This window comes from Battus philenor, unplaced genomic scaffold, assembly GCF_028537555.1.
Source record: "Battus philenor isolate CCGP_79_NKW_IND1 unplaced genomic scaffold, ilBatPhil1.0.hap1 SCAF_21, whole genome shotgun sequence".
Taxonomy (NCBI): Eukaryota; Metazoa; Arthropoda; class Insecta; order Lepidoptera; family Papilionidae; genus Battus; species Battus philenor.
In genome coordinates, this window is record NW_027181684.1 from 3,498,529 (window position 1) to 3,570,617 (window position 72,089).

The window sequence follows — 72,089 nt, forward strand, 5'->3', positions numbered from 1 at the left end:
AATACGTTTACTCGAGTTTTTCTCGGAAAAGCGAGGTATTCCAAAGTTGTACATTATGCAATACTCCAACTAGGTTGTACCGATCAGTAGGCCATTAGTGAAGATTGACTTCCCTTGCCCCGAATTTTATTCCTTTCCCGGCTGCCGGTGCTAGCTCCAACTGCAGAACATAAATCTACTTGCCGTACAAGCAAGCTTTTAGAAAAGTATTAACTTTAGTTAGCGCAAGTTTCTTTTGGCGGCTCCCTCGGCGCAAACTTATTGAAACTGTTCACATGTTGCGGTGGCGGATTGAAGAAATTATAGCACTCAGTGTACCGCAGCTTATTAGCAACATTTCCTGTTGCATATGTTACTATATATAATATATGGGGTACAACGTGCAACGCACTGGCCCCTTCCAAAGATATTAATGGGGAAATATATAATAATCACTACGCTTGGCAGGCAGGTAGGCTATCCTGGTGCATTACTATGGTACGCAGAGGGCACTGCTGCCCATCATTGTGAGCATCCAACATAATTAATGCACAGTGTGTGAATTATATAACGTTGTATCCGGGGAATCGAACTCGCTACCTACAATTGCAAACTGTCTCTCGTTACCCTTACCACGTTGAATCATTCACAGGGTTAATACCCGGAGCAACTATTGACTTTTTGGCTGGCTATTTTCGGCAGATCAACATTCCGAGCCGATGGGAGCTTACATGCGAACTGCCACTCCGGATCTTTTACTTATTTCAATAATAAATGACGATTCAAAATTACGTGTTAATGCCGACTTGAATAAAGATATATTAAATATAAATATATATTTTAAATTTTCTGTTACAATTCAAAAACATTTAATTAAAGATTAAGATAGTTTAGTTGCTTGGATTTGGACTTACAATAAGTAGTGGGTTCGAACCGGTGATATAAGTTTTAGGTTTTTACTTAAAACTAGATAATTTTTATTTTATACTAGCTGCGGTCTTCTCTCTTCGCGAACCCAATGAACGTTCCCTGAAACTACTTACGAGTACTTTTCTGTTAATCCGTTCACTCAGAAAAAATTAAGATAGTTTAGCTAGGAGATTATAATACATAGCCCTGACCTATTTCGGTATCAGTGATTTTTTTTAAAAAGTCAGATTAACATGAAAACATTGCAAAAACTTTAAGTCACGTTTTTTGATCAGAAGTCGCAAAATTTCTACAGAAACGACATCAGGCGTGTAACTATAAAATGACTAAAAGTTAACTAACAAAATAGCACTTGTATATTACAATATAAGTAAGTATATTTAATTTAGTTTTAGTTAAAGGTTATCGAATGGCGACCACGAGTCGGTAAACGCGACGTAGGTACTCTTTATTAAATGGACCAACAACGTACAAATATAGTTAACTCTGTGTTTGGCACTAATCGGTATAACATAACTCCTGAAGATGCCCCGTGGAGAGGTGAAACACGTGTTGAGTAATTTGGCGGTGGCGGTTGTGTGATTCGCATTGTTTGCCGCATACGCATTTATCAGCGGGCTGGCGGGCGGTGCACTTTGTTGCACGACTACCACTGTATGTGCGGAAGTGGCTAAATATTGCTCCTTTTCTTACTTAGTTAATGCGGGTTACGAAGGACGAGTCATCGTAGCGATCTTTGAGAATGACTTATACCTTGCAGTGGGCGTCCATCAGTTGAAAAGAAGATACTATAGTTAAATATAAATAAGTTTTTAAAAGTTTCCAATATTTTTTATCCACGGCCTAGATTAATCAAAATCAAAGTATCCACCCATACTATCCACGTAGCACTGTTAGCACAGTGTTTATTTTCATTGCCATTTTTGAAATCAGGAATACGAGAAGCGACAATCTGGTCAAAATCGTAAGAAACATATCTCCTCTCAATATTCCGTTACACAGGAGCGATTTCGATAGAATTCCATCACCTAATCCGTTCATCAGAAAACTGGACGACCTCTGAATTTAGAACCATTCATTCTACCTTCAACAACGAGTTATACCATAACGTTTTTCTTTCGCATAACTTAGACAAATAATTTCAAAATAAAATAAAGAGAGATTTAATGATTGCCTAGAGACGTAATTTAATCTTAACGTCCTGAAGAGAGGGGAATACCGAGTCCATAGTATAACTGATAATGAATAGGCACACTATTTCCAAGGTATCAATGTGTTTTCTATCTATCATTTGTAATTCAGTTCTCTGAGCCGTGAAACAACATTAGAAACATTACGAATCTTACTGGACAAATATAAGCTTGGAAGCCTTGTCACCTGTGTAATAGATTAAGTATAACACTTATTTCAGCGTGATAACTTTGATTCTTACCTTATTTATTATAAATATATATGTTATATACATTAGTATATTAATGTTCGTTTGTTTGTAAATATATATGTTTTTTATACACGTAAACTACCCATTATTAATACTTCTACGTTTTTCATACTATGGTTGACAATCCAATATTAGTACTTCTACCTTTTCTGGTTGTCTGTAAGAGATTGCCTTGTGTGATAATACCGCCCATTGCACTTTTTTGTATATCATTGTGAAACTTATCAAATGTATCCTTACGTGTACAATAAAGAATTTTTAATAAATTAAATTAAATAATTCATTGAATTAAATTAATTAAACAGTTTTATATTATAAGACTATTATTTTTTATTGGCCCCCGCTATTGGAGGCCTCTCGTACCCCTTATTAGTTGGGATCAGGGTCTTTGTTTACACTTAAGTTTTTCAGATTTTTCATCTTTGTTATTTACTCACTGTCATTCTTCTCAATTTATTTTATTCTTACCTTATTTCCATCACAATATCTTTCATTTTGTTCTTTCATTCCTTCTTGTTTTCATCGCCTTTCTTCCATCATCTTATTACTCTTAGGTGGTTAGGTACATTAATTTAGGTACATTAATAATTAGACTTTAGACGCCTACAGCAAGGCATAGGTCTTACCTAAAGATATCTATAAGGAGATATACCATAATGGCCACGCTTGACTGAGTTGGCGATAGCAATATGATATTATGGTACGTTGAGGACGGTGCTGTTCATCATCACAAAACTTGTTTGTGAGCAGTGGCAAACATTTATAATAAATGCACAAAGTGTGAATTATACAAGATTGTAACACTACTTCTATCACTACTCAATAATCTATAAAATATATTTTATTAAAATACATCATAACACTATTTTATAATTTTATTAATGTTTAATATTTTGCCGCTAAATAATACTGCTTTTACAATTATTACTGTAATTTTATCTTTTAATTAAAAATTTTCCCGTGCATTAATAAATAAAAATACGAATAAAATAATTAGCTTAATTGGTATTGAAGTTTTAATGCTTCGCGCGTTACTGCCTATTAAGTGAAATATTTTATACATATAGATAAATAATTCAACGTGAATAAACATACAGAACAATACACAACAGCAATCAATCAAAGCGCAAAATGTTGATAATAAATTACCAGGCGATGCTCCATCATTCAATTCCGCCGCACATTTGTTACTAAATAATGCTCTATGAATGTTATGTGTTAATTCTGAACCAGCGAGGCGCTTGGCCGATACGTTGCCATTAATCTTCCCAGATGTTTTCGAGGGGCCTTATTTTAGACGGAGCTGTGATAAATCATTTGAATACGTTCCTTTTCTGATTTATTTGATAATAGCTAATTTATACACCATTCTATATAAAACAATTACATTTTTAGTTACACAAACAAACGATTCGAACAAATAGAAATAGATATAGAAACTTTTTTAATTTTTATTATAATAAACATGTAAATTACTTCAAACAAACCACAAAGTAAAAACACTTTTACTTTACCTACGCTGTTATTTTTTTATTATTTGTATTAAATTATATATGAAACTATTTTACAAGTATTATTACGTAGTTATAAAAATAAATACGCGTAAGTTAATAGTGAAATGAGTTGGAGATAAGAGGGAGAGGTGTAAACTTAAAATCACTACGTAATCTGCATAAGTGTTTAGGCCCGTCAAGTGAGAACATCAGGTCATTTCTGTAACGGGCTTCCAAAGTAAAGTTGTTAATTTCATAGTTGGTTAAAAAGTCTAATCGGAGAAGATATTTTTAAGGCTCTCTTATCCGCGTTTAATCACCGGCTCACCTTTCATCGAATTCCCTTCACCATTTCATCGAAGATGCACGCAGAATCAGTAGGTAGGTACCTATTCTTTCTTTTTAAATAGCCCCTGTTTTTTGGGACCTCTTGTAGCTCTGTCATTATAGTTACTTACTGTGACATAAGTAAGCCGGCACATTGTTGTTGTTGTTGACTCAAAAATTGAACAAGAATTGTAAGAACGCCTTCTTAATCCAGCTTCATACCTGGCCCTCTTCGTACAACGCGATATTTCTAGCTCCCGTATAGTCAATCTATAGTATACTGACAAGTTACGTCTCTCGTTACTCGTCATTTTAATGTTACCCGCGACTTATTTTATGACAAGGATAATGCTTGCCCCGTGGCATTTACAGCTTAGAAAAGTTAACCTAGTTTAAAGTTATAGCGCTTAAGACGCTTTCTGTGAATAAGACTTTGCTATCATCCCTAATAATAATTTAGGTGATATTTACTGTCTGCGATAAATCGCGCTTTATAATAAAAGCTCCCTTTGTACCTAATTTTTTGCCTATAATGTCATATATTTTTATGATCTGTCAATAAACAATAAAACAAAATATAACAATTGCAGAGCAATACTGTTTCATAGGATAGTCTGATGTATAACTAACACCATATCAACGTCTTCGCTGATCGTCAATTGTCAACAATTCACTCTGTGGTATCGAGGTTTCGTTATTTATACAAGAAAGTTTAAACCGCCGATACGCTTATACGCTATGAAAAACTATTTTAATATCATAAACTGAATATGTCATTAATGTTCATTTTATAGTAAGATATATATGTAGTTATAAATATTGGACTAGACAAACATACACACATACACATACATACACACAAACACACACACACACACACACACACACATATATATATATAAAATGCTTCAGGTGCTGGCACTATGGTCATGTTGCAAACAAATGCAGCAACAAACATGACAGATCGAAGAGCTGCATCAAATGTGGGGAAATAGGCCACAAAGCCAAAGAGTGCGGTAAGGAAGCCCGATGTGTCCTCTGTGTTGACATTGGGAATTCCGAAGACTGTGCTCACATTGCAGGATGTGGTCATTGCCCTGTATTTAAAAAAGCACTTCAGATGTTAAGACAGCCTCAAAAATGATCAAGGTACTACAAATTAATCTTAATCATTGTGAGGTTGCCCAAGACCTACTCATGCAGACCGTACGGGAGCTAAAATTAGACATAGTACTAATTTCGGAACCCTATAAGCACATCAGTGGCCTAAACTGGATCACCGATAAGGAAGGAAAAGCTGTCATCTGGGCATGTGGCACTAAACCTCTCCAGGGTAATCAAAATAATTGTTCTGGATTTGTAAGAGCCAAATTTAATGGAGTACATTTCTACAGTTGCTATGCACCACCTAGCCTAACACACGATGAGTTCGTCCGGTTCCTGGCCAAATTAGTGGAGGATGCCCGAATGTACTCCCCGGTAGCTATAGCTAGAGATTTTAACGCTTGGGCAGTGGACTGGGGTAGTAAAGCTACTAACACTAGAGGTTGCCAGCTTCTGGAAGCGATGTCACTGTTGGACGTCGCCTTACTTAATACAGGCGATAAACCCACGTTCACAAGGGGCGAGGCGAGCTCAATTGTGGATCTCACTTTCGTCAGCAGTACACTGGCAAGAGGAAATAGCAGTTGGGAGATCTCGGATACTTACACCGCTAGCGACCACTGTGCCATATACTGGGAGGTATCATGTAAGCCAAATACAAATAGAGTACCACACACAAGAACTGGCTCAGTGGGTTGGAGGACTAGCATGTATGATCCCGGCCTGTTCAAGATAGCACTCGAGGATCGACCACTGCTTTCCAAAAGTGCCAGTGAAAAGGCGGCTGAAATCATAAGGAGGCTGACCGAGGCCTGCGATGCAACAATGCCAAGGCGACGCAACAACAACCGAACCCCACCGGTGTACTGGTGGAATGATAACATTGCTGAGCTGAGGAAAATATGTGTTAAGGCGCGTAGAACCTCCCAACGGGCTCGGAAAACACCACAATTCGAGCAGCTCTACGACAAATATAAGGAAGCGCGATTAAAATTAAATAAATCCATTAAAGAGAGCAAGAGAAACGCGTGGAAAATATTGTTGGAAGAGGTTGAAAAGAATCCATGGGGCAAGCCGTACCAGGTTGTAGTTAAACAACTGAGACATGAGAATACAACGCCCACTTGTCCTATTCTACTAGGAAGAATTGTCAGAGCTCTGTTCCCCACGCAACCAAAATCCTCCTTTCAACTAGGGATTGTGGATCCGAATGAAATCCCCCCTATTACCGAGAAGGAGCTAATGGTAGCATGCGGTAGGGTTGGAAACAACAAAGCTCCGGGACCGGATGGGATCCCCAACGTAGCTCTTAAGCAAGCTGTTGTAGCAATACCAGGAATCTTCTTGGAGACCTACAATAGCTGCTTACTGGAAGGGACCTTTCCTACCGCGTGGAAACGACAGAGACTGGTACTTCTCCCTAAAGGTAAGAAGCCACCAGACGAGCCATCGTCATACCGGCCCCTCTGTATGCTGGATACTGCGGAGAAAATACTAGAACGTATTATCCACAGCAGGATCGAAGCAGCAGTTGAACCCCACCTAGCTAACTCACAGTATGGGTTCAGAAAAGGCCGGTCTACGCTAGATGCTATAGAGCAAGTAGTCAATATAGCAAAACTAGCAGTGTCTGGGAAAAGATGGAAGAGAGGCTCGATAAAATACTGCCTGGTTGCCACCTTGGACATTAAAAACGCCTTTAACTCAGCAAAATGGGAGGTTATCATGGGGGCACTTAGCTCACTGAATGTACCTCTATACCTACGTAAAATAGTCGCTAGTTACTTCTCTGATAGAGTCCTCATGTACACTACGGAAACCGGGACGGAGGAGTACAAAGTCACTGGAGGCGTCCCACAGGGGTCAGTACTAGGGCCACTTTTGTGGAACGCTATGTACGATGGACTCCTAAAGAAACATCTACCCAGCGAAACTAAACTCGTCGCATTCGCTGATGATCTAGCAGTCGTTATAGTAGCGAAACACTTGGAGGAAGTGAAGTGGGCATTTGAAAGATCCTTCCAAATAATCACTCTGTGGATGAGGTCAGTCGGACTAGAACTGGCTGAGCAGAAGACGGAAGCAGTGCTCATTACTGGCAGGAGAGTTGCGGAGACCATCACACTCAATGTCGGCAGCTGTGAAATCGCAACTCAACCAGCTATACGGTACCTTGGAGTAATGATCGACCATAGGCTAAACTTTAAAGATCAGGCTGAGAGAGCAGCAGCGAAGGCGTCTCTGGTGACAGCTAAACTCTGCCGACTCATGCCTAATGTCGGAGGTCCCAAGCAAAATAGAAGGAAGTTATTAGCGTCGGTGACTACGTCAGTGCTTATGTACGGAGTACCCATATGGTCCGACGCACTGAGCAAACAGGAGTCCCGACGGAAAATCGCCTCTGTTTATAGAGTCAGCACTCTACGGGTAGCTAGCGCCTTTCGTACAGTATCGGAGGATGCAGCATGCGTGATAGCAGGTATGGTTCCTGTTGCGCTTCTTGCAGACGAAAGAACTGATCTGTACCGTAGCAAAAAAAGCAAATCAGACCCAACTTCAGCTGAACTTAGAATTCGGGGAAGACTGAAAAGCTTGCAACAGTGGCAATCGTCCTGGGATAAGTCGACGAAAGGAAAATGGACGCGTAAGCTTATACCAAACCTAGAGTCATGGGTGAACCGAGATCATGGAGAGTTGAACTACTACCTGACTCAGATGATATCCGGCCATGGCTGTTACCGAGCGTATCTCCATAGGTTCAAATACGAAGATTCCCCTGACTGTCCTAATTGTGTCGGAATGATTGAAGATGCAGAGCATGTCTTTTTCGTCTGCCCCCGATTTAACGAAGCCAGGAGGTCTTGGGAAGAAGGTGTAGGATGCAAAATCTATCCTGAAACTCTGATAGCTACAATGCTATCCTCGCCTTCGGCCTGGGAACTTACGAGCGCGTACTGTACGACGGTGCTAAAGGAGTTGCGTAAAATAGAGCAAGAGCGGAGGAAGTTGGCCTGAACAGCCACTCTATCAGAGAAAGCTGCGGCTAAATCCCCCCCGCGAAGTAATGCCTAACGGCCATGCCGTGGGGACCAGGGATACCGAAGAGAGAGGATTGTTTTTAGTCGGTATTGATCTAGATCGAGTCCGACATACGGGGCACCAACATCAGGCCCTATGATACGTAAAGGTATTTTTAAACCTCTATAAAAAAAAAAAAAAAACATATATATATATATATATTTATATATATATATATATATGTGTGTGTGTGTGTGTGTGTGTGTGTGTGTAGTATATGTATATATATAAAAGAAGAAAAAAATACGGAATTATCATAACATTATTATGTAATGTAATATCTAAGGTGATTAATGTTTGTAATAATAAATATCCTTATGATATCGTAGTAAGAAAAAGTGTTTTTATTATACGAATTGGAACATTTTAAAAGGAATTATTGTTTACTGCAGACTTCGTATTTGGAAGTTATTGGTTTGTCGCATTGATTTAAAAAAAATGGTTCATATTTCGGAAAGAACTATTTACACAGGATGATTGGAAATAGATATAAAAGCTATAAACCTTTTAGCTGTAAATTGAGCTATACATTCTTTCCTTTAAAGCTTTTACACCTATTCCTAATCATTCTGTACATGCATATGTGTAATTAATCTACATATAGTATGTTATATGTTAGTAAATAGATAATAAGTGAAATATAAAATGAAAGCTTTATTTCCTTCAAGGCTTTAAGTCCATAATTGCACAAGATAGAAAAGTGTGAGCTAAATAAATAAAGGTATATATCAAAATAATGAAACTTCAACAGACATTGTCACAGTTTATTTGTTTCAAACAGTCTTATAATCGAGCGACAGTTCGAAAAATTCTTTAAATATCCTTCAATTTGGCGATCCTAAGCGAGATTTAGAATACATGAGCTTACATCTGTATATAACGTAACATAAAATCGTTGTACACGCGACATGTGATTTATTAACAATCGTATTTACAGAAACTTTTCATTTGTAATTGTATTACATAAGTTCGAAGCAAAGATGCGTTTTAATTTATATTTACATTTAATTTTCATTAGTTATAACATCTACATAAACATTTTGGATAGTATTATGCAGCAAAGAGCCAACGCCAATGTCCTATCTGACGGTAGTTGAAGTTTAGATGTCCCTTTGGCAGCTTCAGTCAAACCTGTGTGATGGAAAATTTTGATATAATTTAGTAACTAAAAAATAATGTAATTATAATATAGTGTATACTCAAAAGAATATATTTATATAAATAGTTGAAGAAAAAATATTAATGACCACTTTTAATGGGTAAACTCAAAAGGCGGGTCACCCTTATTTAGATATTTACGACAAACCATATTTACAAAGGTGTCTATGACACCAGAGAACCATATGACAAATAAAATGTAACTTTTTAAAATTCTTTTCAATGTCAATCATAAATCATAGGGTATAATATATCTAATTCGTCAAGTTTTTTTTTTATTTTTAAATTATTTTTTAAAAAATCTATTTATCAGTCTTTATATGTAAGAATTATTTAATTTTCAAAATTATATAATTAATAAAAATTATGATTTAATAATCAAATTACCTATTTATTGTTACATTTACAAATATTTACATTAAGAACATGAATTAATTTTTCTAATAAAATATTGATATGTATTAAAAAGTTAAATCCTTTTAAGTAAAAAAAAAGTTAATTTTCTTCTACATACATTTTTATATTAATAGTGCAATTCAATAGTGTAATATATAAAAAAATTGTTAAAAAATTAAAATTTTATAAAATATGTCTCACCTCCGGCAACGCTAATTTGATTGTTGAAGTCTTCAGCTTGGGAATTGAGTTTTATTTCTAGAAATAATTAAAATATACATTTATTAATGGCTTCATATTGTACACCTAGCTACAATGTTATATAATGGAATGTTACGCAATGATAATCATCATATAAGCAGTAGAACGACCACAGACTTCCAGGAATATATGGCACAGACATTTTTCATTGCAAAAGTTTGAAACGGCCTGTGTCAAGCATCTACTGATGATTTTAAAAAGCCCGTCTATCCACTTTGTGAACATCCTTTTTGATTGTTAATACCAGGGGCAGCTTAACCAGGGGTGCAGGGTGTGCAATGCACACGGGTACCGCGGCGCTACCTGAGACAGCTAAGAGCATCGTCTTGAACTATCATGGTACAACAATGATATGACAGAAGCGGCCAGCCAGCGCGATGGCGGCAGTTATCAAACGCGAACGCCGTATGGGCGCCTTTTTTTTCGAAAATTTTGTTTAACTCGATATAAACCTTATTTCACGTGTTTTAAGTGTAATACTGTAAGCTATACCTACTTATAAAATAGCTTGTTAAAATATGATCAAACTACCTTATTATGACGGCAAACTTAATAGTAATAGCCACGGGGGGGGGGGGATCAGGTCTAGGGGGCGCCAGGGTTTCATCGCACACGGGCGCTACACGAGTTAGAGCCGCCCCTGGTTGGTTCTGCCAAGATATAAAACAATCTAACGTCATCGCTGTTTTCAGCTAAAAAGTTAATAGATTTATTTTAGACAAGCATATAGCATTGTTGACCTCATGTCTTAACATCAGGAGGGAAAGAGGTCAAATGCTATCAAATGCCTGAAGTCGATAAAAAATCCTTTGCTCCACTTGGCACTCCATGTTCTTCAGAACCTTTATAACTATAACTTATAACCAGGGAACTTAATCGGACATTTAAAAAAGAAAAAGGAAGATATTAATAAATATGAACCAATCATCATACAACGTATCGGCTCGATTTATTAACTAAGTAAAAATTCGGCATAACCCCTTTGGTTATAAATAGGGCTATGCTCTAGATTTCTCGACGAGATGAGAATAGCCATAAACGAACGAAAGAAACCGACATATCCCTGTGTATTGGAAAATGAAGTCGTAGTTGGCAGAATATATAGTATGTAGAACAGGCCACTGGGGCCTTAATATTCAGGGGTGGAGATCACCGATCAGTGAAAAGACTGCTTGGTTTCACTGGTTCTATTGTAAATATATGGATAAGCCTATGAACTCAGTAAGAAAAGGAAAAATATATAGCTACTTCCGCTATGTAGCAGTAGTTGTGCAATAAAGTGCACCGCCCGCCAGCCCGCTGATAAATGCGCATGCGGCAAACAATGCGCATCACACAACTACCACCGTTAAATCACTCAACACATGTGTTTTAACGGTGGTAGTTGTGTAATTCGTATTGTTTCCTTTTCTTACTTAGAATGGATTTCCGCAAAGTAAAGCCTGAATCTATTAGAAGTCTTTAGACAGTGGATGTGCTACGGTCGAAATGACACTGATTATGTACTAATATCTTTATCTGTCAATGAACAAATCATCTCATCATATTAAATCAAGAATAATAAATAAGCCAAATAAAACATTGAAATGAACGTAACTTACCATACAAGCGAAGGGTTCCTTCACTCTTTCCTAATGAATTCGTGCTGATGCAGTTATATGTACCGATGTCGCTTTTGGAGAATTGTTTTATAGTTAACCACATTGATACTTTATATGATGTCTTCTCTTCTCTTATCGTATATTTTGGACTGAAAATTTATTATAAAACTCAAATAATATGCCATACATTCATTACAAGCTCTTACTTCTAAACATCTTAAATTAATTGCGTGTAAGATATCATGATATATATAGCTGTTTTAAACTGTTACAATAAAGAATGAACAAAAACAATTTACCCATCTAATAGCATTTCTCCTCTATTTTTAATCCAGTAGTTAATAGTGTTCGGATAAGCTTCGACGTAGCATTTGAGTTTCACGTTGGTTCCCAAGGGAGCGCCCAGTAATTGGTTCGGTACTTTTACAGTTGGGGCAACTGTTAAACAAGTATATAAATGATACGTAAATAAATTATATGTAAGAACAGTAACATAAACGTACTAAATTCTACTATGAAAGCTTCAATTATGAACACTAAGTATGTTGAGTTAACATTTTTTTTATATGTATTGTATAATATTTACAGAATATAAAAGTATTAAAATATGTCGTAGTATGGTGTCAAAAGACTTAAATTTGCATTAAAAAGTATATTAATAATAAAACATACGTGTGCCATATTCACGATGATGTATGGAATATTTAAAGCAAGTTTCAGAGTCTGTAAACATATCTAGACTTTTTTTAGATTGTTGGAGTTTGACACTTTATATGTTGAATTTTTTTGAGGAAAATTATATTTACATATTTATATATACACACACACACACACATATATATATATATATATATATATATATTTAAAGGTATAACATAAATACGAATAAGCTTTCTAGGCTCTATAAATTTACTAATTATTTTGTAACAATGCACATAATATTTTAATAAATAAAAAAATGTTAATTAAAAAAAAATTAAGTGTTAATAAAGCTTGCATGTACTACACTATTATTACAGATATATATATTTATGAAACTGACGAACAAGACCGACATTTTCATTTGGGTCGCTATGTATTTTGAGTTACAGGATGTTACTATAGCACAGCTCAATTTAATTATATTAGAGGGGCTGGAAAGTAATGCCGTTTCTGTTGACATATTTTACACAAAAATCGATTGATTTTTACCGCTCCGGGATTGAAAATCTGTAATCTAGATGACAAAAGGTTGTCGATCACGAAGGTGAATATATTTTTGATTCAAAATAATAACTTGTTAAAAATGTAGTCGTGTGAATTTAACTTTAGAAATCAACATTACTTTCTGGTCCCCCTAACAGTTTCTATTGAACTATGTTGTTCTGGTAATTTTGTAAAACTAAATTAAATTAATAATTTAATTTTTTAATCAACCACACAGTGATACATATTATACGTATTATAATAATTATGATAAATTTTAGTACCACAGTAAGCAACGATCTGTGGTATTTGCAGGTTTTACTAGAATGAAAAGAGACACACTCGCATTATACTATTTTACGTTGCCATATTTGAAATGTTGCTCATTGCCAATAACATGCGATTAGTGATACAAATTTAAAATACGATTTTAATTATTTTTTCTAACGATAATAGTACCTATGTCTCAATAACAACGTAATAGTTTTATTTATAAATAATATATCATTTTTAAATATTTTCCATTTAATGTTTATACAGGTGTATATTGTTTAGTTAGCATTGCTTTATTTGCTACAACAGTATAATCCTATCGAACATCAACGATGTCACGTATTGAATTCAATATATAAATTTATCATTTCTCTCTTGTTATTTTAAGCCAATTTCTAGGAACTATTTATTTGATTTATCTCTACATCTTTTCAATGGAAAATTTATTTCCATAAATCACTCATTTGTATGTTATATCGAATTTTAAAATATATATTATTGAGATTATTAGTGCATATACGATATTACGGGGTTAAATAAATAATTAAAAATATGTCTAATTTAATGACCAATAATAATAAGCTAAAGAAGCGTTTACAAGGCGTTAAAATTTCAAACGACTTTCTTGAATCTATTATGAGGACCGATAAGTAATGTCGTTTCTGTTGTTTTCTGTTTACCGCACCCCGCATTGAAAATTTGTAAACTAGATGGCAAAAGGTTGGTGATAATGTAGGTGAATATATTGTTGATTAGAATTAAAAAATTATTATAAATGTAGTCGTGTGAATTCAACTTAAGAAAGTGAAGTTACTTTCCGGTCCCCCTGATATATAAGAAATAGAGCGGTGTAAATAAATAAAAATAAAGTAATAGTTACGAAACCTTTGGTTTATAAAAGTTAAAGTAAATAATTATTTATTTCTGAACATTCAAACAATAATAATCCAATAATAAAGAAAATCTAGAAAATTCTAATTTAAGAGTTTCGAGCTCATAATTCATTGTAGTGTTACAAATGTTGTATAATATTGTTACTAAGTTCGTACTTACAATTAACTAAAAGCGTTATTCGCTTGCTGACAGCCGGAGGGACGTCGTTTGACGCGATACAAAGAAATGTGCCCATTTGTCTTCTGTCAACCCGCAACAGGGGTAGAGAGCTACCAACGAAACTCTCCACTGTAACAAGATTAAAAAACAATATTACTTGAACCAAATACGTCATACACACATGTACTATATAAAATCAAGAGGGACAAGAGCTTTACGCTTTATCCCTTAACTCTAATCATACCAACACTTATTAAGTACTTTATTCCTACCATAATAGGTCAATGACCCGACTTTGTTTCCTGTTTTAATGTATGAAATAAGTTTCTTAGGAAGGCAATAAAAATTAAATTTAATAAGTGCAATAGCTGTAGAATGATTAGTAATAAGTCATGATGTCAAAATTTTCAAAATCAATAGGATGAACCCAAATGGGTCATATTGACCCATAACGGTATACTTAGTGTTAAATGCATGGTTTTTTATTGCGGCCAGGAAAAAATATTTCCTGGTAGGTATTTAATAATTACAAATATCTATTTAAAAAAAATAAATTTGCCGCCGAAACTTGCATAATTTCTTTTTTGGCACTCAATATATTTATTATTTATGGTCGTCAAAGTGCGTTCGGAAACACATACCACACGACTTTAATAAAATAACGTGAAACGTGGTATGTATACATTTAGCAACAAGATGCATTTAAAGGTTATAATATACCTTTGGATGTAAATGAGAGACATATACACATATATTAACACCGAAATATTGTTATAATACCGAAATATTTTATGTGGACGAATATAAATATTTATAAATTATGACCCAGAAAAAAAGAGTTTAGCCGTCGCTTGAATTAGAGCGCTCAGATCTTATAAGACTTTGTTACGCCGAAGTCGAATATTAGAAGATTCTTTTAAACTGTATTGAAAGTGTGTTATAAACACCAAATTATGATAGGTTTGCCTACAAACCTGGCATCGAATTATTTTAAAAATTCTACCGACATCACTGGAGAAATCTCCGACTTCTATATACTTATTTTGATTATAAAAACGGTTATAATTAAAAATAAGCAAAATATCAATTTTGAATTTGGAGTCTGTCATTTTTTATATAGTTGTTCATCGTGTTTTGTGTTTTTCATGTTCATTTTAAAATACAATGTGGTGATAAAGAGAATTGCTGTGATTTCATTACAGAGGTAAGTATGTTGCCAAATACAATTTTTAAAATCCACTACGTGTTTAGTACTTTTTATATCTACTTTATGACAGAAAAGATGAAGCCGTTAACTTGTGTTCATACGAAAAAGACAATCAAAGCAGTAAGAGAAATAATTCTAAGAAATCCTGTCCGAAAGCAAAAGATTTTATCTCCGGAGATGAAGATAGCGCTTAGAATCATGCCGCGTATTTAAAAAGATGGCTCAGGACTTGGTGTATTTAAGAGACGTACTGGTCATTGCTTAACAGATTATTTAAAAAAAAGATCATTTAAGCGATACGCCAAGATAGGTCACAGAAATTTTTGTTTATGGATAAGATATTTTTTTTCAAATAAGTAATATTTTAACAAACAAAAATGGCGTATTTATGCTGAAATCTCTAAAGAAGCTTTCCAAATAGAGATGTTATAGCTTGGGTATTTTCCGACTAATACCAAGTATACAACGTTTATATTTAAGATAATATTTAAAATATTTCGACAGTTTTTAATTCTATGATTTTTGTTATAATTATCCATATATATAAATAACCAAAATGTATCTAAATAGATGCATTAAAAATAAAATATGCAAAGTACTAAACACTTATATTTAACTACGACGATAGTTACGTCGCGTGTTAAGAATAGAAAAGCTGGGGGGGGATTCCGGGCAGACTTCCCCGGGAGCAATTTGCTGGCACACCTGCGACACACGGCGCTCTACATACGCGGCGACGACGGCCCGGGGAACATTTTGCGAGAATACATCCGCATAAACAGATACGTCAAATGTGACACATATTTTCACTCGTGTATATTCTACGTAAAACTATACAGCATGAACATTTTAACCTATAATATTATTTTTTTGAAGAGGAAAAACAATGCAAACGTGTGTTGTATTTTACGCCCATTACTCTAAACCCTTCAATTTTTTTCGAGCACTGGTAGTCCAGTGGTAAAGGTCTCAGACTTGCAATCAAACGACGCAGATACGATTCCCGGGATATAATCTTATTTATTTCACACGTTATATATTAATTACATAGGACTGCTTACAATAAAGTTTAGGATAGATACCAGAATCCTGTGCTTATCATAACACCACACTACGATCACCAACCTACCTCCCAAGAGTGGCTATAATAGTATGTCACCAGTAGATATCTTTGTTTGTTAATCCTGTCTATCAGTGGGCGTCGAAGAGCTAAAATGTCGACTTTCACCACTCCCGATATAATCTCGTACACACGTATACGCACACACATACTCTTAAACACAGACATATTCTAAGTAAGAAAAGGACCAATATTTAGCCACTTCCGCACATGTATTAGCAGTCGTGCAACAAAGTGCACCGCCCGCCAGCCCGAAACAGATTAGTGTATGCCCGCTGATAAATGCGTATGCGACAAATAATGCGAATCACACAACTGCCACCGCCAAATCACTTAACGCGTGTTTCACCCCTCTAGGAGCCATGTTACACCGATTAGTGCCAAACAAAGAGTAACTCTGTGTTTGTTCTCACCGCATTTATCAGCGGGCTGGCGGGCGGTGCACTTTGTTGCACGACTACTACTGCATGTGCGGAAGTGGCTAAATATTGGTCCTTTTCTTACTTAGGATAGACTTCCGCAAGGTAACGCCTGATTCCATTAAATACAGATATGCTCTTTGGCAAATGATGTATTTAATAACATGTATTCAAAATAAATGCTGTTATAATCACTATTGTCTTTACGATACAGGACTTTAGAGCAAAAGGTCTACATTAATAATATATTTTAATAAATTATTTTCATAGATAATTACTCGTAGCTCGATAACAAATTATGAAAATATACTGAGATAATCGCTGCAATAGCTTATATAATAAATAAGTGAATGCATAGTATGGCTCATTAGTCGTCAATTATTGTATGGTCTATCCTATCCAACAATCAGTATTTTTAGAAATTATAGATAATGTAATTTTAATATACTAAAAAAGCGTTTTCAGAATTCGTATTAATACATATTAAAATTAATATCAAATAACATATCAAACTTTTTACTGCCAGAAGTTATTAGCTTGTAGCATTCCAATAAAAAAAAACTTATTTAAGTGATCGCTATAAAAAGGATGATTAGAATAGGTGTAAAAGTTTTAAAGCGATAAATGTATAACGATATTAAATAAATAAATATCTTATCTAAAATGCAAAGACGTTTAGTCCATCCTTTATGATGATTTACAAGTTACCATAAGTATAAGTGACCTTTTGTTGTCTTTAAGTCTCTAAATGAGGTCACTTAGATCCTATTGAAAGTCTATGACGAAAGACCATGTTCAGCAATGGACTTTCTTGTAGAAATAATAATCACTTGGGTTGTCATTGTTCAGTGTTTGGGTAAAAATATGTTTACAGTATTTTTGCTAAATGATAAAGCAAAGGCGATAATTTTAGGCGAACTATTGCGGGTATTTCTTATTATATCAGATGAATTAAAATGGCTCATATGTTATTAATAGGCCTTGTATATTGAACTAGTGCCGTTTTTTAGTAAAACCGGAATAAAAATATGCTGAACAGCTTTTATAATATCACTGATGATTTTATATACAAACGGTCACATACTCGCCTTTATTAGGTTTCATAATAATCCAGTATTATTAATAATAAATTTAAACTAATAATTAACGAACAAGATAATTATTTTTCTTTTATTAAGAACACTACACTTGCAAATGCCATATGAATTGAGAAAAAGGTTTTCAGGCATTCAGTAAACAAAAGCGTTCATTGACGTTTCACTGATAGCTATTGAATTGAAATGTCGAGCTCTTTGTTTATTTTTTTTTTAAACAATCTCGGAACGTACTCTTGGTGAATTGAAATTTGAGAATTGTTGATAAATCTATAAATAAAAGGAGAGGAAATTCATTATAATAATTAGTAACAGTAACAGTTATTCTGATAGTTATAGTTTTAGTGATAGTTTTACTTTGACTATCAATATCATTATCACTATTAAGTGATACTGACAGTGACAGAGATAAAGCTACTGATAATGTTAGTATTAGTGATAGTGTTACTCTTACTATCAATATCATTATTACTATTAAGTAATATTGACAGTGATAGTAAGACTGATAATGTTAGTGAGAGTGTTATTCTCACTATCAATATCATTATCACTATCAAGAGATACTGACAGTGACGTTAATAGTGATGCTGATAGTGATAGTGATACTGTTGCTATCAATATCCTTTTCACTATCCAGTGATTCTGACAGTGACAGTGATAATAATACTGATAGTAACAGTAATGATGATATTGATGGTGATAGTGATATTGATGGTGATAGTGATATTGATAGCAATAATAAAAGTAGAATCAGAGATAAAATAGTGACTTTCCTTCAACAAATAATCATTATATAACGACGTAACAACTTTGATTTCAACATTAATCCAAAATGTTCTAGCTTACCTTTTTCAAATTCTCTGGACTGTGGTTTTTTGAGCAGAATTGGTTCGTGGTCTTCTCTTCTCCAGGTTATTTTGGGCGGCGGATGTCCAGTAGCTTTGCAGGATAATGTTGCATTCTCCAGCTCTTGTACAGAAACATCCGAAGAAGTGTCATCGCTTATTATGTCTGGTGGCACTAAATGAAAAGAAAAAAATCAATTTTAATTACTTCACATAGTTATACCTCGAACTTTAAATACAGATTGCGAATATTTTGTATTATTTTAAATTACATTTGAAAAGTAATATAATTAAATATAACGAAGACAATTTCTAAGAATATATATCAATATTTGTTTCTTTTTTTTTTTGACGTCGTATTAACAGAATCAATACATTAAGCTGCTGTGTTTAATGATTTCCCGATACCATTTTAAAATCGATTTAAAGTTGTTTGTATTGTAGTAATGAACAGGCTTTTAAAACGACTATAGAGGTAAAACTCTTATAAAAATGCAGCGCAGAAAAAAATTGACATAGTAACCTCTTTTGTTATTCACAGAGCTAAAAGCAATGAACCGTGCCTTAAGTTCTGTCGTAAACTGAAGTCACTAAATGAAGCGATCCGGGTTCAGAGATTGAGGTATTCTGTGTAAGGAGGTATATAGCAATTTCATGGCTGTTGTCAGATCGAATTCGCTAGACCGAAATCCGGTCTATACGCAAATAAATTGTAAACGTAAAATGGAAGATTTTGATGGCTTACCTTCATAGTATGTTAGGGATTAATATACACAAATATAAGTGATGCAACAGAGAACAAATTTTAGTTTTTTTTTTTTTAATTTTATCATGCCAATTAAAAAAAAATAATTTGATTTTGTCTTTTAATAAAAGATAACATAATGGAATTATACATAATTAAAATAGATTAGATACTTAGATAAATATTGAAGAACAGTCTTTTCTCATAACACTCGTAATTAATGATGTGCCTTTTTTATTAAAATGTGATTAAACAAGAAATAATTAGAGGGATCGGAAAGTAATGTCGCTTTCTTAAGTTAAATTCAAACGACAACATTTTTAATAAGATTTTATATCTAATCAACAATATACTCGTATTCACCTTCGTTATCAACAACCTTTGGCTATCTTACAATAAAACAATAATACAATAAAAATACAAATTTTTAATGCCGGAGTTGTAAAAATCCATTGGATGTTCTGTAAAATATCACGACAGAAACGACATTACTTTCCGGTCCCCTGAATAATTACGATGCTTTATAGGATTCTATAAGCTGTAGATTGATTTGTATAAGTTTGTCTTGTATTATAAATAAATAAATAAATATACAAAGACGGTAGTGCCTAGGAATAAATATGTCCTCCGTTTCTATTAAAAACTTACCCTATCTTAGTTCATTTGTTTTATCTACATACGTTTTTTTTGTATTATAATATTTTGTGTTACAAGTTTTACTATGCAATTGTTAAAATACCAGCCGTCCGCATAATGCAAAAACGATTATTTTGCAAGGAAATACTGTCTGTATTGTTTTATTTACTATTAGGATCTATATTCTACAGACATTAGCGTTTCATGCCTTTGTTTTTACAATTAGTTTCAATTTTTTCGAATCACTTTATTTGCTCACATTTTTACATACTACAGTGATTAAATCTCTCTTTAACTAGGTTAAATTTTATGCTATTTAAAACTAAGTTGAAGTCAACTAATTTATATAATTTTTTAAAAATAATTGTTGTATAAACTAGTTATTATTAACGACGCCATAACATTGTCCAGTTTTTAATAATACGGTTTGTGCGATTACTTCCTCGTCTCTACTCGATATTGCTAACCTCAGGTTGTATGCTAGTATATGTGCGGTGATTGCCGTATTCGACACATCGATGAATCTTGCGATCGTATTTTGAGTCTAGTCCGTATAATATACACGAGTTCGTGTGAGATGATATTACTACCACCGCATGATGGTCACTGTTATACAGCCTTATGGTATCTGTTGTTCGAACAACGATGACCGCCTCGATCTTTAGCCTCTGGGCCTCGGTGATGGTGAATGTCTTTCAAACTGCCACTTCACCGTAGCCTTGGCTAATGATAACTAATTTATTGGCAAACTATTGTAAGGGATAAGGATATTAAAGTTTTTCCACTAGCCTTGTGGAAAATATTAGTCCCACCGGAATTAGTCAAGCTATACCATTGTGTGCGTAGTAATGTTTGACGGAAAATATTGACTCAGTAACTTTCTTGCAAAAGAGATGTAAATACAGGCTTATGAGTAATGAGTGCGAATCTTTATATTACAAAGTTAAAGTATAAATAGTTAGAAAAAAACCTTACCAATAATTAAACAATAACTAACAATTTCCAACTGAATAATTTATGTTAAAATTATAGACAGAAAATAAACTAAGCAAGGTTACATAGTAAATCAGTTGCCGCATATAATTAGGCTAGATGTTAATTAAAAATTGAAATAAAATATCAAACACGATTATTTATAAAGCGCCATTAACAAAGCTCGTCGTTGCTTCCTACTAATTAGTCGGCGCTCGCTCGGTAAAGAACATCAATTAAAACAAAGCCTATTTAATTTAAATAGAGACACAAATTAAACCGTAAAAGCTGTAAAAACAATTTGTTTTGTTTTCGCACAATTTATTTGTTGTTCATAGCTTTATTAAATTATTAATTTAAGAAAATCTTACTTTAGTTCAGCATTATTAGCAAATGCTGAAATTGAAAAACATTTCTAGATTTTTTTTCTCAAGTAAGAAAAAGACCAATATTTAGCTACTTCCGCACATGCAGTGGTAGTCGTGCAACAAAGTGCAGTCTTTGTTATAACTCTGTGTTTGGCACTAATCGGTGTAACATAACTCCTGAAGATGCTGCATGGAGGGGTGAAACACATGTTGAGTGATTTCACGGTAGCAGTTGTGTAATTCGCATTGCTTGCCGCATATGCATTTATCAGCGGGCTGGCGGGCGGTGCACTTTGTTGCACGACTAGCACTGCATGTGCGGAAGTGGCTAAATATTGGCCTTTTTGTTACTCAGGATAGACTTCCGCAAGGTAACGCCTGATTCCATTAAATATTTTTTTCTCAAGTTTGAGAGACTAAACCAGTATAGTACCAGTATAGTAACCCCTTAAATATATCGATAATTAATTGTATCGTCGTTTAAGCTATAGACCTCTTTCAAAGATATATAGAGTGGTATATACCATAATCGCCACGCTGTGGATAGGCGATGGAAATATGGTATTATGATGCGCATAGACCGCGCTGGAATCATTCTCTGAAAACTTTTTTGTGAGCAGAGGCAATCCTGTATAATTAATGCGCAAAGTGTTGTTTGAACTCGCAACCTACGATCGCATATCTCAGTCCACTACTGCTGTCCTATCACATCGACTATCTATATGGAACGAATCCATGTAACATTATATTTATATGCGCGTTTTCTCTCTCAATTGAATTATATATACGAAACCACATAAGATGTCTTTTTGAAATTATTCAGTGATTTTTATCACCATTCATTTACAATGAACTATAAATATATCGATCGGATGCGGTATACACGGGACTTCTTCGCCGGGTTTACATAGACACACCGAAGTAACTGTCTTTAAATTTTTACTTTCTGGATAAAAATTATAATTCCCACGATCATTATTATATCATATGTTCTCAATACTTTATTATTGTATTTCAATATGCGTATGAATATATAGTATGACGTAAGTGTATAGCAAAAGGCATCTTTTATTTTAAAAAATTTATTTCAGGTTATTAATTCGATTTCATTGTTTATTAACGGTCTGAAAAAATAATACGTATTTCGAAAGCGATTTATTCTTTTTTCTAGTGACATGTTTAACGTCGCGCTTATTTTTTTTTCTAATCCATGCGTAACACATATTTAGAAGTAAGCAACATAATACTAGATTATATATATACACACACACACACACGCACGCACACACATATATACGTGTGTGTGTGTGTGTGTGTGCGCGCGCGTGTGCGTGTGCGTGCGTGTGTGTATATACGTATGCACGTGTATATACGTACACCCAAAACTACCTTCTTCTTCGTGTCTATCATCTCCATCCAAAGGTTACCTGGTAGATATCGCCTCGAGCGATAAGACCATCTCTTGCACCATATGAATTGTTTCTCTTTTTCCTCTATTTATTGTATATGATATTAAAATAATATTATTAAAAAAATAAAAAATGTAGATTAAAGTCGCTAAAAATTGCCGGAGTGGGAAACACAAAACAAATGATTGTGGTTTTGCAGTGGACTTCTATCATCTGATATGAATGAATTAAGAAACACTTTAATATGATTAACATTAAAGTATGTTACATTTACATTTAAATAGCCAAATAAAAGATGAGTTAATAATAGAAAAGAACTTGGAAGAAGACGAAAGCAAGACAGTTGGACGTAACTGGCTGATAATAAACTTGCGGATGTCGGTAATAATAAAATAACGAAAGCTAAGTGAGCCGATCGAGAAGTCGCCGCAGTGGTGCGCCGTTTGAATAAGGAACAAGTTTTGAAATTGGAAAAGGAACCTCGACATTTTCTTTTGCCTCATGCAAATCTTGAATACAAATAAAAGTAAATTGCTAAACTTATGTCGTTTTGCGGTAGAAAATCGAAAAAAGTCAGGTTGCGTATTTGCTAGTATTACGTATTACTTTTTGATTCATTTATTGTCAAATTACTATGCATTGTTGATAGCAACTCTTGACACTCTCTTTTAACACGTGTTGATACCTTTTCGTCTATATTCTATTGTTTATTTATGAACCTTCTTCTATAAACTGGATATACCGGTTTCTATACAAAGTTTTCATTTACCGTTTCCGTATAAAGTTTAAAATCCACACTATGCCTTACAATATCTCATCATAATACTACGCAACCTTATTATGTACATTTTTTTCTTAGGTTCTTATCACTTATATTGTTATCGCATGACATTATCCAGAATGCAATAGTCAAAATTTTCCGCCACACTATCGTATTATAGTCATCTTCAAAAAGGTTATTTCTGATTCTTGTGTGAATAAATTTAATATGGTTACAATTATAGTATTTAGCTGGATGTTCTGGATAAAAGCTTCATCCATAGTTTGAAATTCAATAGGACTGGATGGGAAAGGACGACATCCGTTGTCTTTGGACGAACTCAACAATGTCGTTAAAATATAGTCCGTAATCTTGAGTATAGAGTAAGTAAACGACCAATGTATACTATTATACCAAAATTTACGACAATATATACCACTTTCGCCATGCAGCAGTAGTCGCAGGATTGTTTGCAGCATGCGCATTTATCAGCGGGCTAGCGGGCGGTGAACTTCATTGCACGACTACTGCTGCATGGCGGAAGTAGATATATTGGTCCTTTTCTTACTTAGGATGGCCTTCCGCAAAGTAACGCTTGAATCCATTAGATACTTAAGTACAGAACCTTAAGGTCCGCTGTAGATTAGGTAAATAGATTGGCGAGGACTGTATTGCCTCGTTAATAAATGATGATGGAGACAGGGCTAAGCCCCTGGAGTATTGCAGTAAATATGGAGAAAAATAAAATTTAAGAATTTTGATCAAGGTCGGTAAGCAAACAAAAACTAGGCGGTAATATAAAATAAAAAATAAAAGGAAAAACAGTTGAATTAAAATAATAAATAAGAGTAAAACATACTATGATAAAATGTGATCAACTGGAAAAGATCTAAAATAAGTTAGTAATAGAATAAAGTTAAAGTATCTGTATTGAGGAGCGAGGTGAAAAAAGAATGACAACGAACGAAAAGGAAAATTGATATGAAATAGAAAGTTAGAGAAGTTTGTTGTAAGAAGAGGGAAAGAAAGATCTGATTAAAGAAAAGAAAGAGGAATGATAGAAGAGCGCAAAAATAAATATTATGTGAAAAATTGTATAAAGAGAGCGAAAGACCCTGCTCCTAAAGCCATTGAAATAACCTTAAAGTCCAGTGGTCATTTATTTTGCCGGCTATGTAGCCTGCTCGCTGCTACTTCAATTTGCCAAACCGCTGGGATCAGTCTATTACTTCGTTCATCTACGGATCTCGTCATTTACGTTTCCACCTCGTAGAGAAATTCCTTACATATTAATATAAGCGATGCCAATACACCTTAGAAACGGTGGTCATGGTGCCCTTTTAAAAAAAACAAAATGCTTAACATACTCGTAAATTGTTACTATTAAATATAGAGAAAAGAAAAAAAATGTCACTCGCCATGAGCTTCGCAGTATGCTCTTTAAGCACCGCATTATAACACGTTATTAAACCTTTATTCAATTCAGTTTAACCAAAGTATAATTTTAGAAAAAACATAATTTTAAAACATGCTGTTAAAATGAGTAAAGCAAATGAATTAAATATAATAAAAAAATAATACTGATACTGCTCATTAAACGGTTTATTTTCTTTCTTATTACACAATCGTTAAATAAAACTTAATTTAGCCAAATATTTTGCAAAATTATAAATTTCTACTTGTTGTACATCAACCAACAAAACCGAATAGAAAATTTCCTGACAAGGATTGTGTAATGTAAAATAAAAAAACATTTTGATGTTTTCATTAATGTTTTCGATCCAAGTAACAAAACAGGCTGCTAGGTTACCGCAATTAAACACTGAGATGTTGTGTGATGCAAATTGCAATTCAAAGTCAAAACAGTTTTATTATATAAGATAATTACAATCACCTACAATCGTCAACTTAAAATTAAGTTTATGACAGTTCGCAACGCGCCACCGACAGGGAAGAACTAACAAGAAACTTCGTGGGGCTTGAAAATTTTTTGAACATTGAATAAACAAACAAAATTTCTTTGTTGTTAGAACAGTTCATTTCCAAATATATATATCCCGAACATAGTCCGAAATATAACAATATGTTTTTTGGCCGAATCTGAGCTTAACTAGTTTCTTGAACTTACTAAAAGATAGTAGCGGAGATAGTCCAGCGGTAGAGAACTAGTACTTGCGATCGTAGGTCGCGGGTTTAATTCCAAAACACAGCCGGGAACAATCTAACATAAGTCACATTTTTTACATTAATTATATAGGATCGTCACTGATTACAAACAAGCTCCCAAAGTATAGGCAACAACGTCTTTTGTGTAACATAACACCATTCTGCGATCGCCATCCCGCCTTCCAAACCTGGCGATTATGGTTTTCGTACTACATTAAATAACAAAACCTGATAGGTAGGTTTCAATAAAATATCAATTATTAATAATGTTCAATTTAACATTTACAAACTTTAAATCTCTTTCTAAAACAATCTCTATAATTTTCTAATAAGTATTTTCTAACAAAATATAATTATAAACAACAAAATATAGATATGTGCCTTTTACTAGCAACATTGCATATCAAGTTTGAACTTATGTTGTATATGTATTTATTTTTTAATTCGTCTTCAGAAAAATGTCATTCAATTCCGACTCTCCCTGAGACACGTTGTTTTAGTACAATAAGAGTTGAAAAATAGATAATATTTAATATACATTTTGTTGTTTTCTTTTATAAAACAAATTACAAAACAGGCCGGTGGATTTTTTTATGAGAGTTGTGTAATATCAAATATTTATTTTCATTTATATTTTAAGACTGTAATGACCCAGTAAGAAACAATTTGTGAAATTGTGCCTCTTATAAAATATTAAGTTTAAATTTTAATTTTTATAATTTTTAAATTCCATCAAATAACAAAAAGACAAGGTACTTTTTTAAATAGACCGGTGGTTCAGACCTTTGCGATATCATGAAAGCATGAAAAACAGGATATGTATTTTGATTGATATCCACCTAAACAACTATAGAAAACAGATTAACCAGGTGTCGTAAAAAAATATGTGGAATCGTAATTCCTTTTATAGGAATATTTTGTTTTAATAAGAAACCTGTCGAAAGTTTCAGGGAAGTCCCCGATGCCCGTCTCGTGACGCTCTGTCGCAATAAAGCGACGAACAAGTTGGAAATTGAAAAAGAAATCTCTCCGCTTCGCCGCCGCATGCAAATAGCGTCTACTATATTACTAAACTCTTTCCCACCACATGTCAAAAGTGCCTCGGGTTAAAAATAAATCGTTTATTATTAAATGTTCAGTTTCACTTTGATTTTAGTTTTTTGTAAGGAACCTTTTTAAATCGGAGTCATAATACTCAACGACAACTTCTCACGAATTATTTTTTCTACTCAATCGTCCCTTTATTTCCACAGGTCGTGACTCCAGAAACGACTTGACAAAATCTATGACACGCTCTTTCCGCGCTATCCTATCGTTTGCTTTCCTCAGAGCAGAAGTTATGTATAATCCTTGTTATGTATAATTGACTTGTATAGGACAGCGAGAAGGTGATCGTTCATGTGGTCTTTTACCATTTACTTTCCCTACACTCAGCGGTTTTTTAAAGTTATCTATTTGTTTGGGAGCGAGATCTATAGACCATTTAATTATAAAAATAATCATTAATCTAAAATAACTGCAGTCGAGTAATAAAAGAGGTAACAAATAAATATAAAAGAAGTTACAAAGTGTGGAGTTAGACTGGAAAAATAATAATTTTAAAATGTAAATAGTACACGAAAGAACTAGAAACTAATAAAAAAAACATAAAAAATGTAAAAGTAAATAAAAATAACAAATAATATCAACAAATTAAAAAGGTTCTAAGATATGAGTAGACTAGAGGTCCCCAATAACAAGGGTCACAATAAAAAAAAAATCTCAGTAAACGATAAATAAATATTTAGACCAGTAGTGAAAACATATTAGAAACAGTGCAGGATTATTTAAAATATGACGATGACGTCTTCCCTAATTTGAAAACATTGAAATGTGTGATATTTATAAAACTTACTTTCACCAGGGAATCTAATATACCTAACGCCTTTACAATTAAAGCGTACAAGTACATGGTTAACGGAGTAACCGTGAATATAATCCTAGTGAATTTATATTTTATTGAGCAATGATAGTCCAGTGGTAAAGGACTGAGATCGTGGTTTAATTTCTGGGATACAATCATATATAATTCACACTTTCTGCATTATTTGTATAGGATTGTCACTGCACAAAAATAAGTTTCAAGAGGACAGACAGCAGCACCATCTGCGTACCATAATACCATACCGCGATAACCAACATGCCTGCCATCCATCATAACATCCCCCATAGATAACTCATGGGAAGGCCTATATCTTACAGTGAGCAATACGAGCTGAAACAACAAGTGAAAACAAAATACATTGTTAACAGTTCATTCACCTCATGTATGATATTTTAAATTATTTTTAATCATATCAAAAGATCAAAATTAATGCATTCTCTGGTTCTCTGTCCCTTTCTAAAATTTATAATGAATCAGTTTTTTAATAACGCACTCTGTACATATGTCTCAAGAATAGTTAAGATTTTAACAAAAATTAGGTTAAGTTATTAAATTAGGTTAAGAAGAAGAAGAAGAAGAATATAGTTAAGATAAGTTTATATATCGAGATGTGGACCAAAAATACAAAAACTAAAAATAATGTATTTATACCTGGCAGTTAATAATATATCGTAGTATTATGGTATGGAAAATTTTACCTTAGATGTAATTGGTATATTTAATTTATAAAGTACTTTTCGACGAATGCAATATCGACTAAAAATGCACAGATTGACTAATTGACCTACATAATTGATTGGTTTATTCTCATCCCTTATTACACGCTCCAGTGTCCACATCTGGAAAACATACCCTAGTAATATGTCTATGTAAGTGACTACCAAACTAAACAAACTAAATTTGATTGAACATTACTGACAATTTTTAGTCTCTCTTTGCAAAATGTTTTTCCGTTATATAATAAAGCGTTCTTGTTACTAAAATTTGTAACTATGCAGGATTTGGAGTCACAAACACACGCCCATTACGAAGTTACTGGTAAAAATATTGTAGAAAAGTTTTTGATTTTGTTTGAATAAAAAATCGCAGTAAAAACTTTTTTTACAAACGAAACATTCAACAGTACAATCAAGTATATATCTGGCGATATAATTCCATGTAACGTTTTGTACAAATTGTGTTTAACTTATTAGAATAGGTAGTTTAAATCAAATATAATGAAAAAACAAAGTTGTGTACGATTGCATAAAAGGCCTGAGATTGTTGTGGGTTCCTGTTAGATCAGATCGTGTTTATCTTGTGACTCCAAGTGAAAGGACGCTATTATAGTGGAGCTCAACCTGATTCTTGTTTCAGGCTTATGGAATATTCTAGTATTCTTCCCGTGACGTCACAAGTGTTCAAGTGTAAATTATTCTAAAAATATATATGTGTGTGTGTGTGCCATCGGGGGATTCTTTTATTACTTTCTTTTCTTTTTTCCATACAAGGAGCCTAACATCGCTTATTAGTATATAAATTTATTATAAATATATTATTATAATTAAAGCACCATTTTATAGAGGCTTGCTGTACATTTGCCTGCGAGAATTTTCACAAAAAAGTATTCACCTACGTACTTTTTTTGTTTAAATTAGATGAACCCGACATAAATTTCACAATTTAAATAAATTCATATGTCACCCACAACTTGAAACGTCATCATTCGTACGCTGTTTTCATTTTAATTTCGGCATTAACTGTTACGGCAATATATGAAAATCATTGGTATAACTGACACCATCTATCAAAAATATGTCAACAACAACTTTGCAAAAGATCATCACTTAATCAAATGTATAGTTTACGATACCATACAGGACATCTAGACAAACATTCATTTTTTATTATATGCAATCGGTTTAGCACTAAAAAAGAGTCAGTATTTGTTTTGTAAATAAAAAGCCGTTGAAGTAAAGTCGATAAATCTAAATATAAAATGACGCGATTTAAAAACCGCGGAAACGGATATCAAACAGTTTAAAGTTGAACCGTTCCGCCGGTCGGGTCGATCGATCAGCCTTGTCTCACCTGGCCTAGAAGCTGACTGCCGACTGCTATGGAAATAGGTGCGCCGATTGTATTGGAAATATATGAGAGTGCAGCGCAAAGATACGCGCCTTTTTCAATCCATTTTCAGGGAGCGGAATTTCGACCGTTCCCCTTTTCATTTCGTTTCTATAGATACTAAGATAACTGTTCTTTTTTTAAATCAATAATCAAACATTTGGTTTATTTCATCTTCCGTGTGTGAACTACAAAATTTTCTTTTTTCTATTTTCAAAATTAAATGTCATACGACAAGTGTTAATTTTACGACATATAGTTTTTGAAATATATGATACAACACTATTAAACTAAGCATGAACTTATAAACTACTTATGCTTATTTTTTTAATAGTACTTAACACATCCTCAGCAAACATGGAGAGGGCTATGCTGGAGATTTATCTAAACGACATAGACCGTGGATTCGCAAGCTTAAATAGCAGTAGGTAGGCGACATAACGCACAGAACAAATACCCGCTGCGGTCTTGTAGTAGAATCTTATTAAAATAGTAGGAAGAAGCTGGATACAGATCGTTACCAACCGGTCTTATTGTAAGTCTACGGGAAAAGCCCTATGTTCAGCTATCATGAGGACTATGTTTGTTCACAAGACAGTCCTAAAATACATTTTAGTATTGTCACCCTACTGAGTTTTAAGAACAATACATTTGACAGAACTACCAAGAACGTGAATAACGATGTGAAATTTTAACGACACTACTGTGGCTACGCTCCAAGACGTCTGGGGAAGGTTAGAAAGGCATATAAATAAATGAGTGTCAAAATCAAGTATTGACTTTCAAAGAAGCGACCAAGATATTGAGGTAATTTTTTTTTTTGCAGCTGGTCTTATTGGAAATACAATAGAGGCCTTGTACAGCTAAGGACGTTCTACGGTTGAAATAATGGCGTTGAACCTTCTTTTGTTTTGTATTCGTTTTTTTTTTTACTCCTATTTTTACTGAACCACGTTGTACATATACAGTTATTATTTAAAAATTGAACTAACTCACTACTAAGTAAGAAACTTAGTTAAGTAAGAAGTAAGTAAATCAATGCCAGTCAGTGTGTTCTTGTTCTTACGCTCGATGTGTTGCTGATAACAATGGCGATATATATATTTAATACATCAAGTCATAAATGATAATTCCTTCTTTTTTGAGCCGACGGACGCCCACTGCAAGACATGGACCTTCTCCAAAAATTGCCACGATGATTTCACGTGATCTTAACTATATCGTCATTCCACTAAGTGGTAGGACAACCCCCGCCATTTGCTTACTTGAATAATATTATAGTTGTTTATTTATTTATTTAGGATAAATTAGATGAATTTTCAAAGTTGATTTATTTTTGATTTAATATGTGTTCTATATTTAAATGTGGTGGATTATCTCTAATCCGCCGCAAAGACTACGTCATGTTGTGTTTATTTCGTGAAATAAATAATTAAATATTCATTATATAACACGTTCACTGTAAGACATAGAAAATTGCCACAATGAATGAACTTGTCGTCTCTACACCCAACGGGTCGGTCCACTTAGTGGACTTGAGAACCTTCCAGGCCCAATGACCAGGCACGAGTGTTGTGCTATAACATTCGTAATTTAATACGTAAAACAAAAAAGGCAATCAACATTTTTTTAGGTTCTGAGTGATGGATCATGGTTATTGTAAGAGTCTTTACACAAATAGCTGCTGAGATTTGAGCCTTTTAAAGTTTTCAACCTCTGTGAGGTCAGATTGCTAAGGTATATAATGTTTTTTTTACCAGCTCGGATCTAAATATGACCGATCGAATTAAATGTAAGATGAAAATGCTGTACAAAAAAATTTTTACACTTTGTCTCAATCCACTCAGAAAAATTTGTAGGCTTTTGGCTAACGAGTAAATTAGTAGTTTAAATATAAAATTAAATATAATAAAAATTACCGAAAACATCTATACATCCAATCTGCCAGATCATCGTCGGCTGTGTGTTTATCTGGCACATATAGCAGCCGCGGTCTTCAGCTCGGAGCGGTCGAATACGCAGCTGCCAGGTCTGCGGCGCGTCCAGATTGACAGTGTACCTCGGACCCAGAACTGCTCGGTCATGCATCGTCAGCACGGTCTGGTCCTCTGCACGAAGCCATCCCACCTGTGAAAAACATATCAAGCTATAATTTATATAAGACGTTCTTTGCTGAACACAGGTTATATTTATAGATTTTCAGTAGAAACGGTTAAAGGTGGCCGCCATACAGCGTCAAAAAGTTTAATTATAAAATTATTATTATTAATTACTATTGTTAATCATAGCTACGGCACATTCTTGAGCTAACATTGAACAGTTAAATCGTAATAGTTTTTGACACAGATTTTATTATACGCTTTCTCATTATTTTTCCTACTCAATGTCATTTATTCATTCACCGTTTATTCTTCACAAATTCATTCATTCCTTTCACATTTTCCTAATCCTTTCATTCAGCACCTCACTTTCGTCACCTTTCCACTAGAATAATACAGGTTTATATTTTGCTCTGTTTTGCTATATTTTTATTTGTTTATTTATTCTTACATTTAAGTTGGTTTAAAATTTTATGTTGACTTTATTATTTACTTAACATTTATCACAGATTTAAGTATTTATCTTAACTAGTTTTCTATTCGTTCCTTTTAATGATCTCTTCTATAACCCTTCCGCAGTACTCTAAGAGGTACCGCGACTCTCCTCGTTGTCTATAGTTCCTAGTAGTTAAAATTGGTATTTTTTTAAAAAAAAAGAATATATTGTGATAGTGTTCATTAGTTCATTTTAACGAATAAACGCCCAATGCAAGACTTACATCTTCCGTAAAGACCGTTACTATGATCAATTTTATACTATGCGCATCCAGCAACTTCTAGCGACTTTTATTATGTCATCGAATCACCTAGTAGTACCGTGGAGTCTGCCCCCGCATATACCGAATCGTGGTATATTTATATAATTATATATTGTATAATAGATGTTAAATCATGTTGCAACAACTTACGTGTTTCGTTTCCCCCTCACCGTTTATAACTGCTTGAAATAATCTTATTTAATAGCATAAATATACCAACCAAACACCCGTTGGGTACTTATGGCTCCCAACAGTGCGGACGAAGGCTATTTTTCCTCATTACAGGCTATCAAAATAGATAGACATCGTGCGGGTATTAAATACGACATTAATAACAACAAAGTAAGTAGGTAATTAGATGAACGCCGTTAATATTCTGATTATATATATTTTAATGATTTTGTATTTTATTTAAACATATAATTTGTATATGATGCAAGTGGAAACGATTTCCGTTAATTCGCATTGTTTGCCACATGCGCATTTATCAACGGGCTGGCGGTTGGTGCACTTTGTTGCACGATTACCACTGCATGTGCGGAAGTGGCTAAATATTGGTCCTTTTCTTACTTAGGATGGACTTTCGCAAAATAAAGCCTGATTCCATTAAAGGTTTTGTGAAGAAAGAGAAAGAATTTTTGAGGAAAAAGGAACCAAAAATAAAAAACAAAATAAAAAACAAAATAAAATCTGATAAAATAGTTTACACCCAAAAGAGAGACCTCAAAAAAACACTCGCACGTAATATTTAGTTAATTTTGTGAAGTTGTTTTTGTTCAGATGCTCACGTTTAAAACGACTTTGGTCGTTTTTAATAAAACAATACGATTTGTATGAAGTAACATTTCAAGTATCAAGATGACAAATTATAATAGTTAGTCAACTTCAAGTTACAAGGCAGTTTTCATTGTTAAAAAGTTGCAATAAGTTCTATGGATGGTTAGAATATTCTCTTTAATATTGTCACAAAGATAAAGTGTAGATATACAGCTATGTTACATCTTACCAAATTTCACAATCACTTTTATGATCAAAGATTTACGTCATAAAATATCAAATTATGTATTGATTCTATTGAGTGGTACGCAATTTCAAGTTTAATAATTTTTTCGTCAAATTTTTCTTTTTGCTTGTACTAGAATAAATGAAAAATAGATCGAATAAACCAAGTTATATTTAGAGGGATATAAGTATATTTACAGAAATAAGGGTGCTATTAATGCAGTTGTGTATTCCGCAGGTAATTACTTAAAATGTAGCAGTTAATCTGCGCGCCGGTGTAAGGTAGGCTCGCACATTTCACCGTTGTTCTGTCCCCTTTTGTTTTTCTTTTACGCTATGATTTCTTTTGTTCACCTTTTTCGATTAGTAACCATTGTTCATACTAGTTTCTTGTTCTTATTCATAAATGTTGAACTAAAAATGTTATCAGTCCTTCGCGGTTTTTTATCTTAACACGACTTTACTTCGTAGTGGCGTATATTTGTTGAATTGTTGTCGAGACATTATTTAACTATGAAAAATTCTATTAAAATTTAACTTAGTTATATTTTCTTAATATATATATATATATATATATATATATATTAAGAAAATATAACTAAGTTAAATATATATAGGAATTAATATGTGGAGAGTAATTAAAAAAGAAGTATTTAGAAAACAGAGAGGCAGTTTGTAATTTAAAATTAAGAATACTTCACCGAAATGCGAGTACCAAGCGTGACAATTATGGTTTATCTTCTACAGATATTTTAGGGGTAGGCATATGTCTAGTAAGGGCCGTTTATCAGCTGAAGCGAAGGCGACTACTACATTGAATTGAGACATACCATTCTTTATATCTGAAAATAAAAGTTTTAGTATCTATTCAGGAGGTTACGTGCTTAAGTTAATAAGAGTAAGCAGAACCTTGTAATCAGCGAACTTGTGACCTTGAAATTGTAAGATATTAGGGAAAGTTCTAGAAAAATCTTATTTATTTATTCATTCCTTTTACTATTTTTGTTTGTAAAGGCGGGAATTTAATGCCTTTAGGCATTCTCTACCAGTCAACCTAATATGGTGCATATATAATAAATGGGATGTGGTCCAAATATTTTATGAATATACAACATATATATGTGTATGTATATATAGAGAGTGTGAGAAAGTGTATAGAGAGAGAGAGAGAGACTGGTATGTATGTTTTGTTATTGAATAGTTATGTCGATAAATTCGCCAATAGGTCTTAAACCTTTTTTTAAATATATACCGGTTTGCTGACTCTGTAATGCAGTGGGGAAGTTATACTATAGCAGAACGCTTTGCAGAAGAGAAGAAAAAAAAAGAAAGTCATAATATTAATGGGGAGGTTTAAACATAATTTGTTTCAAGTTAGATTTGCTTCTCTGTCCACGATATGAATTTTAAAACGCCCTATAATTCAATTTTCAAGACTGAGCTAAGTAAGTTAGTTAAATAACATTAAATATATTTAAATTAAGATGGTCGTAACTGGTCTTATTGGAAATCTACCGGGGAGGTCTTTATCAAACAGAAAACCTGTTAAGGCTACTAGGCGATGTTGATGGTAAATGTTATGAACAAAATAAATTAGTAATTAAAAAGTAAATTATTTGTGTAAACAATGATATTTTCAATTTGAATTGGGAATACTACGGTACAAGTTATTAATAAAATAAAAAAGCAATGGTTTTAAATAAGCAGATAAACTATTATATGAATAGTTGTACAAAGAGGAAATATAAAAAAGGTTTAATTACGTAATTATATTTTTAATATTATTTATTACAGATTTGCCGGCTCTGTTTATTAATTGATATTTTAACTGTTGACATTAAGTTGTTTTCAATTAAAATTATTTAAATCGTCTATGAATCCAATTATGGTTATTGCATTATTTAAATGAACCTATGAGATCAATGTAGATTTTGCCTCTGATTGTAATTTTAGTAACATACTGTACTTTCCAACACAAACATGTATTGTTCGATCTTACGCCATCTATTGAAATATTTGGGCACTATACACAAAATTTATTTAAGTCACTATTTGAAATTTGGGATTCTGCGGAATACCGGCGCAATTATTCTCTTGCAGCGAACTGCATTTTATTAAGCAGCTGGCTTTCGACTGTGTATGTTCCTTTAATGTCTTTATGAAATTTCCTTGTTGTTGAATTTTTTTTCCTTGAGAAAATGTAATAATTTTTTATAACATAAAAAAGTACAGTCAAGAGCACCAAATAAATAAATAGATAGATAAGTGTTATAAAGTTACATATTACATATATCAAATTTCATTCGAAACAACATGAAATAAGTGAAGGAAATATATATTTTTTTGTCCTGGCTAACATTGCTGCCCAAGAGATATTTACAGGTTTCGCAGGTTCGAGGAGGCAAGCTGCAGCTTAGCCTGGCAGTGCAAGTTTTGCTTATAACCACTGTTAAAGTAGTGAAGCTCGAGGCCTCCCTAGAGAGCCTCGGATAGGGCAAGTACATACTACAGTTTTTAGGAACTTTATTTGAATCGGCGGACGCTAAGAATAATTAGGCTGAAAGGTTCACTCACCTAAGTTTGAGCTGTGACTCGTCGATATTACCTGTTTGTCATTCCAACTCATGGACGCTGGATAGAGCTTAGTCTAAACTTAGTCGGTTATTGGTTAACTTAACTGTTAACGCTGCAAGATGTGGCCAAAGTGATTTTAGCGACGCTTCTATATAAAGTTACCAGGTGTAGTAGACAAGGCCGGTTGGTTCTTAAACGGTTGTGGAATGAGGCTACGTGCAGGTTCATTATGCGAATATCATGGGTACGTCGCTCTGTGTATGAACCTGTTTTGTATGACATGCAGACTGTGAATGCCACACGGGTTTGCATGCGAAGCACGGTCTTACGTTTGCGGGGATAGTTTTGCTTACAGCTTTATAGAGGAAACCGTCACTGGGAGTTTGGCCGCGTGATCGAATAAGAAATGAGAAGATCTGCAAATATACTAAGATAGCTCGAAGAATTGCTCGTCTGAAATGTGGTGGGGCATATCGCTCGTACAACTGATGGCCGTTGGGGCTGAAAGGTTCTCGAATGGTGACCACGAGCCGGTAGAAACAGCTTGGTTACCCCCCACAAGGTAGACCGAGGATATAGTAAAGATCACGGGAAGTGGTTGAGTCGATCATCTTTGGGGGAGGCGGGAGATCTTGTAGTGGGCGTCCATAAGCTAAAAAGAAGATGAAGAATGCCAGTTTATTTGACATTGACATTATACTCCGACTGTTTAGTTACAAATAGAGGCTGCCAGAACTAGAGGGATGATTTTGGGTCTCAATTAATATTATAAACATTAGATAGTAAGTCTTCTGTGGGATTTTGAAACTTATAATTTTGGGAATAGATATCACAATCGTATAACACTAATAAAATAAGGTCATCCGTTAAATTGAACATCGGTAAAAGAATCGATACACCATCACAGCTTTTATTGATATGCATTCGTGAGAAATGACATTTGTTGCACTCCTATAAATGTGTTTTGCAATTTTAACATAATACGACCTCAGTGGACGATTTATTTTCCAAATTGAGTTTTGTTTTCGACTTTTATTTATTCTGATGTAAAGGATAAATGGCGATGATATATGGAAAAAGATGATGGTATGGGGGACCTGTTGTCCAAGAAAGAGTTATTGCCTAAGATCAATCAAGAATGATAGGTATTGCGTTTTGTTTTTTTTATATATATATATATATATATATATATATATATATATACACATACATACATGTGTATGTGTTGTTGACAGTTATACTACCGCCGTTAGTTTTTCACAAAACTTCTGTACCTCACCTAAGGAAAGTTCAGCAAAGTTGATGCCAAGGAAAACAGAGCATAAGCGCCGTCGCCGTGACTGTTATGGTATACTAATGGAACGGAGTAGCTGAATATATATTTAACTATATGGTATTAGTTGTGCCCATTATTTTGAATGTAATTTAACAAAGTTATGGTTTATTTAGTTTTTTTAGTGTAACAATTTTTTAAAAAGTAACCCAAGTTACTCCTTATTACATCAGTTATCTGCAGTATAAGTATAATTCTCGTCGAAATCCGTTTGAGACATTAGCCGAAACAAACAGACACACAAAAATTAAAAAAAAATGTTTGTTTATGTATCGTATAATATATTCGTAAATATGTAGTAAAACGGTTATTTTAATATCACAAACTACATTTGCGATAAAAATATTGTTTATTATAATAATATTTAAAATAATTATTATTATTGTAATATTCATAATTTAATGCGTACGGATGTGTTGTGTGAAGTTGCTTAGTGTTTGTGTTTGATTTTATTCAATATCATTAACATTATTGTTGTTTACTAAAAGGTTAGTGGGAAACGCTAATCGAATAATTTGTAACAAGGGCATGCAATTTTTTTTCCTGTGTTTTATATAACGCGTAGATTGAATGGTTCAAAATCTATAACATGAAGAATTTACGCCTGTTAAGAGCAAACATTAGTCTAACTCTAGAACCGGCTTCTTAAGAAACATCGGTAAAGTTGTTTAAAATTTCTCTAAATAGGGAGAAGAATTCCAAAGCGTTACAAGGCCTTTTTATACGTACTTCGCGGATCCGCAGCCCCTAGTACCTGGTTACTCTTCCTACAACGCGATGGACCTGGCACCCCTAATATGAATTTATAAAAGGTTGAGAAGTTACATCTCGAAGTATGCATCATGGTCAATACATTCGTAAGATGTATACTGCTGTACATAAACTATAAGACCGGACAGTAGAAAGCTTTTGATTTGAAAGCCTACGCAACGCTTTCCGGTCCGTGATATCCAATATAAAACCTTAGGGTCCCAGTAGATATATGTTCTTCGCGATATGTCAATATACCACTCGGTTGGCAAGTCATGGATCTGCTTATTCCTAATAAGATTTTGAAAATAAATAATCAGTATAGCTCTCTACATGGCTAGTAGAGCTATTGTTAGTTTGCTAGTGAGGAAGGCAAGTGAGATCCTGTACCGTAGGTTAAGTGTTATTTTAAGTTTTAATTAAGTATATTCATATGACAATTAATCTGCGAAGAAATTAATAGGCGTCTGTGTAAATGTAGGTGTAATGCAAATTTCTAAATGCGGGTAAACAAGAGGCTTCCTTTACTTATAATGGTGGTAATATAGTTAATGAACCTCTATTAATTCTGTGTTAATACCCTCTGGACAAAGTTTGGGACGTCACGGCAACTTCGCCGGGCTGTTGATCAAGTTGAGTACTAAAGTTTCAAGGTCCATCGTTCACTGACCATAATGTTTAAGCCGAGATAAATTTGTCAAATTTTGCAACGTTACAATGATGTTAGTAAGTCCACTATATCATTTTTCGCATTTATATATAACATAATATAAATTTATAACAAACACACTAATATTATTTATTTTTATTATGTTATAGTTTAGACGTAATGCTTACATTTTAAAATATCCTCTAACGGATAGGGCACTTGAAAAAACAGCTAAAAATACAGAGGTCTCAAATGAAAATAAATAAATAAACATATATATTCCACAGAGGAATCCTAAGGCACTCTCTGTTCCTAATGGTCGTACTAACTATTAAAATAACTAATTTTTATTGCGTGATCCACGTAGGTTGAATGAATTAGTCGAAGACTTAGAATTTTAACGATTTTTTCATTATATATATTTATGTGTGTATATATAAATAAATATATATATATATATATATATATATATATATATATATATACGTAATATATATAAATTATATTTACATATATAAAATATATATCAACAAGCTTTCTATCTTACATATATATATATATATATATATATAAGATAGAAAGATTGTTGAATAACTTTCTTCGGTAAAGGATTTTGTTCTTTTTATAAGTCCACACAATCTAAATCGTGCTAAATACGGAAACTTGTCATGACCACTTGTTATAAAAGTCGCGTTATATAATGTAACTAGTTTTTAAGTTTCCTCAATAAACAAAAATAAATAACATAAAATAAAAAAAATTATAGACAATGAGAGGGTCCGTAGATGAATGAAAGCAACAGATTAAAACCATGGAAGCTGGTAGGTTGAAGTAGCAGAGCTCAGGCCTTGGAGTTTTGGAGTAAAGATCACAGACCCGTAAGCGAAACGCAGAACGTCCGCCTATAAGTTGGGCAGATGATCTAGTTTAGGTCGCGGAAGGCTTTAGATGTAAGATTTTAACAACATTATAAGCCTCTAGGAGAAAACTGTGTTCGGCCACTGCCACACAGGTTTCTCCTAGTCAGTGTAACTTCTCAACCTTTTATAAATATGAAAGGTTGAGAAGTTACATCTCGAAGTATGCATCATGGTCAATTCAGTCGTAAGATGTATACTGCTGTACATAGACTATAAGACCGGATAGTAGACAGCTTTTGAGTTGAAAGCCTACGCTACGCTTTTCGGTCAGTGGTAAATACAGGAGATGTTGTGTTAACGTCATCATTTCAACTGTAAGTTGTTTACTAACAATTTACAGTTGAAATGATGACAAAAATACGAGTACTGATGTAAGATAATCATGTATATATTGCTTTAATTTATTCTTTCCTGTGCTGGTATATACATTCGATAAATTTTATTTAATGCCCTACCAAATTTATAATATAATCTGTATTATACAGATATCGATTAGATTCGTATTCGATTCGTAAACGTTAAACGATTTATATGACATACAAATCACTGTTCACTAAATGCGTTGTCCAAGAAATTGATGTTTACATTGAACAGAATAATTAGTTTGTTATACTTAATAGCTAAAGCTTCCATTTAAGCTATTAACCCATAGTTTATACGAGTTACGGCGTAATAGCACGGTAATAGAAATTACTATCGTGCGCGTAACATGTTGGTAAACGTATTTCTACAATTATGAGGCGTAGAAAGAGATATATTATATTTGAGTGCTTTCCTTGTTCGGTTCCATTTACTAAATAAAACATTAGAATAACAATGCAAAGGAATTGTGTATAATGTAGCAGTTTTACAAAAAATACCACAAATAATGTGATGCGTGGTATTTAAAATTAAGTAATGTTTGCGGTACGCGAGGTTTAGTTAGACTGGCTATTTAGCACAGTCCGGTACAAAGCTGCCTTTCTTAACGACCCCTAAATAACAATTGATAACTTCCCTACATTTCTGGACATCTGTTAGCTTAAACAATAGCATATCTCCTATATCTTTTAATATCGCCATCATTATTATAATTTCAAGGCTTCCACTATGTATAACTTGGCCAGGCTTATGGTTCTAAACTTCAAGACATTCAAGTGGCTGTAGTGCCTGGGCAGCGACTTCAAATAAAATAATTTATCAATTTATGTATAATTGAGTTAAACTTCTAAATTGTACTGTTTATATGTATAAATTTATATATATATATATATATATATATATATATATATATATATATATATGTATATATATATATAAAATATATATATATACAGAAAAAAACATTTGATTTTTACCGCTCCAGTATTGAACATTTGTGTATTAAATGGCAAAAGGTTGTTAATAACGAAGATGAATATGTTTCTGATTACAAATAAATACTTATGAAAGTGATATTACTTTCCGGTCCCCCTATATCAGTTAGTTACAACATAATATTTACCTCTAAGGTCGCAATGACTTAAAATAGAACCATAAAACTGTGCTAACATAAATTAACGTTTTTTTTCATTTGCGTAAGTTTGAAACGAGCTTAAGTATTTGCGAAGGCCTTATCCTCAATAAAAAATGCAGTTACGCAAAGCCTTTAGATTTTTAAATGACATACAGTTCATATGTTAACATATTATTGGTAATATATTCCGCAATCCGATATCCGGAAACATCTTGTCTAAAATGTTAAATCAAATTCAGTTGCGATAGACGAATCCGAATTTTAAAGCCATCGGTGATCAATAATGCATGAGCAGAAAATTCGTACATACTTGATGTATTTGTGGCTTTAAAGTACAAATTCAGCATTTCATTCAAAATGTACCTTTCTTATTGAGTCGATAAGAGCCATATTGAGCCATCTCCATTCCTTTATCGGACTACTAGGTGCAGGCAAAAGTTTCATTCATACATTGTTGAAATACCCAAACGTCGAAATAAACGGCTTGAAAGCTCGTTTTTGGTAAGAGTCACAAAAATTTGGAGCGATCTGCCTAGGTCTATTATTCTTGATGAGACAAACTCTGGAACATTTTAGAGTAGAGTTGGGGTTACTTTTGGATGGGCGTGTACCGCCTTCGTCTTCATCTTCACACTTTCCATCAGCTGAGATGAAGGACATGCCTATTCCATTACAACTATATATAAAAAAAATTAAAGTTTTATTTATTAAAGGAGTCAGAAGCTTCATATCAGGTTCCGTGGATCCATAATCCACAAGTATACTTCCACAAGTGTACACTAGTCTAGTCTAGAATCGTCGAAACCATTCCTCCGCGGTTCGAGTGATAGAGTACCATCCCCCAAAACACCATTAATCCCACGGAACGTTTCTCTAGCGGATTTGCCTTTAACGAAGGAAAACTTTAAAATAGCGCGAATTTCGGCGTTAGTGAACTCCATGTTTACACGTCTATAACTGTTGAACGCAATATCCAAACTAATCATGCATAGCGTCGTTTTGTAGGTTATGTCAAGACCTTTCAAATTATGTATAGTATTGCCAGATACGAGCTCTGTAGCGCTTTGTACATAGCCGCGAAATCCAAAAGACAAAAAGGCGGAAGGGAGATATTTGACAACCTTTTATATTGTTATTTGAGATTATCTAAAAGAACTTTTTTGGCCCCCTTTCGAGGATCTCCTGTTCTCCTTTAACATGGCAAAACAGGGAATATTCATACAATTAATAATCTTTTCTCATCCTTTTTAATATCTTCCATGCATATCTCTTTTTTCCCTTCAAAATGTCTTTCATTTATTGTCTTACCTTTTCTTTCGTATAGCGCCTTATATCCAATGCCTTCTCTGCAGGATCCCACCTTTACATTTACTTTTATTTTTGTTTTTTATTTTACATTTATTTGTATTACTATAATATTCATATTATTATTATATATGTCAGAGTTAATTTTAAACGAATTCTAAAATTATTACAGTTTATGATCACTTTTTTTTTGTTTACTAAAATTACTTCAAGTATATCCTTTATTTCATGGTTCTTGTCGAAGTGCTTCACGGATGTTTCAATAGGTTTGACAACTTTCCTCATTGCTCACTAGTGAGACGATCTTCAATAGATTACACAAAGTTATTAATATCCCAAAATGAGAATATGTTATCATAAAATAACATACAAGGATGAGTCTTGCGATAGTGATATGGCAATATTAATGAGAGGATACACAAAGAATTTTGAAACAAAACACGGTTGAACAAGTCTTTGGTCCACACTTTGTGACATGAGATATATTATTAACTCAAAAGTTTCACTTTGTGGTATGCCTTGCTAGCCGGTGATACAGGATTAATGTAATATTTACATAATATATGCAAACAACTACAACCACGCTGCTTAAATTTAAACACTGTTACTAATTTGAAAACAGAAACGACATTTAATATCAAGAGACCATTTATTTACCGACAATATGATTTTTTATTGTGGATTCTTACACTTTAGTTACATATAGTTATTTAACACATATTTAATAAGACCTTACCTTGAGACTTACTTTGCATGTCATCATCACGTACTTCTAAAATGATGATTGTGATGATAAGATTTTTATTATCGACCTTACATCTTTTTCGGAAAACTTGTAATAAAATAAATTGATATAGATTTCACGCTGGTCGAAAATTCTTTGCAATATTGTTTAGGATTTTTCACGTGTTCGGTAAATTACTATGCAAATTAAAATGGCAAAAGTTTCTGCAAATCACAAAAGTTCAGATGGGCAGACCTATTGAAAAGAATAATCAACACCCGAGCTATTAATACTATCTCCAAATTGACCCCTCAACAAAAAAGTCCCCGAAGAAAACCCAGAAAGAAATGGTAGGAATGTGTAGAGGAAGATATCAAGAGTGTCAAAAGGAAGAGATATTGGCAAAGAACGGCGAAGAATAGAGCGAGATGAAAGAGGATCGTAGAGGAAGTCAATAAAGAGTTGTACCGCCACAAGAAGAAAGAGAAGAAGATGAATAATGTTATGATCAACTTTGTGGAACATTTATATACTGGACATCATTAGCAACGAAAGATTATCACAGTCATATGATTTTCAATATTAATCGATTGTCTCTCACATAATATAACGTGGTCAATAAAACGTGACATTGCAATGGTAAGCTCACAGCGGATCAATGAGCCATAGTAAGGTTTATGCTCGGAATTTATTTATGAGATGGAATCGGAAATGGGGAGATATGTAGACGAATGATGGTAACCGATAAATTCAAGCGGATTGGTAAGTTTAAATAGCAGTGAGCAGACTATATAGCGCAGAACAGAGGGCCGCCGAGGCCTTAAGGTTTTTGGATTGGAGGCTACGCACCGATGAGTGCAATGAAGGACATCTATAGCGCAAACCGGATATACAACCTTGTTATAGTTATCGGACATTTCATGCATCAAAACTGTTATATTGAAAATCTATCGGGGACCTAAGTGGACGTCAGCTAAAATGATGAAAATGTGTAATAAATGAAAATAAAAATCTCACTTTGTGTTTCCCCAGATTGGAGACAGCGCATCCAATCACCGCTTCTCGTCCGAGAAAGAATGTGTGATTGCCGATGGGTCTTTCAAACTCGGGTTCTTCTGCAATTTTCTTCGTCGTCGTTTGTGAATCTGAAAACAATGTCTTAGTTAAATTAAATTCAAATGAGTTATATTATCTGTTACATACAATTACAGATTAATTATTAAATAGGCCCTATTTATTCATGAACAATTTTTTTATTTTGAAATAACTATATATACCTTTTTTTGGATTAGGTATAATGTAATGTTTTATTTTTGACATTATTATCATCTATATTAGTTTAATCGTCTGTAATTAGAACACTGTACACCAGTAAAAATGTTTTATTGTAATTATGATGTTATGTGAATAAAACAACGTAGAAGTGGCAAATGGCAGGCTATATAGAGCGCAGAAATAGTGACCGACGGGGCCTTAACGTTCTAAGCGCAGCCCGGGACGTCTGTCCACAAAGGACGTTTAACTGCTGAAACAATGGCAATGATATATTACAAATAAAATGACAAAAATTCACGCGTAATAGTATCATGAATAGGATTTATATAGAATATTTAGTACCTTATTACATATATAATTAAAATAATATAAAAAATATAAGTATATATATATATATATATATATATATATATATATATATATGTGTGTGTGTGTGTGTGTGTGTGTGTGTGTGTGTGCGCGCGTGCGTGTGTGTGCATGTGTGCGTGCGTGTGCGCGCGCGCGTGTGTGTGTGTGTGAAATCTTTACCCAGAAAATTCAGATCAAAAATGTTTTATTTAAAAAGTATTATTACTATATTATAAGTATTGTAAATAGATTTACAAATGTTGTTTTTTATAATCTTAATGTATAACAATTCGATAAGTACGTAACAAGAATTACGATGTACAATTCACACACAACCATTACAGTATTCTAGAAGTAGTAATAAAGGAATATAAAACCTTACAGTGTAAGGTGGTGTAAGAGCGATGGAGGCAGTTCGCACCTGTCACCGAATGGTAATGTAGAATATTTATACCACGTTAAAAGGTCTGCATTTGAGTTGAAATTTATTTTGCAATTTTCCACGTGGCGAATGAAAAATACGGATTTTTACGAGGATTTACCAAATACTTTTAAATTTCAGGTAAATTTTTGGTGTATTTTATAACACTCATTAAGGTTTATATGTGTGATATGCGTATACGGTAACATGATTTAAATCAAGCATGAATTTTTGATTTTTAAAATTAATGTACTACATTTGAATGTATCATATAAATATTTGAGTGGAAGAACCTGCCAGCAACATATAGGAATTAAGATTTTTAGAACTGGGCGTTTCAAAAATAGATGTACAGATAGATATTTTACATGAAAATAAATAATTTTAAATTCGAAAATAGAACGCTATTAATCCTCTTATTTATAATATATTACATCATTTGGTCATTAATTTTTACAAATTATCGTTACGAGATTTTTATGATTTTTGAAACGGTTTTAATAATGAAGTCACAACAAACTTGTCAGCTTGTACTGATGAGTCTCCACCTGGAGCTTATGTATAATACATACATAAATATATATATATATATATATGTATATATATATATATATATATATATATATATACAACTGGTTTAATTGTTCAAATGTAGTCGTACTAATTTCAGCGATGATCTCCAAGGCGAAAGACTTTTGATAACAAATACTGAAACCAACATCGAACAGACAGACAGACAGAGCCTGATAGAGAGCTTCTTTTTGTATTGGTATCGGAGTTCTCAGGGGTAAGGACAAAATTATGTGGACACACTGATACCGACACGGTGGTCGTCTTTGGTCCTTGTGGAGGTGTCGCTGAATCTACCGAACAGGGAACTGCCTCTCATTACCGAGCTATGACACATCCTGGTAGCAAGCTATGCATCCTTCAGCATCCTCGCTGTACCACAGCAATACGAAACCACTTGGCGTTGCTGCTCTTCTCGGATTCGCAAAGAGTGGACGATTAAGGCTCTGTACTCTAAACGCCCGTGAACCCCGTGCCATTTAAGTCACCTGCTACGATAGGTAGGGAGTACCTTAGCCCTATTTTAGTGAACCCGGACTAAACGGTCGGAGAGAAGAAGCGCCCGGTACCCAAAACCTTGTCACGACCGTCTGCGAGCAGGATTGGTCTACTTCCAGCTTCGTTTTTCGGCGCCATGACGCCCTTTTAGAATGCAACCAGCAATTAAAGAGCTACCTACAAGCTAATTTCGTTATTCTTAGTCTGAGCAAAGCGTCAGTGCTCCCAGACAAATGACCTGAATTGTCAGGTTTATTTTGAGAGTATCAACCTTGGATCAAATGAGTTTTATTCCTAAAAATTAAAGAAAAACATTGTATGATTCGTTTTTAAAATACCAAAGAAACTGAGGCTGTTGGAAGGTGACTGTTTTGAAAACCAATGAACTATTTTTAACTTAATATTTATATCGTTGATATTTTAAAGCTTTCAATATCACCTGTGTGTATAAATAATAGAGAGGTATCAGTCGCATGACCAATTTATGAATGTAGGTGTGGCGGTGACCTTGTCGTCAAATATTTCCTTCAAAGTTTCCACAAGCGGCGTTTGTAAAGCTCGCAGTGAATTTAGAGACAAAATTCATACACAGGATGGTTGGTTATAGATGTAAAGGTAAAGTTTATAGAGGTATATATATATATATATATATATATATATATATATATATATATATATGTATAGCTCATTTGCTGTCAATTAATGTATGGTACAACCTATCCAAAAAAATTCGTGAATTATAAAAAAAAAAAATATTAATAAAGTAAGAAAAAGCGTTTACAAAAAGCGGATTACTACATATTTAAATTTAGTATTGTTATCTGTTCCTGTAAACTTTGTATTGTCGGAAGTTATAGGCATGTCGCATTCCAAAATAAAAAAATTATACTAGTAACATATTTTTAGAGTGACTAGTTTATAGCTTGTATTAGGATTCGGATTAGGACGCATTAATATGATTTATTTTTTTAATATCTGTAGATTTTGTGCAGTCAGAAGTTGAAGGGCTGTCGTATTCCAAAATAAAAAAAAATTTCTTGTTTCTGATTGATCGTAGCAGAATTATTGTAAGTAATTGTAAGCTGTTAAAGGTTTTTTTCTGAAAATAGGAAATACATTCACGTATTTCAAGCTTGCACACCAATCATTCTATGGTACTTCTTTTCGGCACGATTGATATTATTCGAATTCTGGAGTTATTAACTATAGTATTGCTTCTACTATTTTTAACTAAATTATTTATTGTAGAACCGTAGATATTTTATGAAAACTACATAAAAGATGATATATCTAATGCCTTAATAAAAATATGTATGAAAATTTAACAAGATAAAATATGTAAATAGAACTTGTCCTTAGAGCTTACTATACTCGTTGCTTGTAACTTTACGATTTTACCTGAAATCTAAGTTGATAAAAATCTTCTAGATTCGGTTGAAAATATTTAATTTTATCAAAATAATTTTGAACTTTTTTTTATCTGCGTAACATAATTGTAATATCAGTTAATGATTAATAATATTTTTTTAAAGTTGTTGTGCGTATGCCAAATTATAAAATGGCCAAACTTACACATTTATCGCACAAAAATAACGAGTGAAAAGGTAGAAAATTCTTCGAAATTATGTTTTGTGACCACATCACCAAAACATCTTTAAACTCATATCTTTATCGCGACAAATATCTTTGCTCCTAAATATATGTTACATTTTTGAATTTTTTAACGGTTATAAAGCATGTCCTGTAAAAACCAAGTCAGAAAAATTAATAAGATTGACATTCCATAATGTGAATACGAGAATATACATATATAGAATACTAAATGCCGGAAAGCATTCTCTGCTATACAAAATTTATAAATGTGTAACTGATTGAATAAGATATATACATACTCTTTTAAAAATTTTTATATTTCCATTATAGCTAAGGCATTTCTATGTAATTAATGCACAAAGCGTAAATTATACGTTAGAATTTATACCGGAAGTCGAACCTGCAATCCACGATATAAAGTGTCAGTCCCTTACCGCTCGGCTACCACTGTTTTTGAACAGCTTTGACTATCTTGTATGTTATGCGGTGTTAAATTAATAAATATATATATTTTTAATTTACACCAATAAGCTGCTGTCCCGTGCTGGCTGTCCCGTGTATGGAAGGCAGAGGTATGAGTGTGAGATGGAACTGTGTGCGAACATAAATAGGGAAACCATCTCCTCTCTAATAAGCTGCGACCAATCACGAGAAATTTTATTAAAGTAAAGTAAGTTTTGTTAATATGTAATAAATAAAACAGTGAGTAGTAATAAGACCTAGCCTACCTCTAGTATAAAATAAATTAAGTGGTAGTATAAGTCAAATATTATTATATAGCAGTAACTAGTTTAAGAAAATAGAATAATAGTATAATTGTAAAAATAAATAAAAGATTGAAATAACCAAAAAATAAATAAATTAGGATAGCTGTAATATTAAAAACTGAGGTAAAAAATAAGAGAAGATGAAAGAACGGAATGAAATAAATGATAAAGAGTGGCAGATATTGTGATGTGTGGCAGTAAAGAGAATGAATAATCATGCGAAGTATGACAGACGAAATAAATTAAGTATGTGAAAAACTTATTGTAAATAAAAATCCTTATCGTTACACACGTTAGGGGAGTACGAGAGGCCTTCAATAAAGGAGGTCAAAAAACCCCTATGTCTTCAATACCGAATTTAATCTTATTCTCGCGAACTGTACAACTTGTAGTATTAATAGAATTTTATATTACCTGGGAAACAAATATACCTAATGATATAAATAACTAAAGTGAACTAGTAAAACGACCAAGCGAATGAAATAGCTAGAATTTAATTTTTATTGAATTTGTATTTGACGGCATTAACACGAGAGAAGTCTGGTAATCGTAGCGAAGTTTCGGGAAAGCCTGTGTGCCTTGCAGTGACGGTTCATCGGCAGGCATGACGCTTTTGAAGTAGAGGTATGAAAGAGAGGTAAAACACAAAAATTGCTCTATAAACTTTTCAAAAAAAAAATTGATCTGTCAAGTGTAATAAAATCAGTGCAGGTTAATTACAGTTTTGGTTTAGTTTGGTCTGTGAAGGTGAATTCCACTGCTACGTGTAGTCAGCCCCAAGCACCGTACCCAACCTTCACCCTACTATGCAATAGACTCGGCACTCTCACGGTAAATACAAGGAATGCGTGAAATTACATTTCTAATGTTAGTCGATCGGAATTCAGTTTATGATGTAGTCTTCTATCTATCGAACTGTCAGTTGTATATCTCTATGTCAGTAGCGTATCATAAATATCGTTAGTAAAAACCTTAGTAGAAATTGACCTAAAACTTATCACGTAAATTTGATAGTATAATGTCTTATATTTCTAACATAATAATACAAATTCACTTCCGAAGATTTATAAATTTAAAAATGAAATGAATTTTTTGTAACAGAACCAGGAAAATTTTATGCATTATTTATATTTGAAAACATTTATGACATGTTAATAAAGTTAATTACTCCTATGTACCACATACAAGACTACATTATTTATTACTCACATAACAATAACACTAGTGTTGATGACAGAAAAGCTGTCTAGTTTAATTTTTTTATAGACAGATTAAATCAACATATGCATAGATTTTTTTATAAGGGAACCTGAAATCCTCTGCCGCCAAATGACAGATACCTTTGTAAAGGGTAAATAATTTTTTAATATAGCTTTTATTTTTCAAAACCAACGCAAGCTTGCACATTGATTCCTGCTTCATTTTTTCCGACGTAACTTATTATTTATTTCTATTTATACAGTGCTAATTATCTATTCATTCCGATCTTTTCGTTATATACATTTTATTTTTGGTATTTTCTGTCCAACGTTTTATACCTAAGCTTATTAACTGATTTCTATCTATAATATTATTTAAAATTCATGTACATGCCCTTTATAACTCAAATTTATGGCATTGAAGCATACTGATGAACACACGGGGACATTGTCTTAGGTACAAATATAGGTTTAATCTTATATAGAAAGCTTACCTTTTAAAGCCATACTAGGAAGGAAGGCCAGAGCTTGCAGCATTGTCCAAAAACAAGATTTCCCGGTCCTCATTCCGATTACACTAGTATTTACATTCGGTCACTCAAAACACATCATTGTTTCATCATCAATCAGTTTACCGTTTCACTAACAACATGACGACGAAGGGCTTTACAACTACATAAACACATATTATAATACGTCACCGTATATTTAAGAAAATTTCGCGTTATTATATGAATAAATCATTTATTACATCCATTGCCTTATTGCTAAATATCAACAGACATTTTATTCTTATTAACTCAACAATTTATTCAAATATAAACTTTGTACATCATATTAATAAAAAGTTTAATTGTCAATTTTTTATCCTATAACAAAAGTTAAAACTAATTCTTTATCATTTATGTGATTAAATAATGAAGTTTCTCCGAATTAACTAAAATTCAGAGAAATGATTACAAAAAAAAATATAATTGGTTGATATTTCATATTCAATTTTTAATACAGTTTTGAAAAATTACGTACCTCAGATTAGTTAAATAGAAAATATATACAGACGTTACATGCTTTTCTTGCACTATCAACGTCAATTTACTTTACGAAGGATAGTAATTTCAGATTAAATTATTTTAAATTACTCTAAAATATGAGATATAACTTCTTAGTATAATAAATCGAAGATTAAGCCCGACCACAGAATAGGATAATATTTAAAATGGTTTCATTCACCGTCTTGACACGACTCACGATTGGTGGCTTCGCGCGACACGATACGCGAGACCGTTTCGTAGCGCTTCTCGTAGCACACTGACTGCTCGTAGCGATGTAGCACACAGAGACGTTGCAGACAGCGTCTACATAACTCGTCGCATGAAAAGGTTACCGCTCAAACGTTTAAACCTTGCGCCTATTGCATGAATACGAATGTGTTTTGTTTCCCTCCAACTGTGTTCTATTTTTGAAAACAAAGAGTGTTTAGACTTCTTTACAAAGGAGCAGTATGTAACGTTCTTGTGTCTTTTAAAAAACGGACAGTTTCGCTCTGGGTTAGATTGTTTCCTTGCTATGTCAAGTTCTTTAAATTCCGTAGAACAACATCGTGTATCTTCTTTCTTTTAATCCATCACGAGATAATAGAAAAGAAACATGGATAACAAAGCTCCGGACACATACTACATAATTTCTTTTTCATCAAATGGTATTTGTATTGTTATTATTTTACATTTGTTATATTATATAAATCAGTTACGTTCAATCAACGACTTTTTAAACAAACATTCATTAATTTTATTTCTCACTTAGGAACAATTGCAGTGATCACCCGTTTTCGTCATCAGAAGAATGACACAAGAATACAATAGCAATTAGAACAAGACTGAGTTCTTATACAGGTCTGTCATAATCACAACGGTTTTAACCTTTTTTTTTATTCTTGTGGGGAAATCCTGCATGGGATATCTCTCCTAGGGGGAGGAGGGATACGAAAGGTTATGCCGGACTCCAAACGGCTATAACCCAACGGTCTTCTTGAATGCCTTTTGTTAAAACTACGAGAACGCTTTCGCATACTACCGTAGTTTCAACAGCGGTGGCCTAGTGCCTCAACTCCTTACTTGCAGCGGATCATCCCGAATTCGTCGCCAAGGCCTTGTTAAGGGGATTGGAGAAAGGCGAAATATAACACCTTCCGACGTCCAAGTCTCCGACTGCGGATGATGAGCTCAGTTGTTCTTTCTCTCTCTCTCTCCGCAGCCTCCTTCATCACTTTTTCGCAAAAAGTCGTTCTGTACCATTGCTTTAACGAAACCTGGTAACGATAGGTCATTCCCAACAGTGCTGGTGAGTTCTCGGCGCAGCTTACCCCAAGCTCACTCAACTCCTCAAACGTGTGCTGAGCCGTATCCTCTTTGTTATCGACGGTTTTTAACCTTACCCTAATCTAAAGACAACCCGCAACGAACTGAGTTTTTTTATTATTTATACTATGACAGTTTCATATTTTCAATGGACGCGTTTAGTTAGGATGATCTTGTATACAAAAATTCTGCTACAATGACTTTTAAAACATCTAATACTATAGCTGATAATACTTTGGCTAACACGATAGCATTGAAAATTAAACAATTTTGCGCCGATGGTAGCAAACTTGAAGTTCTTATGGAAGATGTATCATCGTATCACTGTGTTGGAAATTTCTTCGCTTAGAAGGTGTTGTTTGCCCATTTGACATCGTTTATAGTCATGATTGTAATTTATTATCGTCCTTTATACAGCGTGTCCGGTAATGAATGGATAACCTTGAAATGTCTTATAGTACAACTTATGTCCGTTTTGAAAAAAATACGAATCATAATATATCACAAGTAGTACCTTTGATATATTTTTTTTACTGTCTTGAACACTGACCAAAAATGAATGATTTCTATTGGTTTTTTGTTATTTTATTATTATACACTGACTGTGCTAATAGATAAAAAGTAAACAGTATGAATAGCTTTTGCAGTTTTTATTTAAAAAAATTCGCAAATTATAAATTTATTTCTGAAAAATATGCAAAAAATATTATTTATATAACTATGAGATTGAGATATTTTACAATGAAATCCTATATCGTCTTTGAAAAATTAAATAATCCGAGCAAAATAGTACAATTACGACATTGTGTAATTTAATTATTAAAAAAATATGAAAATAATATAACATTAATTATATTAAAAACAAACACAACGAATGATATTTAAATCAAAGGTATTCCTTACAAAAACCAAGTAATCGCTCAAGATTACAAATTATCTTTGAAGTATCGAAGTAAAGGGCTTAAGGTTCGTGTTCATAATACAGTATAGGGATTGACCGAAATTTGTATGCTCTCTTGTAAGCAGTTTGATTAATGAAAGTGGCCTTAAAATCTTCTATGTAGTGTAAAGTACAAACATTGGATTTATCCTGAAATAGTAATAAAGTAGTATATATAATAAATATTTGTGTGTGTGTGCGTGTGTGTGTCCGTGCGTGTGCGTGCGTGTGCGCGTGTGTGTGCATGCGTGTGTGTATAAACATTTTCTATGTATAATCTGGATTTTTTTTGATTCTTATGATATAATATAAGCCGGAATCATCTATGCAAATAAATAAAATTTCAGCGTCTGTTTATGCTATCAAAATAACCGATTTTTACTTAATGCATTCGTACATGTTTCTGTCTGTGTATTTGTTTGTTCCAGATAACCTCTGAAATGGCTGGACCAATTTTGACCGAACTTATACTGTAATAAATTCAGGTGTTACTTTGCGGAAGTCCATCCAAAGTAAAAAAAGGATTAATATATAGCTACTTCCCCTATGTAGCAGTAGTCGTGCAATGAAGTGCACCGACCGCCAGCTCGCTGATAAATGTTCATACGGCAAATAATCCCTTTCTTACTTTTTTCTTTATCTTTTATTATTCTGTTTAATGGAATCAGGCGTTACCTTGCGGAAGTCCATCCTAAGTAAGAAAAGGACCAATATTTAGCCACTTCCGCACATGCAGTGGTAGTCGTGCAAAAAAATGCACCGCCCGCCAGCCCGCTGATAAATGCGTATGCGGCAGACAATGCGAATCACACAACCGCCACCGCCAAATTACTCAACACGTGTTTCACCCCTCCACGGGGCATCTTAAGGAGTTATGTTACACCGACTAGTGCCAAACACAGAGTCAGATTTTATTATTCTTTTTACATATTTAGTACTATTTATTTTACCTCATTTGTTATTTTACTATTGATATTGATTATTTACATTTCAAATTTTATTTCTATTTATTACTTTTGCCGCAATTTTTCTGCAAAATTAGTGTTGGTCTCTTCTCTTCATCATTTATTAGCCAGAATATAGTATCCTCGCAGATCTTCGTACCTATGTAAGCTTAGACGTATAGGCTCTAACCAGATTGCAGTATACTTGTATTTAAAATATATTGTAGCAGGTGAGCACAAGGGTCTAAGAGGTTATACCTAATATTATTATTATAACTGAAATCTATTATTGATCTATTCAAGAAAGGTGACAGTGAATTTTAAATTAATTTTAATCAAGTACTATATTAGAGAATGAACCTTATTTTCTTGAAATAAATCTTATTTTTCTGTATGGTGTCCTATCCAACATTATATCCTATGGCCCGCGGAAAAGATTGTTAATTATTTATTAAGAATAGTTTTTTCATTTTTCATTACGGTTTATGTAGTTACATCTTTTTTATTTATTTTATACTTTACCATTAACTACTTTGTTAGTATATTTATGTAAGTTTATTTTATGAATACTTTTTCTAATTATCATACTTTCAAATTGACTTAACAAAATTTTGTACGAATTAGTGTCGAAATATGACTACAGATGGCGCTGTTCAAAGATTATCTTAAGTATGAATCGTGTTGTTAAAAGTTTTAGGAAAACGTCTTTCTGAACAACCTAGTTTCAAATCAACTCCTCGTTCTTGGATGTTGATTACATATAGTCTGTTATTCCTAAATTATTCTATTCTTCATTTAAATTATAAATATATTTTATCTTTCATCATAGTCGTCGTTTCAACCCATAGACGCGCAATGCACGACTCTCCCTAAGATATCTGTGGGGAGATACACCATACTCGCCACGTTTGGCATGAAGTGTAAATTAAATAAATAATGAAATTTATGAGCATAAGTCACATTAGCCTAGCCAAAATTTTAAGTTACATAAAACACAAAGTGAGACCTCCATTAAAGCCTCCAAGTATCAGAACTATGATCGGCTTGATGCTATTAGAAAACGTAGTTTAAATTTGATACGTTTCGCACCAAGTTCTATGATGCAAGTGACTTTATTATCATACAAATGTTTTGCATTTTAAGTCAATTTGTTTGACAGTCGATGTGGTTAAATATGAAATAGATAATTCGAGTTAATTAATGCATAGTACACATTATTCATGTAATTAAACTAGTTTGTGACGGATTATTTCATGTAGCCGATGCTTTGAGTTGAGTGTTAGAAATTCATATGTCATGACAGCAGCTTAAAGTGGAAAATATATTTATATATTAGATATGGGATAGAATTACTTCTGTTGAAGCTGAGCGGAATCGGCAGAGAACAGATTCCGCTCAGAGACGACACCCTCAGCGCAGGAACCTACGTCATGATGACAGCTCCGGAGAATGGTGTTCTCCTAACAGAAGCAAAGCCTTCGGACTTACGGATGTCTAGGTTGGGAGCCCCAAACTACGCCCGTTTCTCAAACACAGCAGGAACATGGTTGAAGTTGTAATCAAAAGAAACAAGCAAGAATTTAAAACAAAATATTCTATATTATAAGTAGATAACGATCATAAGGAAATAAACAGTATATTAAAAAAGTGGAACCTTGTCCAAAACCTGATTAGGGCGTTTGAGAAAAAAAAATTCCCACTAGCTTCAACGACTCCGAGGCAGACAATTGGTCTATGAAGTCTTAAACCATCGTAATGACACTATGAGGGTTTCGGGATAAAGAACACATTCCCCGGGAAAATTAAAATTTGGAAATATTAAAAAAGTTCCAATGGTGATAACACGCCCGCCACAAAGCGCAAAGGGCGACCACCGGGGTGTTTTAACGGGTAGGATCCCACATAACCGTGTCCACCCCCAAAAGGCAGGGTATCCACAATAGAATCACAAATGTTATTGACGTCAAATTAAGTGCAAGTGGATTGGAAAATATTTGCGAAAGCAAGGGGAATAAATTTAGGAACCATATATTTTTTTAAGTATATAAAATTATATTTTAAATAAAAAAGCTTGGTGGTAAATATACTATTCCCAAGGCGTAGTATACACTATGAAACCATTTATAGTAAATTAATCATTAGTATATAAAATTCTTAAAATATTTCATTAACATTAAAAATCCTAGACACCTTATTCACATGTTGTGCAAAGCTGGCGTATACCTCGAAACACACACACAAATACATTTTTTTTAAATATTGCATTTAAAATTTTCTAAACTTTACCTGTGATATTATTGTAAAGGAGTATATATACATTCACATATATAATGATACATACAATATAAGATATTGTGCCAAAAAATAGACGACGAAAGAAATAAATTGTTAAGAATATAAGGAGACAAATAGAAATGAAAATAAATGTGTGAATTTTTTTAATAGAATAAAAAGATCATGTTTCTCCAAAGATAAGGATGAACGAGTGGTCCCCATTAGTTGGAACTATAACAAAGGCATACACTTTGGCTATAGAAAGGATTAATATAAAGGTAGTGCTGAAGTCAAACTTGCCTGTGACAATATGTGATGCAATTATTGTATTTTATATAACTAAGGATTGCTCGTCTAAAATGGCAGTGAGCGGAGCATATCGTTCTTGTAACCGACAGTCGTTAAGGCCGCAACGTTCTCAAGTGGCAGCCAAAAGTTGATCAGACGTGGGTAGACCACTAGGTACTGGATGGACCGAGTGGTCATTGTGAAAGATCTTTGGAGCCCAAAGTCTTTTTTAATGGCCCCCACTATTGGGGACCTCTCCTTCCATCTCCTATTTAATTGGGAACAGGGTTTTGTATTTCTTAATATTTTTTTTTACTAAAATTTTTATTTTCGTTTTCGTCTTCCATAGTAGCCCTAAGCCTTGCAGAGGGCGTCTATTAACTAACGTGGTGACGATGTAACTAAGTAATATAAAACACATATAAAAGAAGTGTTTATAAAAAGGTTACATTAGTTATACGAGCATCATTTGCCATAAGTAATGCTACAGTGATTTCGCTTGTACAAAGTTGTAAACAACTAAAACTTTAGTCATTAAGGCTAACTATCATTAATGCCGTATATCCTTATTTATATCAAGGGTTAATAGATACAATTTGCAATGTTAGTTAGTTTATTTATTATATTTCATGACGTCATCAACAGAAATTTTTTTTTCGTTTTTAAAACGAATACGAACCAGTGTACATTGTCATTAATTCAGTTGCGTCCAGTGCTGGACATATGCGTATATTTGCGGGAATCTAAAAAAAGATACTTTATACATCATCACTTTCCGTACCATTATACTATCACCGTGATATAAGTAAAATTTCTGTTTCAAGTATCAACACGTTCTACACGTATTATAATCATGTATAATAACAATGTAAAGAAGGTTTTTTTACTATAAATAAGTTATTATTTTAAGATACATCCCAAATTATGTATACATGTGCGAAATAATCACAGCTGTCAAAATGCTTTCGCCTATCTGTCATTCCATTGGTCTACGCATGCGCAAAATGTAAGGACGCGCGACGATGATTTGTAGGCGGTTGTCAAAACCGCGTCTCACGTCGAAAAATATTATGAAATATAATAATTGCGAACTGCGTCAAGTGACCTATGTGTTGTTGTTTGTGAATTTGTAATAAATCTTTAGTGCTTGATGGAATATTAAATTAGACTATCTTATATCAATTTTGAATCAATGTTACAAATGAGTGGTGAAAGTTTTGTATGAAAATTATTTCATTCGTATGACAAATAATTTATTACGGCGTTGATGTATCGTTGTAACTCGTTAGGTGTTGTTTCTAACACTGCCTATCTAACCTGTTAAACTCCACCACACACGGAATGTTACCTGTCAGCCGACAGATGCATGATATCGAGGCGTAGACTCCCCCATCGCCCAAGTGACCGCTCTTATGGTGCCCGCATCTAGTGACTTACCGTTCCCTTGATTATATCGTCCGTCCATCTATTCTGACCGTATCTATCGGCCCTTGGAACTTGAGAACTTTTCGGCCTAACGGCTGTCAGCGGTACGAGCGAGGAAGTGGAAGTAAGTGGGGATGTGCCCCAGAAGAAAAATTATTCTTCTAGAAGAATAAAGGATTAAAATTTAAGTATTTTTTTAAAATAACCAAAGAAATAGTGGTGGCTAAGCGGTAGATAGCTGTTTCTTGCGATCATACATCGCGTGTTCGATTCCTTTGATACTTATATAATTCACAGTTTGTGCATTGATTATATAGGATAGCAACTGCCCAAAATCAACTTTCCAGAGGTTGGGCATAATATCACTACTACTACTCCGCTAGCTCAGTGACCCAAAGTGGGTCTTGGCCTCCGAAGCGAGAGACTTCCACTTTCCTAATATAGATGTATTATTTTTATTATTTTTTTATTTATTAGCATAATATCACACTGATAGCAAAATTTCCACCCCAGTATGACGATTCTAGTATATTCCCACATGTTATATCTTTGGAGAAGCTATGCTAAACTAAAGAAATATATATATATGTATATTCATATATATACATGTGTGTGTGTGTGGTGGTTTCCACTTAATGGCTCCTGCAGCCATGTGTTATACAGTCGGCATCGTCACTTCTGTCTTGTGTCCATTCTGTCCATCAATCCGCAGGTCTGTGTAAATTATTTTTGTTCATCTGTGTTCCGCCTTCTACTTTATCCTATACATATAGATATGCCTTCGTAATATGATAACTTAACACTTGCTTACATTTGTCCCGAATTTTCCAAAATTCAAAACATCCTTATTCTAATAGTCATTTACATGCGCTTTTGATTTATCGATTATTCTAACACTATACTAGTAAGTTACCACTGACTCGGAACGTTGATTTGTTGATAAGATACAGCTAGACGAAATCAAATTTGACATTTTTTTTTTCTAATGTACATTATAGCTCCACACGTTTCGATCAACTAAATAGTCTTGGATACTATAGTAACATTAATTTAATAATATACTTATGATTTTAGATTTAACTCTAAGGAACGGAAGGTCAAAGACATCTCGTGGTGCTTTATTATAATTGCGTATATACCCATGAAGGTTCTGTTAATTTTTTTAAGCCAAATATAGGTTTGTCTAAACCATATAAAATTTTTAAATAATAACTATTAAAAAGATCAATCAGCTAAACAATGTTTTACCGCCTCGCTTGTTAATATCCATTATCGGTAATATGTTTTAATATTATCTTTATTTATAAATTAAGATATCCTTAGCGGTATAAAACCTAAGTACATATTTATGTAAAACATATTTTATCGATACTTTGTGCTCTCCCGTTTACTACATTAAAAACGTTTTGTTTGTAATGTAAAATTAATGTACGCGGCAAATTGATACGCTACGTAGAATACATCGAAAGAACACGTGTCCTATTCCTTTGTTCTAAAGTATATATATATATATATATATATATATATATATATATATATATATATAAACCTTTTTAAGGAAAAAATTAAAAAAATATTTAGATTATTATTTATTTACATAAATGCACTTATTTCACTTACATTTTATTACGAAATTTATTTATTTCGTTACGATCCCAAATTTTTACACTAAAAGTCGTATGATTTTTATGTATTAGAGATACATGTATTAAAACTGTAATGTATTAAAATACATAATTGGTGAAATAATGGTAGTGTCTAAAACCACATTTTATGGTTTATATTAACATAGCATCAAATACATATTTAACTTTGCTGAAATTTCACTTGTATTCTGGAAAATTACACTTTCAGATGAAAGAGACATTAAAGTCTGTTGAAATTTAAAACGGTTACTCTATAAGTATACAATGGATGGATTTAAAATTTCTTTACTTTCCCTGAATTTTTATCAATAGGTTTATTTTCTTCTTCAGGATTGATGTTACTACTATCATCTACTTCACCGGGCTTGTCTCCTGTGCTACCATTACTTTCCGTGGAATTTTTATTGTCTTCTACAGGTGGAGGTACTTGATCGCCACCGCCCTGTTCACCGTCACCGCCCTGTTCACCGTCACCGCCCTGTCCACCGCCATTCTCTGTATCTGTTCCATTTCCACCTGTCTCAGGTGCAAGGGTCGTGGACGTTGTAGTGGTTTTCAAATTATCTAATTCATTACTCAATCTGTTTCTTTGTCCAGCGAGCGCCAAGGTTGACACGAACAGGCAGAACGACAACAGTCCAAGGAAAACTATCAATTTGTTGTTAAACATCCACCCAACACATCTTTCGAAATAATATTTCACAGACATATTGAACAATTGAATATTTTGTGTCACTTTCAACCGGTTCACTTCACTTTTGTGATATTAATAAAGTACGTTTATTTATCGAACATTACCACCTTATCTATTGATTATATTTAGTCACTATCTTTTGATACACGGACAAAGTGCTGATAACTTTTTTGATATATTGAAGATATAATAGTACCAACATTTTATCAGTAACATAATTCAGATAAATGCAGTTTCACAATAAATGAACTTTGAAATTTTTGTTAAGTCAATTACTAAAATCGTTTTAGTTCGTCATCATTTTAGTTGTAACATGTCCACAGCTATAGGCTTCCCCCATAGATTTTTTGTGATGATGGCCGGAAGCAGTCAGCATCCAGCGTCTTCCGATCTTTACGAGGTACGGATCACCTTCCAGAACCATAAATCCCCAGCGGACATTGGTTTTGCTCGTAATTGCAAATTGTTCTTGCCAATTCTTCTTTTCTGTTCGTCTATAGATCTGTTCTTGCCAATTCTTCTTTTCTGTTCGTATGTAAATCGCTTCATTCGTGATTTGATTTATTATTATAATATTTATAATATCTGAAGTTTATTCCAAAGTTTTCTGCTTGGAATAAAATTCCTTTCCGAATTAGAGAGTCATTGAAACGTTATATTCGTTATATTCGTCACTAGTTGCGGGCAGCGCACGATCTATCATAGTGGCAATATTTGATGGAGGCCTATGCCTTGTAGAAGGCTTCGATAGGATGAAAAGAAGGAGAAAAACCGTTACATATTCAAAAAGAAAATTCGAGATCTATTTGAAGATGCGTCATAACTCTTTCAATTATAACTAATTACGTATATAATATATCTATATGTAATTTATAAGTATCTATATTTTGAATTTATATTCATGTATATCATATGTTCATACTATTGATTATCTTTGTATTTCATTTAGACAATTGTCTATTAATTATCTCTGCACTACTTTAGGTTGTTTGGTACCTAAAAGCATAACACAAATTGTAAAATATATAGTTGTCATAGTTTCAATACATATTTTATAATACACAAAAAATGTTTTTTCCCCTGGATTCTAAAAACATAAATTATACTTTGAAGTCTCTTAAGGTTATTTTTTATCGTTTATAGGCGAAGTATTTCACCTCTGCCTCGCCTGATTCTAAGCGATGACAATTGTACATGCTTGCCTAGAAGAAACCGATTCACTCTTGTTTTAAAGGTTTAAATTATAATTGGATGGAAACAAAGACGTTTGTAAGTTGTTCCACTCTTTAGATGTTCACATTATAACAGTATTAATAAGACGCTTAGTGCTGGTGGAAGGAATTTTAAAAAAGGAATATGTAACCAATCTCCTTGTACAGTTAAGATACAAAAGATATTTCCAATCCGATGAAATAGTGTGACAAGCAGGGTGGACGCTTCTCTGGATATCCACGAGTTTATTTTCTATTAAGAGGTCTAGGCTAATAGTTCTGAGGGTTCTGGTAACGCAAACCCATTCAAATTATCATAATTGTAGGGTAAAAAACGTATATATTTGACAATAAAAAAAACATTAAAAAATATTTAAAGTAAGCATCTTCCGAAAATAATCAGAGATATGTAGACTCAGTAGATTCCCTTAAATCCTTGTCATCATAGTAAATGTTGCACCTTTCTGCCTTCGATTTCCTGAGAGAGAACAGTGACGTGCTTACGGGAAATATTTAATTTCATCACGTATCATTAATACTAAGACACACTTTATTGCGTTTTTATTTGTCACCTTTTACAGGATGATTGGTTATAGATGTAAAAACTATAAAAATAAACTTTTCGTACCGTCGCCCGATTTATTGTTTGAAACAAACTGTTTGCACTATGACTATGTCTGTTGAAATTGTACCTTTTCAAATTTTCTTTTATTAAATACGTAATTAACACGTTCACTGCGTATTTAACACGTTCACTGCGGCTTGAGGTCGATTCAGCCTCATGGTAAACTTTACACTGGTGCGGCGCGTAAAACTCGTGTTTTCTCTCTAGTGCGGCGGCTGTTTACACTCAACCGTATGAGGTATGACAAAGACAAATATAGCTTTCTTTATGTCTGCGAAGCATTGACTCAATATTGTAAAAAAATATTGATGAACATGAGGCAGAAAAGGCCTCAACGGCACTACTAGGAAGTTCAGCTTGAGGCTGATTCGACCTCAGCCGCACCAGCTGAAAGTTCTTCAAAATTGGGCCCGCAGTGAACGTGTTAATGCTTTTTAGGTAAAAAGTTTTCATTTTATATTTACCCTATTATACCTATATAATTGCAATAGTGTAATAATAATGTGTAATTTATATACATATCCTATATACATAAATTACTCATTAATATATACAGGGTGATTGCATATAGATGTAAAAGCTTTGTTAATAGTTCTCGCATTGTTAAAAGTGTTCACTCTGTAATATGTGTCATGAATTTGTATTATCTATTTGAATGCGACAAGCTAATAAGTTCTGGCAGCACAAAGCCTGCAAGGAGTATTCCGAAAATGCTGTTTTTTTACTATGTTACTTAGGATACAAAGGAAACCCGTAGATCATTATTATAAAAGATAAGAATATGCACTAAGGAGCAATAGAGGACTGAAACATGTGATCGTAGGTCGCGGGTTCGATTATATAATTATATTAGATTATATAGAATTGAAGACATGAAGAAGATAAACTAATTACAAATATAATGCTAACGCCAGATAACATAAACTCTACAAAGTATCATAAAAAATTAAAATACTAATAATAGATAGATTTTACGACGGTAAAAATTAAAAAGGCCCTGTGAAAAATAAAATATTGCGGAGGAAAGTAAGGAAGAAATTGTGAATGAAGTAAGAGGAATCAGAAATAAATTTATTACCGGATATAACCTTCCTGTCCCAACCGTGAACGAGAAACCCCCAAAAAATACCATAAAATCCACTAGGCTATATCGATGACTTTCGTTCGGCTGTGGATTCCAACCCAAAATAAACGTAGTGCCACTTGCCTGCAGGGACAAGACAAGACAAGGATGATGATAATGGAGGTGATGATGATAAAAAAACTGAATATAAAACAACAAATAATCTAACATACATACAATAATAACAGTGTACGATATTTTTAATGTTAAAAGGAATTCCTAAAAGATTTTGTATTGGACTGTTTTGCATTTTAATCGCCTAATTTACATAGATATTGCTATTAAATCGGTATTTTCAGTAACCCCAACAAATAAACGCACGGTTATCGCTTAAGAATAATTAATGAGCGCCAGCAATGTTTTGGACATGGATTTAATAATATATAAGCATAAATGAATTGAAAAAAAATTCTGGCACATATATCCTCTGTTTAATTTAGATGTATCATCATTATTTAATCCTGAAGACGTAAAGTGCTGGGTTCTAATGAAAATCTAGGAGTGATCTCTCCTAGATTTTCAATAGAACCGGTTGAAAGCGGTGTGCATTCAGCTTCTTCCAATGACCGTAATAAGGTCGTCTATCCAACTTTTGGGTGAATGTCCAAAGCTATGCTTCCCAGCCCTTTCTCTTGCAAGGCTGCAGAAGCTATTTTTTTGTGTGCTATTGTTATTGTCATTACACTGAGCTATATAATAAATAAGCAAACAAAAAATGTAAATAAATATATAATCGTTAACTGTTAAAGGTGGTAGTCAAAAATTAGAAATTTAATTAAAACCAAAACTGAGTCATAAACTGTGAGCTAGGAATGATGTGGTAGGGAAGGCGACGCATAGAAGAGAATGTGTACAAGAAGCAAGTGGAGAATAAAAAAAGTATAGACGGAATCGTGAACGAAGTGAAATAAAATTAATTTATGCAAATTTTCTGTCCCAACCGTGATGGGGAAACAGGAGGTCACAAGAACAGAAGCCTTTTAAAAAAATCACTGGACTATGTCTGTATGTCCACGGGTCTCCTCATATTATATGCACAGATACCTACTACGTAATTTTTAAATTGAATTCGTCTAACTTAAAAAAAAACTTTTTAAATTTCGAAATTATATTTTTAAAACTTTTTTTCGGTTTGTTTTGTTTTTGTACTGCTATAAAAGAAACACGGAAAAATATTTTGTTTATCTGTTTTTGCTGTGTATTTTCGATAAGCATTAATGTGTTCTGGTTTAAAACGCATCTTAAGTAGTTAAATATAATTACAATGAGTCGAATAAAGACGTCTGATGTAACATTTTAAAACCCTTTGTACGAAGTTTTTACAAGTTACACAATACAGGATTCTGTATCTTCAGAGCACACAGATAGATGGCGCTGGCAGTCGTTAGTTTTACACGATTTACTGGTGGATACACCGTTCAGACTTGGCCATTAAAAAAAAGAAGAATAAACGAAGGTTTGCAATTGCTTTTAAAGTTATTCGAAAATTAAATAAAAACATGACCTAAAAGATTATAAACATGAACACAAGATATCATAAATAAATATATACGACTTTAAAAAGGTAACATTCTTGTGATGACGTCTCAGTGTAACATAAATGGAAAATGGAGCCAAGAATTTTTGCGTTTTATTTAAACTCTACGCTGTACATCTTTATCTGTCAACAGATATTAGTTTTGCTTTTCGCTACAAAATAAATAGGTTTATTTTGAACACTCGTTTAATATATCCTTCAGGCCTTTATACATTTCGTAATAACAAATATTACTTGTATGGTAAGGAAATAATACTTGATGAAGTTTTATCCGTTCTTTATTCCTCAATTTTGAACGTCGTATCGCTGAAATGATAATGATGAAAGAGTTTCATTAAATTCTATTTTCTATGTAACCAATTCACTTTGTACCAAATTAATATCACGTACAAAAAGGTCAACAAACGTGAATAATATTCTTTAACACTATTCTATTATTTTGATCAAGTTTAACTTAACTTGAAAAGTCGGGCAGGATTATATTTATACCATAACCTGCTTAATCGATTTATGAAGAGACCGACTTTCAATATTTAAACTTCTAAAATACTATACGATATTTCAAGGCTTGAAAACTTTCTTCTGTAAAAAGAGTTAATATTGAATACTCGTATTTTATCGATCTTTAAAATCTAGATAAGCGGTATATGAATCATTGTTACCATTAAAACAATTGTTGGATGAAGTCTATTGAATCGAAAATACCTAAACAATAAAAATTCAAGACTTTTTTGATTATTTAATGGAATCAGGCGTTACCTTGCGGAAGTCCATCCTAAGTAAGAAAAGGACCAATATTTAGCCACTTCCGCACATGCAGTAGTAGTCGTGCAACAAAGTGCACCACCCGCCAGCCGCTGATAAATGCGTATGCGGAAAACAATGCGAATCACACAACTGCTACCGCAGATAGACAGAGTGCTCTGTGTTTGGCACTAATCGATGTGACATAACTCCTGAAGATGCCCCTTGGAGGGGTTGAGTGATTTGGCGGTGGCAGTTGTGTGATTCCGATTCATTTGGGCTGGCGGCGGTGCACTTTGTTGCACGGCTACTACTGCATGTGCGGAAGTGGCTAAATATTGGTCCCTTTCTTATTTTCTGATTAATTACCACTTTTTGTATGAAGCTAGTGTACATCGAAGTCACCGACGTTGCTCGAAGAATTGCATGTCTAATTGCAGTTTAAGGTCGTCGAGTGGCGACCACGAGTCAGTTGACGCGGCATAGGTTGGCCCTCCTTAGACGCACGCACGATATCAAGAAAGTCACTGTTGAAGTTGAGTTGAGTCACAAAGGTTGAATAATTTTTCGGTCTGTTTTTTTTACTATTGTTTTTCTTATTTTATTATTATCTTAACCTATTCAGTCTATTCTTATAACTTTTTAAGTATTTATGTCAACCTATATTTATTTTTAAATCATTTTTCTCTTTGCCTGCTTTCCACACTATTGTAATAAGCCCTAAGCTTTTATATTTAATTTACCTTTTACTAAATCTATATTTATACAATACTATTTGTTTATTCTATTATTATTTTATTTGTATTATGTGTGCGTACCTGATATACCCAATATAGATGGCATTTGGCACAATGTTATACACATTTTAGTTGACTTTTTTTACACGTTTTTTTTAATTTCTATTCATTCCGCGACTCTTTGAACCTGGTCACAGCCGGATGGGTATTTTAGAGCCGGTGGGCTATATTCGAATGGTGCTAAACGCTGTTAGCCGTTCTGGCTTTTACAACTTTTTCGGACTCAGGGCGCGCGAATCCGAAATCTGCAAGCTAATAAAAGAACCTGTATACGCGGTGTGGTTAAGGGGGCCTACTGCACTAGACGGACCGCCGACATTCTTATATATATACAGAATAGATAGCAGGAAGTTGCTAGATGCGGGCGGAGCAAGACCGGGTTTTATTGAAATATTTGGGAATAGCCTATGGTCTTGTATACACACACAAAGTTTATTTTAAACCAGCATTTTCCACCCTTATATGTGCCATGCCCCACCTTCGCCTTTCTAAAATCCTTACGACTCCCTATGTAGCATATATATTTTTTTATTAAACCGGAAGAGTTAAATTCGTGTCAAGCTAACTTTGGAATTGCGCCCCTGTAAAAGATGTATTAATTACAGATTTTATTAATTATTTCCATTTCCAATTCTTATGTCAAAAGCTTTGATACTTAAATGTTGCAATTTACATTTTTTTTTTCAATATACAATAGGATATAGTAAACATAAAATACAATTAAAGATATTATAGATATGAAATACAATACAATATTCGCTAATATTTGCTTTAGTTTAGAACAATATTGTAGATATTAACAATCGCACTAGTTAAAAGGCATTAGTTTTGTTTGCATTTGTAAAAGTTAAAATTACCTAGCGGAACTCATATGAAATAAAAAAAGTAATGCTCTGGAACAAAAAGAATTACCTTCATAATGCTAGTAGAAAATATCTAATTCCAATAGATCTATCTGGGAATATGTTATAAAGTTTTGAAAGTTTGTTTGCAAACGAAAAACACACTTTGAAGAAGGCGATAAAATGTTCAGATATGGTTTAAAAGAAAGAATCTTTAGGTAAACTGTTGAGAGTAAGAAATCAGCTTCGATATGCTCTTCGAGTAAGCATGAGGGATCAGTCTGAATCACCATAGCTCAAAAGCTTTCTCCATGAGCTCTCGGCAAACAGATGTACTTAAATTGAACCATACTTTTTTATATGGTAATCGAAGTGTAATATTATAGTACGCAGACCAGGCTACCAACCTATATAAACTTGTTTATGAGCAGTAGCAATTCTATATAATTAATGCACACAGTGTGAATTATATAAATTTATATTTTGGAATCGAACATACGACCTACGATATCAAGACTCAGTCCTCTACCGCTGAGCCACCACTGTTCAATTACTACTACTCTTATTTGTGTGTTGGTACCATAAAACCAACGCTACACTTTTTTCAAAATTATTCTATTTTTACACATCATTTTTGGAAATATTATTATTGGGTATACATGTTGATTAATTGAAACAATTTATGTCAGACTATATAACCTCAAACCTACAAAATAGATGATCCCTGGGGCTTTAATTTTTCTAAATAGATTAGACCACGAATTGGCAAACACAGAATGTATACTTACAAAGTTGACAGATGACCTTGTGTTTTACGTTAAGATTGATGGAAGACGCAGATTGGACGCCAGTCCTGTTGGAAATATTAAAGCAGCCTATGTCCAGCTTTGGACGTCCCACGTCTGAAATACTGATGATGTTGATGTAAATTTTGTTTTGTGTAAGCTTCAGAATAACTGTAATGTCGTGGTAAAATAGTTTTGTAGAACAAATTCATCGTCTAAGACAGTTTTGAATAACTCAGTTATCTCACCAAACTTAAATCCAATTAAGAGACATGTATGTTCTCTTTAAAACAAAGTTAATGTATAACTTGTTAAAGTAAGCGTGGAATTTTAATGAAGACATAGTTCCTTCTGCAAGTTTTAAAACAAGATGCCGCCAGAGCCAAGGTTTTAATGAGACCATTGCATGCGTCGCAGTCCTTTTGCGGCCGATTGAGTTAATTGTTTTGCATATTACAATATTACTATTCACATAGTTTACAGGATTGTTAAAACTCATTATTGCAATTAAATTTAAAAGCAGTCTTTACAAAGGTAATATATCTCAATTACCTGATTCATAAATGATAATGTTATAAATAGTAACTAGCTACAGCCATTTCGACGAAAGACGTTTGACCGACAGATGTCAGATATTTGACCGACATGCATTTTGGCGACACGCATTTGGACGTCAAACGATTGAAAGATAGAGATTTGGATATCAAATGTTTGGACGAGACGCGTTTGAAGTCAGATTATTGGATGACAAACTTAGGGTTTTTCCACTAATGCCGAACGACAGATTCAGTGGAGATAGACCAAAATATCTTTCTCTATTGAACAGGAGATTCTTAGTATTGCTTTGGCAACGCATGGTCTTCAATAGAAACAATAAAAGCCCAGTAAAGCCTCCATAATATGACGGTGAAGATTATTCTCTTCCGAATTTCGTGGTGTTGAACCACATTACATTCTCCAGGAGCTCTATGAATATGCGACTAAAATGTAAACGATTTCTTATAAGAAGCAATACATCGTACTAATCTATAGTTAATGCAGTATTCAGGAAAAACTCCTGGCTGCCTATTATTATTTTCAGCAGTGCTTTCGACTTTATTATTAAGTTTAAGTATGATTCAGATAGAAAACTATATCTTTTGTGCTTAATTCACCAAGGTTAGAAAGCTGTTGCTTGACAAGCTGACGTGATCAACATGATAATTGGATTTTATTATTTATTATATTTGTATGAATAGTATATGTAAATGTTTAAATATGTGTTTATTATAGTCTAGTATTAGAGTAGTGTAATAATTTTATAAAAGGTAGTTTTATTTTACTTAAATGGCAACACTACTCGACCCGGTCACTCTTTTGCGACAACTTCCAGTAAAAGGATTGAGAGTAGTGGGGTTGAAACAGCGTTTTGATTATTGAGTCGGGAGCTCGGTCACTCGTTCGATAACCATCAAAGTGATAAGTTGTATAGTGGAAACTATGCTAGTTGGCATATAAGAGTATTAAAAGTGGAATAAAAGTATTTACTGTGCCGTGAATTGGAGTTTTTCCGATAGTAGTATATTGGTTTTTAAGTTTTTATTTACTTATAACTTCATAAACGTACCTTATTTGTCACTATTGTATTCTCTATGTTTAACAATCAAGTCAATATAATGTCACGAGAAATATAATGTGAAAAGATTTTTACGTTGCTATGAATAAAATTAAGACTTGTGTTCGGAAGAGCAGCCATTATTTGTTTGACTTTTCATATATATGTATGTTATATTATTTATATAATTTTATTAGTAGTCATTAGTATATTAAATGAGGAGATTTTTATCTTCGTTGCTATTTTTCTTTTCATTTATATTTTTTGTCTTTATATTTTATGATATTTACTTATTTCACCTACCCACCTAAAAGATTAACAGGTAGAAAATGCCTTCAGCATTAAGTTTGCTATTAAACATATATTGTTTGAGAAGTGTTTACATAAATAAATATAATAGTGCCGATAAATGGTAATTAATGATTTTTTGTTGATTTTAAGATCCAAAATATCAAATCATTGACTGTTACGTGGAAAGAAGTGCGCCGATTCAGCTGATATTAAATAAAATTTACATTAATTAAACTTATGAAAATCCAGTCGACAGTTATTGCGTAATTACTTTGGTAATATAATGTAATTTGAGTTTTTATGGTAATCGCAGTAAATCCTATTAAAATCAAATTGATCTCTTTTGTAATATTTGTGAGCGAAGTCCCTATAGTAGAGTCGGTAATTAGATCAAGTTTCAGGCAAAAGTATTATTAGTCAGTTGCCTTTTGTAATTCCAAACTTGAAATTCAAATTTTCATATTCGAAAAGCCTTTTAAGGGAATTAATAAACATCTTAAGAAGTTACTTCAGAACGGAGATTAACTTCTTTACTTAGGCATTAATGAGTTGGAAGATTTTATTAATTTTAAAAATTATCGAGTTTTTAAACGGAAACCTTACCTTTATATCTTAAGTATAATTGTCATCGCTACCATTTGAGTCGCAAGACGCTCACAGTCGAACATAAGCCCATAGATTTTTAATAATTCTTCTTGGCAGTAGCATACATCTAACATGGTTGGACACATTCGCATATAAAACATGCAGTAAAGATAAACAGTTATAAACAGAAATAATGACCAAAATCTGCAAGACATTTCTTTCACATTTTGATCATAACTTACCAATCATTTCTGGGCTTTTGTTGTTCTTATTTCAAATTTAAAGAACTAAGTATATTTAAACTTACAAAAGAATGTACAAGCCGTTAATTTAAAAGGCCGATAATAAAATCGTGATGGATCAGATCTTATATGTGACACACTCCAAAACGTATACTGCGATTAGAGACACTGTTTACCGCCATAAAATTAATAACACGCTTCTTTTAAATTGAAATTTTATTGTTAATAACATGATAATTTTTACCCAGAGTACCGAATAAATGTGTTTATATATAAATGAAAGTGCGTCTATCTGCGTCTATAAATAATCTTTCGAAGATATAAAACCATAACTTTGATCGCTGTGAATATTTTGTATATTATTAGGAAAATCCCCGGGAAGGTATATAATTTTTTTTACTTGTGTGGTATCAAAACTTCCTACAAGACCGATACTATCCTACACCTAACATGTATCATGAAAAAAGGCTGTAAAATATTCTCACGTTTGTTCATGGTTTGTCTGTTTCTGGAGAGAAGTTTAGGTTAATTTTTTTGTAAAAAGGCAGTACATAAACAGTTAATAAAGCTTTGAAATGAATTGAACTACCATAATATAAAGGATGTTGTTAAAGTGTCATAAATACAAAAAAATCCGACATTGTAGTGCAAGGCAGAGGTCCCCGAAACTGCCCGCATTCGGCAACGCATTCAACGACACGGCAGGTTCTTTATGCTGTATACCGAGCCCACATAGTGTATAGTATAAAGAATGTAATATGTAGTACAAAGTATACAGAATGAACTTAACGAATACTTCACATAGCGAAGTCTAT

General features: G+C 33.2%; 1 protein-coding gene across 1 annotated transcript; it reads right to left on the bottom strand.

Moving 5' to 3' along the window:
- Window positions 1-9,379: 9,379 nt before the first annotated feature.
- Window positions 9,380-50,897, bottom strand: DIP-gamma (Dpr-interacting protein gamma). The gene is made up of 9 exons (XM_068766654.1): window positions 50,825-50,897; window positions 44,677-44,804; window positions 31,970-32,177; window positions 18,966-19,139; window positions 14,280-14,408; window positions 12,068-12,206; window positions 11,769-11,917; window positions 10,108-10,164; window positions 9,380-9,483 (listed from the first exon to the last, which is right to left on the bottom strand). The coding sequence occupies exons 1-9, from the start codon at window positions 50,895-50,897 to the stop codon at window positions 9,380-9,382; spliced, it is 1,161 nt and encodes a 386-aa protein (XP_068622755.1).
- Between the last annotated feature and the right edge of the window lie 21,192 nt (window positions 50,898-72,089).

Bases quoted from the DNA above. Each gene is read 5' to 3' on its own strand.
- DIP-gamma (XM_068766654.1), bottom strand. From the start codon at position 50,897: ATGAGGACCGGGAAATCTTGTTTTTGGACAATGCTGCAAGCTCTGGCC. The intron at 44,805-50,824 runs GTAAGCTTTCTA...CATTGTTTTCAG, and splicing joins TCCTAGTATGGCTTTAAAAG to ATTCACAAACGACGACGAAG. The intron at 10,165-11,768 runs GTAAGTTACGTT...AATTATTTCTAG, and splicing joins AGGAACCCTTCGCTTGTATG to AAATAAAACTCAATTCCCAA.